This window comes from Dicentrarchus labrax, unplaced genomic scaffold (genome assembly GCF_905237075.1).
Source record: "Dicentrarchus labrax unplaced genomic scaffold, dlabrax2021, whole genome shotgun sequence".
Classification (NCBI taxonomy): domain Eukaryota; kingdom Metazoa; phylum Chordata; class Actinopteri; family Moronidae; genus Dicentrarchus; species Dicentrarchus labrax.
The window spans coordinates 26667672-26737151 of NW_026136705.1; the positions used below are offsets into that span (position 1 = coordinate 26667672).

General features: G+C 39.8%; 4 protein-coding genes across 7 annotated transcripts in view; 3 read left to right on the forward strand and 1 right to left on the reverse strand.

The window, feature by feature from the left end:
• The first annotated feature begins 1522 nt into the window (after positions 1–1522).
• On the forward strand, positions 1523–9993 carry LOC127364640 (rho GTPase-activating protein 24-like). Its single transcript, XM_051402306.1, has 9 exons — positions 1523–3261; positions 4058–4171; positions 4480–4687; positions 4785–4917; positions 5583–5656; positions 5737–5858; positions 6082–6319; positions 6400–7353; positions 8167–9993. The coding sequence occupies exons 1-9, from the start codon at positions 3210–3212 to the stop codon at positions 8405–8407; spliced, it is 2136 nt and encodes a 711-aa protein (XP_051258266.1). The 5' UTR covers positions 1523–3209; the 3' UTR covers positions 8408–9993.
• A 603-nt stretch (positions 9994–10596) lies between these two features.
• Positions 10597–19805, reverse strand: LOC127364646 (putative monooxygenase p33MONOX). Of its 3 annotated transcripts, XR_007885048.1 has the most exons (10): positions 19639–19805; positions 17850–17982; positions 17597–17662; positions 16699–16875; positions 16461–16575; positions 16086–16213; positions 15707–15810; positions 15420–15586; positions 11474–13633; positions 10597–11377 (listed from the first exon to the last, which is right to left on the reverse strand). XR_007885048.1 is itself a non-coding variant. In XM_051402319.1 (9 exons), the coding sequence occupies exons 4-9, from the start codon at positions 16855–16857 to the stop codon at positions 13419–13421; spliced, it is 885 nt and encodes a 294-aa protein (XP_051258279.1). In that variant the 5' UTR covers positions 16858–16875; positions 17597–17662; positions 17850–17982; positions 19639–19805; the 3' UTR covers positions 10597–13418. The 3 variants fall into 3 exon arrangements, 2 of the variants coding, with proteins under 2 accessions (XP_051258279.1, XP_051258278.1); XM_051402319.1 differs by having other exon boundaries at positions 10597–13630; XM_051402318.1 differs by having other exon boundaries at positions 10597–13633.
• A 1664-nt stretch (positions 19806–21469) lies between these two features.
• On the forward strand, positions 21470–53977 carry pof1b (POF1B actin binding protein). 2 transcript variants are annotated; one of them, XM_051402307.1, is made up of 13 exons: positions 21470–22184; positions 25297–25374; positions 39491–39750; positions 41920–41953; positions 42243–42323; positions 42978–43070; positions 44445–44558; positions 44837–44989; positions 45410–45529; positions 45970–46110; positions 47257–47327; positions 47841–47955; positions 49892–53977. In XM_051402307.1, exons 1-13 carry the CDS (start codon positions 21729–21731, stop codon positions 49910–49912), a joined length of 1737 nt encoding a protein of 578 aa, XP_051258267.1. In that variant the 5' UTR covers positions 21470–21728; the 3' UTR covers positions 49913–53977. The 2 variants fall into 2 exon arrangements, with proteins under 2 accessions (XP_051258267.1, XP_051258268.1); XM_051402308.1 differs by having other exon boundaries at positions 21471–22184; positions 49937–53977.
• A 13123-nt stretch (positions 53978–67100) lies between these two features.
• Positions 67101–69480, forward strand: part of LOC127364645 (protein sprouty homolog 3) — a 21889-nt gene continuing 19509 nt past the window's right edge. The window contains exon 1 of the mRNA XM_051402317.1: positions 67101–67968. The gene's annotated coding sequence lies outside the window, so the exon portion shown is untranslated. The remainder of the gene's footprint in view (positions 67969–69480) is intronic.

Here is a 69480-nt window from a genome sequence, read left to right on the forward strand (position 1 = left end):
TCAGTGTCACTTAAAATGACTAAAGCTACTTGATCAATAATTGTTTTTTAACTTATGACTTAGTTTTACTTGATGCAATCAGTTTCAACTTTGTTTTAGTCACACTAAAAATGAGGATGCAGTAGTATTGTAGTTTATTCAACAAACACCTTGCAAGTAGTTGGGGTTGATTGTTGGGCAATTGCATCTTGTCATCATCTATCATCCATCCTCTATCACAGTTCTGCTCCAGGTCTGAGCAACAGAACATGCTCTAAATTGTTCACATAACTTTAATGTGCAATTGTTCATAATATAGAATTTACAACTCAAATGGTTAATATCTTAAGTCATACTGTGCTGTAAATGAAACTGTACTTGCTTAGGGATCACTTTGTTGCAGTGCTAGGAGTCTCGCTTGTCTGCACACAAAGTAGAAGAGGTTGAAGAAGAAAGTACACGTGTAGAGTACAAAGTGGTCCCTAGTCTTCCACACAAGTATCAATAAAACTGTAGGAAGGTTCCAAAACAGCAATATACAATTATTTAAAACTACAGTACTGAAGTCCACATGTATTTCTCACAAACTAAGCAGAAAATGATGGTGACCAGCACATAGCTCTGACCTCAACCCCATCTGACACCTTATCAGCCAACATCAGTGCTGAACCTCATGTTGTTGTGGCTGTATGGGAGCAGATCCCTGCAACCACGTTCCAAATATAACATGTTCAATGAGTACATGGCTGTAATGTTCATATGTACGCATACCTTTGGTGATACAGTTATATCTGGAGTATATTTTAGGCTGTAGGCAGAACAGCTGTTAATATTTGATATTTGCTTATATTGATTCCTAACAAAGCTTTAGCAGTATACTGTATATTGTGTTGTACAGGCCAATGAGGCTTATTGAATTGGACTGGAGAGAGAGAGAGAGAGAGAGAGAGAGAGAGAGAGAGAGAGAGAGAGAGAGAGAGAGAGAGAGAGAGAGAGAGAGAGAGCTTCCTCATACTTTAATTGAGTTCAAAAGTTGACTGGGCCGACCAGCCTCTCTCGCTTTTATGTCCACTTGAATCATGGTGGAAGTGTGTGTGTGTGTGTGTGTGTGTCTGTGTGTGTATGCTGCAGCAGACCATACTTCAGCAGCAGCAGAATTTGAGCCAGATCATCTCTCTCTCTTTCTCTTTCTCTTTCTCTATGTCTCTCCGTCTCTCTCTCTCTCTCTCTCACCATCAGCTGTGATTACTTTGGTAAAACAGCGCTGCGTCGCAGAGAACCAATTTTCCTAATGCACAGCCTTCACACACACACACACACACACACACACACATACACAGAGCATGGTTATTGATGAGGCAAATGGGGAGGGGGGCAACAAGGGGGCACACACACTGCTGGGAAATGGAGAGAGAGAGAGAGAGAGAGAGAGAGAGAGAGAGAGAGAGAGAGAGAGGATAGTGGGAACAAGAGAGAAGGACGTGCTGGACAGGGACAAAGAGAGAGACAAGAGGAGAGACAGAAAGGAAATAGGGACGGAGAGAAGGAGGAGAAAGAAGAAGAGGGACGGGGATGATGAAGACGTGGACATTCAGATATGTAGGCTGTGTTCAGGGAATGGAGCAGGGCGTCCACTTAAAGGGCTAATAAAGCAGAGGACAGAGTGGGAGACAAGGAAGGAGGAAGGATGCTGAAGGGAATACTGAGATCGTCTCTTTCCTCATAGACATTGGAGTAGTTTGACTCCGTGGCCGGTGGAAGAAAAAAGAAAAAAAGGGTAAACCCTTCCTTCAGGACAGTTTTACTTTTTGTCAGCCACTGAGAGAAAATGTAATATAAAAAGAGAGAAAGCGACGTAATGATGCCGATCCTGTATACAGTGAGACAGTCATCATGAAATGCTCCAAAGATAGGAAGAAAAATCTGACATCTCACTCCTGGTGCTTTAGTGGACTGGAGGCAGTTTGATTTCATGGGTGTGAAAGGGTGCATTCTCCACAAAGTCTGGAAATGGACAAATGCAGCCTAAATGATTTGAAATCCTTTGTGGTGAAGACTGATGCTTAAGAGATGTTTCTACCAAGAAGACTCATCCTACCCATGCAATCAGAAGAAGCTTCTACAACGAGCAACATTTCAAACTAACTGAATTATTGAGAAACCAGTTTGTGTTTTCAGGGGCTCTGGAGAGATGGCTCTTGCAAGGAGGAGGCTGGAAATACTCAATTTGTGGAAAGAAACTGTCTGTGCATCCAAGGCCAATGGAGATTTCCGAGGACAGCAGGAAAATATATTCTAAGAATCATACGAGAAGAGTAGTAGCTTGATGAGGTTGGGCAAGGTTGCAGCATCGTGGGACTTCTCTCTCTCTCTGTGACTCCAAATCCATCAGGAACTCTTAAAAGCTGATCAACCAAGATATCCCTTTAAGGCTTACCTATCTAATACCCCTCCCTTTGTTTAAAAACTCTCTGTACGGCACCACATCCACAAAAACCTCTCTTTAAGACATATAATCAAGGAGGAGCCATTTTTTAATCATAGGAAAGGCTCTGTATCGACCATGATCCTTTCTTGAAGCCTTTAGCCATCGAGACTAACTTGAGGTTAGCATCAACACCAGGAAAGAACTTCTTTTAAAGCTTAATAACTAAATCAGTTGGGTCCTATATTCTCCAAGCAAAAGTCTCCACCTAAATTTAAATGTCTTAAATGTCTATTTGAAATCCCTTTTTAAGGCTTAATTTCCTACAAGATACTGTATTTACCCAGAACCCCACTTTAAGGTTCAAATATTCACTCTCCTTTCCCTCTTTTAAAGGGTTTTAAAAATCCACCTTTCTATGAGAACGATTATTCAACTGGAATCTCTTATTAAGGCACTATATTCATAAAGAACCTTTCTTTTAAGTTCTTATAAGACACTATTCACCAGAAACTTAACTTTAAACATCTACCAAGGAACTATGAATCTATCCACTACTTGAGTAACTCTTTAAGGCCATACGTCTGCCATAAATCAACCGAGAGCTTGTCTAAGTTCTACTGGCTCAAACTGGGACTCTGGGACCTAAAAGTGTGAGAAAAAAACAGTGATGCAGTTTTCATGCACCACTGCTGTCTCACCTTCTAAACTTTCCCAATTCTCTAAAAAATATTCACATCGCCGTGTGTAATTTGCACTGCATCTACAACTGTTACCATAGCAACCGGAGCAGGAGCACTGCAGCATGGGACTCAGCTGCTTCAAGTCCTGGAAACATGAAAGTACAGGCCACAAAGGTGAGACACGCGCGCACACACGCACACGCACACGCACACGCACACACACACACACACACACACACACACACACACACACACACCATCAACACATTATCTTTTAATCCCTCCAGAACTCTAGCTGTGTGTGTTTGTGTTTGTGTTGTGTGTGTGTGTGTGTGTGTGTGTGTGTGTGTTGCCCTTAAGTGACATCTGTTAAATGCTGACTCAGGATCTTTATGCTTCTATCTAAGGTGACATTGTGTGTGTACGTATGTGCCTCATACATGTATGTGTCTATGTGTGTTTGATGTGACTTTGAGGAGGACAGACAGTGGAGCATGATGGGATATGGGGGAGAAGAGAGGAAAGTGTGTTAACGAGTCTATGCACCATCTCGAGCACAGTGGGGGTTAATACATATTTGACGTGGTGCTGGGTGTCCCCATGTCAAATTTTAGTTTTTAGTTTTAGTCGTGGTGTCACTTTATTAAGCTCTATTCAGACAAGATTAATATTCCAAGGGAAGCTAGATAACAAAATATGACACTGTCCTCACATTTTAGCATTTGTTAATACAACATGTTGTCTCTGGTATATCAGAAAATGGTGATATGATTCATTTTTGTAATGGTCAAATATGTTAAAAAGAACATGCATTATGTCTGTAAAACATCAAAAACACACTGCAACAATGGCTTTGAAGCATTGTGTCATTGTATTGGTCAGCAGACTTACTATATATATTTATTTATAAGAACCTAAGACCTGACTTAGGCAAGCCCCCTAAAAATACATGTTTGTGCATTATGTGCAGGTAACAGAGACGTGTTGGCCAGCCCAGGCTCGTATTTCTTCCTATCTAACAGCGCCGGTCAGGGTGACGAGTGGCTGAAGAGCCTCAACAAGGGAGTCTGGATTCCTTTCACAGGTATACACACACAGTGAATACACACACAAACCCACACGCTCTAGATGCTTTCTCGTATGTCCTGCTGGTGTTTCCTTCCCTGAATTCACATAATTCACACAAGCAACCATGCTAATGTTGCAGCAGACAGCTGTTGTTGAAGTATGGTATATGGTGATATGTCATGTGCCTTCTACAGGCAAAAAATAAATAAATAAATAAATTTAATTCTATGTAAAAGGTTTTACCAGACCATTCATCTTGTTTGTGATTGGAAGAGGTGGACCCTGGGCTCCAGAGAGAATCATTACAATCTTCCTCCATTGCAGGGGTCTTTGGTCAGCGTCTGGAGGAGACGGTGCTGTATGAGCGACGTTATGGAGTGCGTTTGGTTCCTCTGGTGGTGGAGCAGTGTGTGACCTTCATCCGGGAGCGTGGCCTGCATGAAGTGGGGTTGTTTCGCCAGTCAGGACAGGCCAGTCTAGTCAAAGAGCTGCAGGAGGCTTTTGATGCAGGGGAGAGACCGTCCTTTGACAGGTACAATACCTCTGCTTTTTGCTTGTACTGTTTCTTGATCACGTGTTCTTCAAAGGGTTTTCGGAGTAAGTCAGCTTGCTGTGTGTTTTGCCTGCAGCAGCACAGACGTCCATACGGTGGCGTCATTGCTGAAGCTCTACCTCAGGCAACTGCCGGAGCCTCTGGTTCCTTACAGCCGCTACCAGGATTTCCTGCTCTGTGGTCAGAAGCTGTCGAGTGACCGAGCGCTGGTAACTGCAGCTCTGTACACTACACTGTCAAACACGGCATTAGTTAAAGAGCAACTTAACACACCCTGAAAGTTTTGTCTTTGCTGACCTTCAGTGGTTTAACTCACCTTGCTGCAGTGATGTACAGGTGTACTAAAGGACCCAGTGACATCACTGTTGGGTGTATTTACAGGTGCAGCAGAACACCCTTCTTACTAAACCCCACCACACTTATCAGTGTTGCTACGAGTGGTCAGAGGTAAAATAGACTGAAAGTTTCAGAAGGACACTGTTTTCAGACTGATGTTGAAGTGACCCTTTAAAGGCACAAACATAGTTTTCTTTACTTTTAGAATTTCTTACAGTTTGTCAGTTAGCCTTCACAAAAAAAACTTTTGCACAGCTATTCTTTAAAACCTGCATTTTTTGTTTTTTATTTTCTATGACAAACATTCATCAAAAGATTTCTGTTTGATACCTTAAGTGGTCAAAATACAGGGTACCTTTAAATTGTATATTTTAAGCATTGCATAATGTAGCGTGTTCACTTTTACTCCCCTGCAGTAAATTAACAACATTTAGCATGTTGGAACCAATGCGGGGAGAAAAAAAACATCCCTTCTTACCTTGTGTTTTTTTTATCTCTCCCTTCCTGACTCCCATCCTCTCTCTTCTTCCTTTATCAGGGTATGGGGGAGTTGAGGAATCTTCTTCGTGAGTTGCCAGTTGCAAACTTCAATCTACTCAACTTTATCTGCCAGTAAGACCCCTGCTACCTTGTTATTTATAATGGCAGTCTCTGGCCAGCTTTTCATTCAAGTATTTATCTTGTCTGTGCAGGTTTCTAAATGAGGTCCAGAGTTACTCCAACAGTAACAAGATGAGCAGCCAGAACTTGGCCACTGTGTTTGGGCCAAACATCCTCCGAGCCAAAGCTGAAGACCCACAAAGCATCATGGGAGGTAAACATACAAGCTGCACAGCAGATGAGATGAGATGAGATGTAAAACACAAGCAGTGTAATTAATGTTTGGAAAATACTGAACCTATGATGGCAAATGGAAAGAAGACTATGCTGCAGTGTTTTTGCAGATAAAATTATTATTAAAACTGGGTCTCCATTTTAACCAATGTGAATCCAAGCTGAGTATAGAGTCCACACTCTGATCTCTATCTGTGTCCTAGGTGCAACACTGGTTCAGGTGCTGATGTTGGAGCTGATCAGAGAGCATGAGTCTCTATTCGCCAAAGTCCCCCCGTCCATCTCTGTCCGTCCACCTTGTGGTTCGCGTGCATCACCAAGTGCTCTGCGGCAGCCTCATCTCGACCCGTCACCCTGCCTCCGCCAGCTGTCTATGCCTCTCATTGCAGATCGCTCTAGAGAGCCAGGACAGGCCGCCGCAGATGCACAGAACAACAGAAGGTACAACACACCCGCTCTCACAGAAATTTGCAATACAAACATCTCACAGACTCATACCTCCCTTTCTTTGCCATCTATAGCTGTTTCTACTCTGCTGCTGCCACATCAAACTTGTCCTCTGGCCAGAAGAGACTTCTCGGCCATCGCTACACTTCCTCCCACCCCGAGAACTGCTTTTACCCCGTGCCCTCCTCCAGTCAGCACCAAGCCAACATAGATTATCACCAGCACCACGCTCACCAAGGACCATCAGCTACAAATATTCAAGCCTCTACAACCAGCCTCCAGCTTCAAGATCCACTACCTGACAGCTCCAAGTCCAGACCGATGCCCATGGGATGGGCAAAGGCCTGGCCAACCCCAGCAGAGGCAGGTGCTGGTTTCTGGAGCTCTGGTGGTGCAGAGGAAGAGGGAACAGTGCCAGAAACAGCCAGCGCAGGCAGCAGTGAGGCTCAGGAGGACAGCCCCCTTTCTGCCTATGATAACCTGGACAGAGTGTCTCAAAGTCAGAAAATAGAGGATGTCACTGGTGGACTTCTTGAAACCAATGATCTGGGAGGCCATACTGGAACTTGTGAAGTGGAGGTGGAGCTAGAGGAGGCAGGGCAAACAAGGAACTCCTCCTCTTCCTGGTCTTCCTGCGAGGTTCTACCATTGGACGAGAGCGGTGATGCTGTGGCCATGGTTAGTCCTGACATCTCACCAAAGCGACCTAAATGGTTGCCTTCAAGTCAGGTAGGAAAAGAGGAAAACAGTCATAAAGAGGAACAAGAGGGCCAAAACAATGACAGTGATGATGAGGATGAAGATGACAATGAGGATGATGATGATTACATCCACCCTAACTCCCCAGCCTCTGGTTCTATACTCAGCCCTCTGAGTACAGGCAGCTCAGAGGTATTCCTCCCCTCTGCTCCTCCAGACCTCCATGATCCTGAGACTCAGTCACATCCCGGGGATGCTCACCCACGTCTGGATGAGCTGCGGCAGCTGATGGCCCAGCAGAAGGCTGAGTACCAGGCCAGGATACAGAGGTGAGACACCAGCACAAGGAGGAAGATGGCATCCTCTCGTCCCCCAAACATTATTCACCCACATCCAGTACTTTAGAGTTGAGTATTAAAATCCTAGTGTTCTTTGGCATTGGGATATGCCTTGTTTAGTCAGTGGTATCTAAATGCTTTTGTAAACGCTGACATTTTAATAATTAGAATTCTTACTTCACTGCATTATTAAAAAAAAATGGTACCAAAGATACATTATGTGCACATATGTGATTACCCCTGTGACTGTTTCTCCTACTTTAGTCTAAGCCCCTTATTTCCAATTTTGGGAAATTGTAACCTACTGCATTCAATAATATTTTAGACCACAGTGTGTTCCAACCTCATAGCAACAGGTTGGGAATACCCTTTTCTTTTAAAGGAATGGTTTTCCAGTTTAGGTTCTTCTATACTATAGAAGAACCTAAACCAAAGTGAACGCTGTTATTTCTTTGGAATGGTTTTGGAAGGAGATTTTTAAACAGACAAAAATGTTTTGCTTAGTTACACCATGGAGACTGAATTTACATCTCGAATTGTGGATTGGAAAACTATCCAAAATAGGAAGTATTTGTAGATGCTTTTAGCTTCTGAAACCATTTACTGTACATGCAAGTCAGAATCAGTTACCATTAACAGTAGCCTGAATCAATACAAACCAACTTGTGTGATAAACTTAGGGAAGATCAATAAATACTTAAAGTAGCCTTTGTTTAAACTGATTTATCACAAATGCAACATATAGCTAGGGTTTGTTGTGTAAGCCTGTGTACAGTCTGCACGAAATTTGTGTGTGTACTGCAGGTTGGAGCGCTGTAATGACGTCCTCGAGCGGCAGGTTGCAGTACTGCGGGTCAGTCTTGAGCAGCAGAAGCGTAGCCAAAGTGTTGCTGAGATCAAGATTCGCAACATGGAACAAGCCAAAGCTGATGCTGACCTCCAAAACTCCACGCTGCAGAGAGAGATGGAGATGTTCTTCCAGATGTATGGAGAGTTCAGAAGAAGAGGAGGAGACGAAGGCGGAAGAGGAGGAGGGAGTCTCTGAAGATAAAAAGAGAAAGAGGAATTCTTTGAAGTGCATGGATAGGTCAGAGGAGAATAAAAAAGAAGGGAGGGTTTGTTTCACAGAGCTTGTTGAAAGGGATGGATGACTCTTGATAGGAGATCCAACATTAAGGAAGGCGGTGAAGGCATCACATCATGAAGAAAAACAGAGCGTTATTACAGTCCAGAAGACAACCTAAATACAAGACAGTTGTGTGTCATTTCAACCAGTTAGCCTCAAGCCAGGTTGGTTAAGTTCATGGTGACCAGAAGATGGCAAGAAAGTTTGAATTTGAGGAGCAGTTCCATTGGCAAGCTCCTTCACCTGTGCATTGAATATAACTTCCCCATCGTGGGCTGTTTGATTGGTTTATTGGAGCAACAGAGGGACACGCTTAAGTCTCTTCCTGCTTTACGCAAACCAGTTACCAAGCTGTGTCTTTCCAGGAAGCCTGGGACAAGGTATTATTCCACATAAAACCAAGTCTCCTTTGAGAAACCAAACGCCATTCTGAGCTGTTCCTGAACAGCAAAGATCTAGAAGAGTACTGGAAACCAAAAGCTTGTCCGAACTATTGGACTTTCAAGGTTTCAGAACTGCTGTACTGCTCACACTGACTATTATCATGTTGATATGGGGGTTCACAACCCACACAACGGATCTCAGATGATTGCAAGATTATTAGTTAGTTAGAGAGAACTGCGACTGGAGTGCATGATGCCGGGATTCCAGCTCAAAGTCAGTACACATAACGCAAGGGAACACTAGCACGGGTATTTGCCCTCTTCGAAGCCATGTGTTGTTTTAGAGTGTTTTCTACCTCCATTTTTCCCCAAAGCCGATTTCTTGACAATCTTATTGGGTACTGCCCAGACTGTCTCAGATTTGTCCCCAGGAACAAATGTAACCTGTTTTTGGCTACAATAAAATTAAAAATGCTCCATTTGCAACGTTGTAGCATCTCAGGACAAGATCAAGAGGCTCAAACTAGACAAATTGTTGGGATGGGAAATAACGTGGATTCTCTTCCGACTCCATGGGTTTCAGTCTCAGATCTCCAAAATGTATCTAGGACAAGAAAATCCTAGCCAAAGTTGTGTTGTCTGCATTCAACTTCAAAGAACTTCAATAGTCTCCGAGGACAATCCTTGATGTACAATCCTTTTAGTTTGAAGTTCATGTGGGAAATTCATACAAGATTTCTCAACCCTGAGGTGTCCTAAGGTCGGTTGTTCACAGCTCAGCTCTGACCAAAGTCAGTGGGAGTTCTGGCTGTGAACAAAATGCAGCATTGCATCTTATCTTTGCTGTGATAAATGGAGGGATTTATATGCATTATTAAAGCAATCTGGTTTACTTTAGGATAAAGACCTCAGAATCCCCTGGATGTTTTCCAACTGGCTACCACTGTTAACAATAAGATATGGACTTGCTACTATACTAAATTACTTGTTTTTTTTCAGGAACTAGACTGACTTGCTTTGCAGGAATTCATTTAGAATGAAACTGCATCTCTAACAGATTCTAGGTGAAGATAATTTTGTTGACTGAAAGTGTACAAATAAAGATACCAGAAGTTCTGTTCACTCCGCATGAAAATGCTTTCCCAATAAAACACTGTTACACTTTACCTGAAAAATAAACTTTAAATCCTCGTTCACAGAAAATTCAATCAAAGAATCTTTTCAGTGTATTTGTCAGTTTTGAACATTCATGTGTCTAGTGGGGATTGTTGACTGTAAAATCAGATTGTCTTCTGGAATACACAGGTTGAAAATAACAGCTGACTTATTTCAGTTTTGTTTGTCCACAATATTCTGTTAAATGTGACTGATGTGGAGGATAAGACCGGCAGAAAGCTCCTCTCCGACTGATGATGGAGGAACAGTGAGCTAAATGCCAAAAAGGACATTATATACCTTCCATTGAGGAAGCAGTTTTGTTTATTATTATTATTGAGATAAACCTGATTTTCTTTATTCTTAATTACGTGCTGTAGAAAAAATAAGATGAGACCTTTTGTTACTGAATGGTGAACTGATGTCTACACGCTGAAATAAATGACTACAGATCCACAGGGAATATTCACATGGCAGACAGTTTAATATAACTGTTCTGCTTGGTCAAACTCAGTGGAAGGAAACAGTGGAGATGCCAATCTGCTCTAAAAAAAAGAAGACACTTTTGACTTTTGTTTTTCTGATGGAAATGTAACATTTATTCTCAATTTTCAAACTGTTGAGGCAAAGAAAAAGAAAACAGTACAGAGACTATACAAATCAAAGAAAATGTCTCTGAACATCCACTGGGAAAAATGTGGAACAGAAACAGAAACTGTAATAGACTCACACTACCATACAGATGTGATACTTCAGTCAGGGAGAGATTTAAAGGGAACAGCGTCACTTTAAACACAGAGCACTTGTGAACACAAACTAGGTAACAACAAAATTGAACAGAGCAGAAACAGTCATATTCATTTAATATTTACAGCTGCTGACAGCAGAGTGTGTTTTCTGTCCAGCTTTAAGATCGTTTGTCAAGATGAAAAGAAAACTGACAACATTTGACTGACACCACAGCAGTTACAAGTGGCAAATTACTTGCATTTGAAATATTTACCCCATAAAACAGACAACCTCTTCCACTGCTGTGGTACAATACACAGATCACGAGCCAACTTAATAATGAAAGTGCAATAACAACAACGACCAGCCCTACATTTCATTTAACAGGTGAATCATAGTGCTTATTAAGCAGTTTGAAGCTTCTCACACAGACACAGACACACACACACACACACTCTTGCAGGGACCTTGTATGAATATGCATTTATTAGCAGTAAGCTAGCACTTCTAAAATAAACCCTGTATTTCAGTCATTTTATGTTATTGTAAGGCAAGGTGTTTCCCTTTTTCTGAGTGACACAAGGTTTCTGCAGGATGTGGCCAGTGTGCACACCAGTGGTCTCTTCAGTCAGTTAAGCACCAAAACTCATCAGAAACAGAAACAGGAATCCTTCATATGTGACCATGGGTAGAAAAAAACAGAGCTCACACACCGAACCTTTAAAAGAGGTTCAAAACCTCTTCTTCTTTTTGGTTCTTTTAACTTCTCTGTTTTGACTCCAGTAATGGAAACACTGGACCATGTCAATGTTTGAGTCTTGAGTCACATGTAGCTCTGATTTCTGCACACACACGCACACACCAGGTGGGCATTTTTTTTCTTCTGATCCTACAAGGAACAAAATTTGTTGCTACAGTAGCAGATAAAAAAAAAAAAAACATCTTAATCTCTACATTAAAACACACAAAAGTATAATGCAAAACAAATGGAACGTTTCAGTGAGCAGGAGTCTGCCAAATTTCCAAGATTTCCTGAGACAAAATTTGTACAATTTTCTATGGATCTTTTTTGTTCTGTTGGTTTTATTCGTATTAAACTACACTTAAGCCATTTGTTAGACGTATTAATCCCACCCTGCTTAGTGAAATGCCCCTTTAAGAAGACAATGAAAAAGAGACAGACAGGATGTAAAGACTATCAACTCTGAAGCAGAGGAGGTTTTTTATCACATTACTTTGCACCCTGGTGAGCAGATAATAGAGCTAGTCTCTGTGGTGGGAAGAGTGGGGATAAAGTGCATTTACAGGGATATCCTTTTCAATCAGGGTCACCTTCATCTTCACCTTCACCTTCAGCTGGGCAAAGTTGTCAGTCAGTGGTCCGCCAGGTTATCTGGACTCAGGTTGATACATGCTGAATTTGTTAACTTGAGCCCATGTTTATGTCAGCATGCTGCAACTGGATGTAACAGTTAAAAGGGTGAAGGATCACAGAGAGTTTGATTTTACAGCCAAGCAACACAGTAAATGCCACAAAGAAGTGCAGATGTGAAACTACTTTTTTTTTTTTTTTTTTTATCCAGAATTGTTTCAGTGGCGAAGATGGTGGACAGTACAATGGTTATCTGAATGTTGGTGCTGCTGTTAAAAAGGTCCCATAAAATGACTTTCAGATTTAGGTTTAATGTAGTTTTTACATGGAAAAAAAAAGACTGCAAAATGGACACTGATAATAGCTGCTTCCTTCCAAAACTGACTGTTACTGAAGAGGAAGACAAGAACGAGGGAAATGTCCTGACCGGCACAATGAAGAGCAGATACTTTGGAGCCTTCGTCAGCAGACAAATGTGCTACTAATATTGAGGATGTTGCAAATTGGCACATAAATTCAAGCCTATGCATTCGTAGCTAGCGGCAGTTAGCTTCAAGTATAATTCCACAACACAACCTGGGTCTTACTTTTGTGGTTTTGACCATCAGTAGTAAATTGAGTTCTGAGAACACGCTGGCACTGACGCAACAAAGCCCGGTGGGGCAAGAAGCAACAGTCAGAGGATCCTACAGGTTGTTAACAGCTTAGCCAGATTAGCTAATCCACTTTGTTTGCAGGAAACAGACCAGTTAGCACACCTGAAATGAAGCGTCACATCTCTTTTGACAGGAAAACCATACAACTACAGTAGTTACAGTAGGTCAAAGTTGACACAGGAAGTCTGTAAACTATGATGGCTGTGGACAACAGACACTTTTTCAATTCCTCCTTGTTTTCTTCTCTAACCTGGGACTTTGTTTACAATCCATCTCATATGACATCTTTCTAACAATATTGTCGCTATTCCAGATGTCAGTGATTGACTTGAGTAGTGTTATTATTAATGTACAAAACAACAAAAATCAGACCAAAGTTGTAATAAAAGTAAATATTTGAAGGGGTCAGTTTGCTCACCCCAGATTCACTGGATGGAAATGCCATCTCGGGGGCAAGACGTTAACATTTGAAAGCAGCTGAAGATTAAATGATTCTGTCTAAAAAAATGTATTAAATTGACTTTCAACACATCTTTAAAGTGGCAATAAGTTGTGTAACAATATGAGAGAGAAGTTTTCATTTTATGGGACCTTTAGCGTCTGAGTGACGTGCAGCTTTGATGTCATGTGACGTGTTAGAAGCCAGAGGGCGTCAGGATGTTCATGTCTCTGTGTTTGATCTTGTGTGGTCGAGCTCCCTGACGTCGACCCTCTACTGTGGGAATCTCCATTTTGGGAGGGGCCGCCGCCTGAGCAGCAGGGTTGTCACCCAGACGCGTGGTCTGTGACTTCATTACCTCCATGGGGGAGGGCTTCTGGGCACCACGGTACGCCTGCAGGGCAAAGCCTGCTAGGAAGACAGGAAAGAAAAGGATTTAAATAAAATGGACTTCAGATGTAAACTTTTATATTCAAACTTAAATGAAACCTAATTCCAACTCTTCAAAAACTGTTTAATAGTGTAAGGGAACATATTAAAATAAGTGATGCAGATGGTGCATTTGGGTTTAGCAGGAAAACAGGACTGTTGGTGGATGCTTGTGCTCTCGAATGTCGTCTAGCACACTGTATTATTGGATTGTTCAACACGCTGGTAAAGGATTAATGTTCTGACAGTTTAACATGAAGTTTGCACAGTGACCCAGATTTGACCACTAAGGAGACCCGGTTATTTCATCACCATAGAGGAGGAACACAGAGAATGGAAAAGTAAATACTAGTAGTAAAGAGAAGTTCATGCATGCTTTAAAAAAAACATAATTAAAATTAAACTCAATTGATTCAAATATTATACTTTTGTTTTTGTGTCCATTGGTAACGCACACACAACTATATTCTCTAATGTTTTTTTTAAACTTCCCTTTATGTGTTTTTATTCTCAGAGGTATTTCATTGATTCTTCCTTGCAGTGATTTGTTCTTTCTTTAACAATGTTTGCTTGTCTTATGTTGAAATATTTATTCAAATGCTTTTTTGTAACTCAGAAGCATTTTTTTAAGCCTGATTTTGAAAAGTGCTATTATAAGGTTTTACTCTTTTCAGTTAAAACTGTGACCTTTCTTAACAGTTGTATATATATTCATACAGTACTTTGATAAGATTGTATCCGGGAATGCCAATAAATGCCTTGATAAAGTCTGAAACCAGTGCTTTCCTCTTTAGTCTGAGGGCCGTAGTGCCTTATATACTATTATCTGTTCAAACAAAAAACGTTTTCCCATTACTCCCTAAATTAAAAATATGTGTTGTTTAGGTCTCTGTGTATTCTAGTTACAATAAGGAATCCCTGCTACTAATGAACATATTCTGTTAGTGCTGTTATTTTACTGCAGCACCTCCTATTGAAATTATCAACGTCTATCCAGTTATGCATGTTAATGTAGATTAAAAAAATACAACACAGGTTATTGCGAGTTTCCTGTCATAAGGTGAATGATATCAATCAATTATTTGAAACCTTTTTTGAGCTGAGAGATGAGATACAGAATGTATTCCTTCCATCCTCAAACTAAGCTCCACACAAACCTCTATTAGTTTTTTTTAAAGGACCTACCTAAAGTCATCCTGGAAAAAAGATTTTGATGGTTTCCAAACAGTCTGAATCGTCCCACATGTGAAAATCTTAATGTTCTTCAGTAGCTGTCAGTGACTGTGTCTGATCTTTTATATCACTGGGATGCAAAAAAAAAAACTGCGTAACTATTGGCAATAGTCAATATGTGAACAGACGCACGGCGCTGTTAGCTCAAACTTTTGGTCAGTGTTTACTATCAGTCTGAAGGTCATTTGTTTGCCCATTAACCCAAATCCTGTTTATATGGGGAAAAAAAACAATATCACCATTCACCAAGTGTCTTTACACCTGAAACACCAGGTGTTTACTGGGATTGATTTTAGGTTATTTTTAAATGTTTCCAATTTTAGTTTGGTTTCTTTGTTTGTTGGGTAAAAAAAGAAAAAGGTACCATTGGACTTTGGGCTGCCAACCCATAAACAAAAAGAGAGCCAGATTATTTGCATAATGTGAAGAGGGAGCACTTCTGAGGTTTTGTTCACGCACAACAAACCAACATTCAGGCACTTTATTACTCAAGAGAAGTCCACTTAGTGCCCCACAGTGAGGCAATGCTGTTTACCTGCATTTGTGTTGTGCTCTGATCCCAGGTCAGAGGTCGACTTCTGTACAAGCGGCCGCGGCCCAAACACGCTCCACCGCTCGACCACGCCTCCTCCGTCTCCCAGGTCTACACTGCTGTTGGTGGAGCTACCGCTGACCTCTGAGCTTGTACTGCCGAACCAGGCCCTACACAAACACAAGAGTTTATACTTGACCAGGTTATAGATTCGCCAGTGCTTCTTTAATATTAAACCGGATTTAGACCACAGGACGGTGGATAATCCTTGTGTATGTGTATGTGTGTACCTGCGTTGTTGTTTTGGAGAGCTGTGTGGTGTGTTGGATGGAGTGGACTGGGTGGAGGAGGTCTGCCGCTCTTCTCTGGTCTCCATGCTCTGGATTTGCAGTTTCTAAAAAGCAACAACAAAACAGGCTTCACTCTAAAGTAAAATTGTAGATGTAACAAAGCGGTAGATTTGACTTTCATGGACCAGAACTCTGGACTCACAAAAGAAGTATTAATTGGCTGCTAGTCGGCAATTAATTGGCAAATCCCTTTATAATTACTTCTTACAGGCACTCTTTGATAAAGCCCATAAAAAACTTCAGACTAGTGGGGAGTATAATGGGAACATCCTGGTTGTACATGTATACTGTGATCTGTGTGTTTACATGTGTATCTTACATGTAGGGATTCTGGAATCCGGTGGTGGTGTCTCGTCTCCTCAGCGGTGAGGCCTTTGTGGGGTGTGTAGCTGGTGTCAGTGAGACCCACCCTCTGCTCAAACTTGTACACACTATCCTGTGTCTGCTCTGAAATGGAGAGAAACCTTTTTTTAAATAATTGTTGAAAGCAGCAGTTTAACTTTTAAATAGCAAACATTCAAATCCCTGTAGCATTAGAAGGTGGCTTTAAGAAGCTCATAAGGTTGAGGGGGAACCTGAATCCTGGTGATTACAAATCGATTGATATGGATATTGACATGTATTATGTAATAAAAAAAGAAATCAAATATCCACAAAATCTGATCAAAGTCAATAAAACTGTTATGTAACATACTGGTGATGAGAGAATTCATGATGACGGAGGAGGCCTTGGCCTTCACTACACTTGGTGACCTGGAGGGGGCGCTGTCCGGCCCTGTAGACTGACTCACAGCACCAGTCTCATCCTCCTGGCGGATAAAAACACACCATCATCATATACACACTGCATCACACTCTTCCTCTTGATGAAGCAACAGATAAGTTAATAGTAAAGCAGCTGTGTGCGTGTGTTGCTGAGTCCCCCGTCTCACCTCAGCCAGGTGCGAGAACCTCCTTTCCGGTATGACGGGTCGTCTCCACAGGTTGTTGATGCTGATGTCGTGGGGGGGCGTGGACATGGGGGCCTCCAGGTTATCGTCGTAGCTGAGGGCTCGTCGGGTCATCCCAATGGGAAGCTTCATCCCGCCCATCCCCGGGCCCCTCTAGGGCTGCAGACACAAAAGGACAACAGCTTTATCTTTCTGTTGCTGAGAGTGTATCACAGTAACACTAACACAATAATAAATGATTGAATTTTCAGTTGAGGAGAAGGTTCAGCGTAATGACTTTTTAAAAAGGTTTTTTCCAGTAATTTATTAACTATTTGTGGAAATATGATCTCAAAGGGTAACAAACAACAGGTCCTGTAAGGTTGTCAATATTCAACATTTTCCTTATTGGCAAACAATCCAATGAAAATCGTGTATGCATGTTATTTTGTTTGGTGTAAACTTCATAGGCCAAACATGATCAAAATCAGGACACAGTAAGACTTAGCTGTGGGACTTTTAGAGCCAGTGGTTCAGAGATATTAATAGATACCTTTAAACGATGTGTGAGTCAGTGTGACTCACAGTGTGAATGTGTAATTGTTTGAGCTCCCAGTATACTCAAACTTGTCTGCTGCGAGAGACAAAACAATCTGTGCGATCCTGTTATGTGTGTGACGCGACATGTTAATCAGTATTTGACTCACGGTCAGCGTTTGAATTCATCCCAAAGTTGGGAAAACAGGAAGAGGCGTTCCCAAACTGTACACCGTTGTTGAAAATGTCATTGTATTTTGTAGCATTAAGCTCTCCTTTCATTGACAACAAAGTGACCCAGCCCTAACCATGAAACACAGATCCAGACTATAAGTTCATGACTTCAGCTGCAAGAAATACCGACCTGGTAAGTCCCCTGGGCCAGACATGATTTCAGTAAGACAATGAACAAGATCAACCAGGGCAAGACCTGGAAAAAGAGAAGAGAAGTTTCTGCATGATTACATCTACACAAAGGAGTTATTAACAGAAAACTACACTTTCAAACACTTTCATTCTGCAACCCGTTTCCATAAATATCTACTTTTACCAGATTACAGCAGCAGTGTAGAAGAGACACGCAGTCACACAGTTAAATAAGTCAGATGGTGAGCTACCTTTCAGCTGTGTTGTTGCTGTGATGTGGACTGGCTGGTGAATTGGCAGCAGCGATGGTTATGTCGGTCTGTCAGAGACACACAAAACCCTCTGGCAGTGCATTGTGGGTAGGCAGTCAGGCCAGGGAAGGAACTAAGGAGAGAGCAGAGGTCACCACAAAGGAAATAAGTGACTTTATTGCAATACCCTGATGAATGTTTGTACTGGACAATCAATCAAAGTAAACTGTGTGACAATTCATTCATTTAATTTGAAGGGAACCCTTGTTACACTGTAATCAATATACATCAAATTACCTTCGGTGAGAATGTTTCTAAAAAACTGTACAGTGAAACCGTATGTAGTTACATTTACCCTGCATATATTAGAAAAAAATATCTTACATCTGGAAAAATGTTTTCCGAATTCAGCCTTGCGTTTTAGTAATCTTAATAAAAATAAAAATAAACACACTGCATTAAAAATAGAAAATAATGGCATTATGTGCATAAACAATGGATGCATTTGTAATTTTGGACTGACTTTAGGTCATCTCCACACGCGAAAAAGCTTTAAAAAGCACACATTTGTGGTGGAGAAAATGTTACTGATAGCGTTAAAGAGAGGAAAAAGATAGAGTTGACATGTATGAAGGGATCTTAGGGGTCTTATCCTCTGTTATAACCAGCACAGCGGATGACTGCAGGATTATTCGAGAGCATGATGGCAGACAGGCTGGATTATATAACTCCTGCTGCAGCAGCAGGCGGCTGCTTCCCTGACAAAGACATTTACTTCACAACAAAATCTTACATTCTGTCTTATGGGGTTAATCAAGTAAACCTTGCAGTTTACCCAGCAGGCCTAACAGAGTAGACTTATTGGCAATTAAAATGATGAATATAATTAGAAGATTATGTCACGCAGCTTGTTTAGCAAATGCTTCAGGTCAAATTAAATGTTTAATATAATTCCACAATAATTCCATGCTGAAACAAGGAATAAAACACCACACACTAGATGATATATGTGAAATATACATACACTATGATCCCTAAACGGTGACAAATACGAATGGATATATGCAGAGATGAGGTTCAGTGCAGATGACATGTGGTTTTTAGCTGCTTAGCATTGGTTGACTAAACGAGCTCTCTCTATATAACCAGCATATTGTTTAGAAATGTCTAGTACAATCGCACCAGAGAATGAAACACAAGTAATTTAGAGCAGATAAATGAATGAAATGAGCAGATGAATAAGCAGATGCTGCCTGAATCACCCACCAGAGAGGCTACAGCCACGTAATCGCTAATCTCTATTCACATATTCAGCGTTTTAAGAGTGATCTCTGTGTTTGTGCTTCATCACAATACATTAAGCAACTATCTGAATCTCATAAGAACAGTTATTTACAAAAAAAAAAATCGTACAGGCTGTTCGGTAATGTGGGTTTCAGGGAGGGATTAAGGTTTACAATGTATATATTTTTTCTTTTACTAAAACACTGCTTGGTGAATTTTAACCCACCCCGAATTGAACACTGAATGCTACACATTCACAAAATGTCAGCAGACGACATTTAACATTCACATACGTCAACCGAGAAGCGTTGCGACGTTTAATTGTGTCTTTTTAGAATGGAGTTTGGTGGCGGCTTGTATGTTTTCGCCGCAAAAAAAAAAAAAAGAATTAAAAGAGATAGCGGAAACAAACGGAGCTGAAGGGCAACAAGATGCCAAGCAGCAGGCGACAAACGACGGTTGACAACGCTGCGTTGCTAGGGTAGTCAGGTTTATTATCTCTCACCGGAGGTAATGGCGGCTTCAGGACGACGACAAAAACACCGGTGACCCTCCAATGTCGACTGGAGCGTTCAGTGCGCAGCGGTGTTGTTGGGTAGCAGCCATTATTGTGTCCGATAAATAAAAGACGCTTCCTCGATTCAATGTTAAATTGCGTTACCAGTTCTCGCTGCGTATCGCGAGAGTACAGTTCAGACGCGCAGGATTTTTTTCCCCCTCCGCAGCAGATATGTTGAGTTATCACAGCCAGCAGAGCACATGTGTAATCAATAACATTGATAATGGCTCTGTGCATTTTAGTAAGCCGGCATGCACAAATATAAGCTAAACATTATGAGATATATAATACAAAAAAACAGTCAAAATATGGATATTATTTCAAATTACATTACTCAAGTACTGTAGCTACTTAAGTACAGTTTTAAAGGACTTGCACTTTACTATTTCAGCTTTTTGGCCAAGTATGTAGGCCTACACTCTCAGTACACAGAAATATAAAGCTAAAAAACAAGGACAAAGCTCGACAAATGTAGACATTTAACTACTATGTAGATATATAAATATTAAATAGTATAACAACAACACTCACATTTGTCAGCAAGAAGAAAATTGTGTAATGTTGAGTGCAAAGAGTACTGGAATAAATATGAAATCATTGGTTTCCTTTTATAGCCTATAGGTGGATATGACAGTGTTACGCATGTATACAATGTACAAGATTAATAATGCAAAACGTGAACAATAAATAAATGTTGATGATGTATTATTATAGGTTAAGATAAGGTAAAACTTTATTGATCCTGGGGGGTAAATTCACAAGCAACCTGGCAGTTTATTAAGTAATTAAAATGTAACAGAGTATTTCTTCAATGTGATATTGCTATTTCTAAGTAAAAGATGCAGAACTTCTTCCAGCACTCTCACTTAGTATATAGCATATGACCTCAGCATCTTTTATTAATATACTGTTGGACATAACTGAGTAAATGCCTATGCAACCAAAATCTTCGTCAGTAAGTAAATAAGTAAGTTAAGCTTTATTTATATAACACACAGTCACAAAGTGCTTACATTTTCTATTATATTTTATAATACTCTTATTTTGTGATTCTTTATTGTACTTTTACACTAATGTATTTTTTGTACTACATTCCCTTGTGCCTTTGTGTCTGATTTGAATTTCTCATACGGGGGATCAAAAACGGAACATCTTATCTTATATATCTTCACAAACAACCAAATATATAAACACACATATGCCTACATACATATAAATGTTTAAATTCATAATCATACATACATAGTCATATAAATACATAGGGAACACATAAATACAAACATATGGCAGATAAAACATGTTTTAGTGTTGAAAGAAAGACAAGTGTAACTGCTCTCTGTCTGTCTCTTTAGCGGCTGTTTGTCTCCCCCCTAGCGGCTGCCTCAGATTCAGCACCTTTCTCTACCTTTACGTCACCTACTGTATTTTCTACAGGTAGCAGTAAATCTTCACTTCTGTTTACCCCTGACAGCAAATCATGACAATGGAAATGTACATGCAAACCCTTTATTAAAAGCAGCAGAACATTTACATTTAGTTTAAAGTGTCTAATTCACCTGCGTGTGTTAGGAGAAAGAGCCACCTGGAATAAATACGCACACACACTCACACTCCAAGGGGGAAACCAAACTGCCACCGTTACATATTTGCACCTGTGTGCCCATGTTGTCAGAGCAACCAGGTGAAACTGTATTGGCAGCGTCTTCCTCGGAACCCTCCCACTATTTGCATACAGAGGAGCAGAGCGCCGCCCTCCGCACTTGGTTTCCATGTACTCCTCTAACCGGACTTTCCTCTCTAGTTTGTCCAGCTGAGGAGGAAGTTTAACTGGGTCGGCTTACCTCTCCGCTCCGCAACCGCTGAAACCCCCCCCCCCAACCCCCCATCAAAGGAAAACAACCCCGAGGAACACTGCGCGGTTTTACCCCGCAGACACTTATTCGCTTTGCGTAACTTCCAGCTTTCTTCTGTTGGATTTTCTTTTTCTCTCTCGGGTTTGTGGGGGGTCTGAGCTGATCCGCTCCGATTCAATCAAGATGTCTGTCCAGTCGAGCCAGAAAACGACGACGACCTACCGGACCATGAAAGTTGCCTCTCCTGAGCCGATGGCCAGCACGGTGATCTCGGGCGGGTCGGTGCTCTCGGGCGGGTCGATGATCTCGGGCCAGTCGGTGCTCTCGGGCCAGTCGGTGCTCTCGTCCGGGTCGGTGCTCTCGTCCGGGTCGGTGTCCTCGGCCGGGTCGGTGTCCCCGATGAACGGCTATGAGACGGTGCGCTACCTGGTCCCGATGCAGCAGCAGTCCTACATGCCGGTGCAGCAGCAGTCCTACATCCCCGTGCAGCAGGCCGTGCAACAGCAGTCCTACGTCTTCGTGCAGCAGCCTATGATGCAGCAGCAGATGGTGTCCCCGGTGTACCTGCAGAGTATGCCACACCTGAGCGTCAGCAGCCAGGAGTCCGACCTGCTGTACCAACAGCAGAGCACGCTGGAGGTGAGACCCATGTTCTTCTCCTCATGAAAAGGCTTGTTAAAACCACTATTATTCTTAGTACTATTATTATTATTATTATTATAAGGGAGACTGGAACAAAACTTTTTTTGGGGACCCCAAGCAGAATGTAAACACGATAACTTATATTTTTTGTTCAGTGTAAGATTTTAATAACCTAAAGTTGACACAGTTTTATGGTATTATTTCTTCAGATTTACTGAATTCACTGGAAAACACAATTAAAACTATGATGATATTGTGGTCTGTACCAAACAAACTTGTTTTCTTACATCTGGAGAACTTATAGGCCAGGTCATCCTTGCAGAACTACAGTACTTCATTGTAATGCTGTTCTGTTACACACTTTACCTTATCAAAAAATTGCATTGGATATCTCACTTGGCCATATTGCGATATCAGTAATATTTTGATTTAATTGTGCAGTCCTAGACCAGACTTGATGGTCTTTGCCCAGATTTCATGAGTGTCTCTTAAGTGTCTGTCTCAAACTGCATCTGGGCTGTTAAGCATCTCAGATCATTCAGTAGTTTGTCAGTCTCAATAAGTTTCAGTTGACAGAGCAAGAAAAGTGATCGACTGCATGTAAACAGAAACTGCCAGAAACAGACGCATTCCCAGTGTAAGCATGTTTCCCGCTCAGTGATGAGTTCTTAATTCTGACACACTGCTTTGAACTTTTACAGCCTGTAATTAGAAAGAGATGGATGAATGCGATGGACAGTTTTTGGCAGTGTGGAAGACTTTTCATGTGCCACCTGTGGTGAAGAGCAGACATTGTTATTACATAAAGGAGAACATGCAATATAGAATGACACACTGTGTTACAGGACATATTACATACAGTTTGTATCTTATCACTCCGATTGGTTGTTTTTCAATTACACTTGTATGTAATGTTTTGATATTGGTACTGAAACTAGGGTGCTGTATTGGTGTGGACATCAAACATTTATTTGTCAGTAATTGTGTTTTAAAGTGTCTTTTAAGGATTTGGCTACCACTTCTCTCCTTGACAGAATGAGCTCTAGTAAACGTCATCCTCTCACAGCATTTAATGAAACTCATGTCACTGCCAAGACACAATGTGGCATTGTTAAAGATAACTGTGCTGCAGGCCTCAGCGTTCGCCACCTGTTACCGTGCTCGCTCACAGCTCTGGTTTATCTGCCTCTTCCTCCTTATTGATTCATTTTTAAGCGCCCGTCTAGTCCTGCCAGCAGACTCCTTCCTGCTCTGCTAAATAATCACTTCCTGAATACATTGGCCTTCGCCCTTGGGATGGTTTAAACAAGGTCTCTGCTGTGTTCAAAAACATTTGAATAATATCTGTTCTCCCACATCGTCCTCCTCTGCCTCTAAAAATATTGTTTCCTCAGCTTCTGGTTTTATTTGTTCTCTTTCTAGTATCGATTGCAGCAGAGTACGTCAGGATTCCCTCTGGAACGTCCTTTTGGCTGCTTGTTGGCCTGATAGTGTACTAATTCAAGTTAATTCTGCGGTTTCAGTCATTGCACTCTGAGCTAAACTCTCATGGTGTGTTTGATAGGGAAGCGGTGCCACACCCAGTATGAGTCTGCTGACAGGGCACACCCTTACATTTGAAGACAAACATTCTTGAACCTGGTTGGATCACCTCTGCTGAATTCGATTGCACTAATCAGCGGTTAGACAGCAGGGTTCTTGCTTGTCTGAGAGACTCAAAATGACCTTGATTTATTAATTCAGTAACTTATATTTCACTGTTGAAAATGTGACATGCTTTGCAAGAATACTGCACTCTGATTGGCTGGAGGGTATCCATATATAGTACAGTATATACCAGTGACATCTGTTATTGCAGCCTGTAAATGTAAATCAAGAGAGAGTTGCTTTAATGTTGTTTTGCGCACTGTTTTGACTTCTATTAAACACCAGTTGGCTTAGTAGTGCTGAAAAGATTAACTGATTGACGGAAAATTAACAGTTTTGATAAAGCAATTTATCGTTAAAGTCATTTTTCAAACAGAGATGCCCGACATTTCCCTATTCCAGCTTCTCAACTTCTGGGATTTGCACACATTGTACATTGTATTGAGAGTTTGAGGAGAATTTCAGGAGAAGAACAGTAAACAGAGATCAGAGCGCTGGAGGCAGTGACAGTAACATTCTCTGAGGTCTTGTTGTACTTCCATGTGGTGCTCAAAGGTAGAATCAGAAACAACCAGAGCCGTTTTTAGGTCCAAGTTATAGGTCATCCAAGGCAAGTATGAGTCGGCGTTTGAGCCTAGCAGAGAAAGTCATGCAAGAAAAGTCCAAGTCAAGTCTCTAGTCTTTAAACCCCCATTGGAGTCAGGTGTCTATACGCACATTGCAGTTACATTTATCTCTTGTTATGAGAATTTACCAGGTCAAAACATCAAACACATTTTTGCTTTTTAAGTTTCAAGTTAAGTGACGTTTCAAGTCTGGATTTTAGGACTGAAGTCCGAGTCGAGTTCAGGTGTCAAGCCATGGCAACAAAACAGTTATGTCAGATTGTGAACACAATTCAGAGTTCAGTCTGCATTTTTCTCATTTCACAAATGTGTCAGTCAGTCAGTTGGAGTCCATGTTTGACATCATTGTGTCACAGTTGACACTCTTTAAAGGACTCTTTACGGTGCCTCCACCCAGCTGATACAGAAGTGAAACGCATGTTTTAAGAGCTATTTTTGGTTTAACATCGTCACTAACTTTGCTATAAATAACCACATTTCTCCCTCCATCCGCCATGATACTTATGCACTTTCTGAGTTGCCTTAAATTTCCCCTTGGGAGACAACTTAAGTATTTTAAATTGAATTGAAAGTGCATACAGTTCCAATCCATTCATTTTACTAGTAAATACTTAAAGGTTTGGCTGTTTCAAGGCTGAATCAAGATATACCTGACCTGGTTTAATATTTAATGTGAGTCAAAAGCAAACATTTTAATTGAAAACATGGTTTTATATTTTCTTGAACAGCTCAAGGATCAAGATGATGTCATGCATTGTATTTAGTGGTCCGATGACAGAGGTTTATTATTTTCTGTTCAAGTCTGACAATCTCTTCTTCCTCTCTCCCTCTTTCAGAGTAGCAGCAGGCAGTCTTCAGTGTTCAGCCAGTTGTCCAGTCCTATCAAGAGCCCTGAGCCAAGTGCTGAGGAGGAGGCAAGTGCGCACCACACAAGCGTTTCCTTCATTTAGTGTAAACCTACTGGAGCAAAGTTAGTTCAGTTTAGTTTTGACTCTTCTCATTCACTCATTAACTTTGCGTTATTTTTGTGATAAAACACAGATGAAAACATAGAATGAACAGATAAAACAAATAAAGTTGATGAGCCTAAAAAAAAGCAAACATTTGACTGACTTCAATTGACTCATAGACATGGTCAATGCCCTTGGCAAGCACAACAAACTTACTGGCAAATGAGCCTGTAACTTGTGGCAACAAGTTGCAGGTCATTCCACTCTTTAAAAAAAATAAAAAATAATCACTCAGATTGAATGAACTGTAAGTGAACTGTGAGAGAAGTTTTGCATCTGCAGTCTAGTCCTGCAGGTATCGACCCATGTCTACTCTAAAGTAAAGATGGCTTTGAATCTGACCAGACAACTTTTGATAGTGACCGCTTTTGATGCTTGGTACTCCAATACCTGGCCCTGGTTACACACTCAGTGGCTGTATAATCCATTAAATACAACAGCTTTGCCATAAATTCTACCTTTGCAAGGTTTATTATCAGTTTTTGGAAATGTGTTAATGTGATTGGTTAACAGGATTATACTAAGATGTGTTTTGTCATCCCTATAGATACACAAGGGGGTCAAAATATTCAGAAACGCCCCAGAATATGATGCAGTCTGCTATCTGTCTATGACCTTAGTGCTAAAACATATATTTAAATTACCACCTGACACACATGAAGAACAAATTATCATAAAAGTAGACTTTATGACAGAACATGTGGAACCCAACGTTTAGATCTCTTTTGACCTGTAAATCAACAAACACGCACTCGTCTGAGTTCTCCGTTTTGGTAAAATCAAAGCCTGCATTGTGGTTTGCGCCCTTGTGCCAACTCTCCAAGTGAGTCACGGTTTGAGGTACAAACTTCTGGCAGAAGATTTGTCTTCTAAATGGGAAAGAAAAAAATGCAGAGGGGGGTGTGGAGTCCATTTGTAGGTTCTGTGCAGACACACCCATCACCATTAAACCTCGACATGGGAACATGCCGGTGTGTGACAGAACAGTAGCATAACAAACGTCTTTTATAAAAATTAAACCTTCTCGGTTCACCCTGGGATATTAACCCACACGCATGCTCCCTCTGCATGCAGCTACACCCTGCCTCCACATTCACAGTTACAACAAGCACGTTGTTCATAATCACAGGACCTTCAACTGTCGCAACACTGATAAACCATTTAGGGTGGGTGTTAAATTGGGGTGTGTCCGACAACTTCCCAGAGGCCTCTGCTGTGGGTGGGTACATTCCTTTGATTTGAACCTGCAGCGTCATGTATATGGCTGTTGTCAAAACAGGGAGGTTCTCTGATTTAAAGCGGCGTCTTGGCATAACTTGTCCTCACTGAAACTGCATTTACAATCATAGTAACTGTTTTATTAATTGGTTTGAGTGACAGTCTTATCTATCTATCCATCTATCTATGAAGCAGTTGTCGTTCGTGAGAAAAACCTTGAAACACCTTCCACTTTTCCTGCCAAATTAGTTAGTTAAAAAATAATTCATTCATTCATTCATTTAGTCTCTTTGATCACTTTGGTTTAATCAAGTCTATTAAATATTAAAATAAATAGTGAAAAATGTCCATCACAATCATCCAGATCCCAAGGTGACGTCGTCATAATGATTTTTTGCCAAACCAACCAGATCCCAAAAATATTTAGCAGTTACAAAACAGAGAAAAGAAGCAATGTGTCACATTTGAGATTCTGGAACCAGCTAATGTTTGTCATTGTTTTCTTTATTAATGACTTGAATGGTCAGTTCATTCTGTGCTGATTCACAAAGTAATTACTCAGCTAACAATTTTAAGAGTCTGTCCTTTTGTCGTTTATAACACCTCTTTTGAATAGCTGAGCTTTTTGAGTCTTGACTGGTTGCATCGTTCAAGTCTGGTCAGGTTTGTTCAGCTCATTTCTGTATTGTCCTAAAACAGGAAAATGTTTTTGCAGCAAGGCTAAAACTGAAAAAAACATGACAGTGTAAAACAAACTGTCACTGAAAAAAGACTGGAAAAAAATGAGAAGATTGTCATTGACAGACACAGAATATCACCATCTATAGAATCATATAGAATCATAACCATCAGAATACCAAACAATATAAGTACCAATACAACAACCATGCAAGGCCAAATTAAAAACACAATAAAACAATAAGATAAAAACAAGATAAGACATAGACAGACACGGTACAAAAATCCATAATAAAACTGCAACAGGTGCATTTATGTAATGGAAATTTCAACCTGTTGCACCTAATTTTTGGAAAAGTTATTATCTCTGACTAGACTCGCTTGCTTTCGTATATCTGGTTGTTGGCTGAAAGTTGTGTGAGCCACTTCATCAATGTAAGTAAAGCCTTATCTAGTCATAAAGCTGCGGTTATACAGTATTTATTAAGAACTTTGAGAAGTGAAGTTTTCTGCATCTGCTGATGCTTAAAACCTTAGAGTGTGTGCTGCAGTTACCTCTGCCTCTAATGAGTTTTCTCTCCAGCTCACTCAGTGTCTTCAGAGGATAATTTTGGCTGCCAGGCTTCAGTCAGTAATCTGTTAGTCTGCTTTTCTCAACAAGATGATTTTATTATCTTAAGGGGCCAAGCTAGGTGAAACTTGTTGTCAGGGATAAACAATGACCACACCCATCTGTGTTTTTCTGGAAGAAGGGTGTTTCTCAGCCTTAATACATTTTTGGGGTTTTTTATGTTTCAATTAATTTTTTAAGACATCAGAAGGTATTTTGAGTGTCAGTGTGTCTGTAGTACAGTAGGACACATTTGATATCCTTGGAAACATTGGCTTTGTGAATAGCATTTTTAAGTTTCTCATCTCACATAATCTGTTTGTAATAAAAACAAACCCACTGGTGAAACCGGAGGAGCTGAAGTGCTTAAGGTGTGTGTGTGTGTGTGTGTGTGTGTGTGTGTGTGTGTGTGTGTGTGTGTGTGTGTGTGTGTGCGTGCCTGTGTCTGTGCGTGCCTGTGTGTGTGTGTGTGTGTGTGTGTGTGTGCGTGTGTGTGTGTGCGTGGGATGCAAATGGGTAAAAAAAAATTCATGGCTGCAGTGTGCAGTGAAGGCTGCTGTTTGCTGACTGACAGACAATCGCCCAGCTAGAGGGGGAAAAAAACCTTTGATTGTTGCTCTGCAGATTGAGGACAACACACATACACACACACACACACACACACACAAAACCACAAACACACACAAGCTAAATGATACTCTGATTGAACTTAGACTCACATACAGATGCAACTGACTTACAGTTTATCTTTATTCAACTGATACTTTATTCAAGGTTATAGTCACAGTGCTCTACAAGGTCGTCAGGGTACGAGGAAATAAAAGTGAGAGTGAGAATATGAGTGCTTTTGAATTGAACATACTGTGTACATTAAGAGCAAGAGAAAGAATTCATCTTACGTAACACACCCTGTGGCAACCACATGTAGGTTCAGGGAGCTGCCTGATAACTGTATGAAGGGGTGAGGCAGTATACAAAGAACCATAACTGTAAATTGTTGTTTTACTTTTATCAAATGCAAACCACATAAATGGTATCTGTCTTAACTGTAAGCTGCACAATGAGGGGTCACAGGACTCATTTTTATGATCTTTGAAAAAACTGAGATACACGTTGAAATAAAGATTTTATTGTTAAAGTACAGTTGAACAAGTTTAGTCTGTTGGTATCACAACGATGTGTCAGCACTGTCAAGTTTGTTGTAGTTGGAATCAAGTCCCGTTTCATGGTCTTTAGACAACAGTGTCAAAATCCAACATAACACGATTGATTGATTAACAATGAGGTGCAGTGATCACTGTCTGAGTGGAAGGTGTGGTAAACTAACAAAATCAAAAACCGGCTTTGAGTAACCGATTCTTCTCAAGCTACAACTCTGTACTAGTTCCGTAGTTCGGAGTTGTACCAAAAGCCTAAAGAGATAAAGACCATGCATTTTCTTGAGTCAGACCTAGAACTAAATAACAAAGACTGGATTGACCATTGCATTATGTTCCCAGCTAATCCTCTACAAAAAAAAAACTCCTGCATGAACGTGGCAGACCAAAGAGGAAAAAGTTGGAGGACAAGTTTTTAAAAATGTCGACTAGGGCAAAAACCTTAACACCCACAGCAAAAGAACCATAATCTCACACACGTGAGGGGCTGTCTCTCTGAATAGTTTTATTAAGGTGACACGTCGTCATACATAGTCAGTCTGCCTGTAAATCTAAAGCTAAGGTTTACAGGTCTGTACAGGCCACCTGAGCCACAGCTGTATATGTGAGGATATGAATCACCTGACAGAGATGCATATGATTATTCATTGGAGTGCAGTAAAATATGGATTTCACATCGTAAAAGATGAATATCCTGCAAAAGTAGTGAGGGTCAGCTCTCGGTTTGTCACTTTTATCATAGGCTTTAACAAACAACACAACTGTTTCTTCAGTCTGTTTTCTCGATTTTGCATTTACACAATACAGCCACAAACCTTTTGTTTAAATTTGTCTGTGGGCTGTTTTTCTTGGTTTGGGATCAGCCCAAAGTTAATGCTCCAGGCATACAGTTATATTTTAAAAAACAGGGTGTTCTCAACTTTGAGGCAACAGTTTAGAGAAGTTTCAACATGACAGTGCCCTATGTGTGTGTGTGTGTGTGTGTGTGTGTGTGTGTTTTTATATATATATATATATATATATATATATATATATATATATATATATATATATATATATATATATGTTATGTATGAATATATACATATATATATATATGTGTATATGTATGTATGTGTGTATATATATATTTGTATATATATATATATGTGTATATATATATGTATATGTATATTATATATATGTATGTATATATATGTATATATATGTATGTATATATATATATATATATATGTATATATATATATATATATACATACATATACACATATATATATATATATACCTATATATATACCTATATATATATATATATACACATTATGTTATGTATGTATATATATATATATATGTATATGTATATATATATATATATATATAAAAAAACACAAAACCTGCACAAAGACCTGACCACTTTTGTCCATGTAGTGTGTTGACTTGATTTTGACCTACACTGCAACCCAGAGTAATACAGTGACACACACTGATTTAATTGTGTGTATATGCATCCTGTAAATACCTAACATTTATAGGCCTGTCATTATTATTTTCTTTCCCAGGACCATAAATTAGCGCTACTTTCACTTTCATCTGTATATTTTTGTTTCTTTTTTATGATCAGCAGCAGCTCTATTTTAAAGGTTAACAGCACTGAAGAGAGGAAACATTTGTTCTAACTGACAAATGATTCACTTGTGTTCAGTTGATTGAGTCAGTGAAGGCAACAGTCTGTGTGAGCAGCATACACCCAAGGACATTTTTTGTGGCAGAGCGGCGTCGGTCTGTGGCTCAGTCCTGTAACTAAGTACATTTACTCAGGTACTGTACAAATTTGAAGCGCTTGTTCTTTCCTCGAGTCTTCTCTTTTCATGCCACGTTCTGCGTCTAATCCACTACATTTCAGAGGGAAATATTGTCATTTTACTAAGGTATCACTTTGGGCTCTGGGTAATTGTGATGGCAATTCTCACTATTTTCAGAATTTTTACAAACCAAATCAATTAATGGAGAAAAGAATCAGCAGATTAATCCATAATGAAAATAATCATCAGCCCAATATAGTTCAGAATAAGCTCCACCAACAACAGTAAAATCCTGCTTTAACATTAATAATAATCTAGTGGTATACTATATAAAGTTATAGCAGTCACTGGGGACAACATTCTGCATTGAGTACTTTTACATAAGTACATTTCCCTGATTATACTTTTACATACTTTTATCTAAGTAAACCAGCAGGTATACATCTCTGTATCTCAGCGTGTAAACAATCAACTTCCAGTTGGTCAAAGGTCAGAGCCGTAGTACTCTTAACAAAAATACTCTGGTGAGAAAAGAGCTAGAGGAGCTGAGTGAAAGGTTGAGGTTCAAGTGTGATTAAGCAGGATGCTTGTTGACTGACATGTTTGCTACTGTGAGGATGAAATCTGTCATCTTTAGTTCTGAGACACAGCCAGAACGATTTAGGATTGTTTGAACCCAGATTAAACAGATTCAGGAATTATGGGAGTGTGACAAACTGTAACTGACAGACTGACAGACACTTTAGCGGCGTTCCTTTGAGAATAGTTTCTGGTCTCTGCTCAGCTGCTTCTTACGAGGCTTTTCTCACCACAGTAGGGTATGTGAAGTATTCACATTTAATTAAAGGACAGTGAAGGAGGGCGTCACATTGGGGTGAGGCAAGGACGCCAAACAGTGCGTCATTATTGAATGTTTTCCATGAGGAAATCAGTATCTGTTAAAATATGATTCTGCATCTATAATTAAATGAGCATTCGCTTTGTATGCAGCATAAAATGTTCTCGATTGCATCTGTTGGAGGTTGAGTTGTAGCCTTTATGATTCACTGTGATTCATTGTGGGAGAAAAAACTGCCCCACCAGTACTTCAAAGCTTCCCAATCTACCTTTTTACTATGTCTAGAAAATTGCCCTGATATATGAGTTTGTGTTTTCCTCACAATAATTGTGAAAGTTGCCCATGTAAAATCCTCTCTACATGTACGCACACACACTACTGACTTAACTCACTGACTTGTTTTCATTCAGACTCACACAGCACAAAGTCATCTGTATAGTTTTATCTTACCACATCTGTCTGCTGCTGATAAACAGCCTGGTTGTTTGACTGAGTGCAATCACTCTGTATCTGTACATGGTTGTAAAGAGTTGGTTTCCTTGGTAAAATGGAGATATCTTTTAACTTGTTTTGTCTCCACATGATGGATTACTAATATTGACGTGGTTGTTGGTTGTGGAAGTTTAGCCTGCTAAGCAAACAAGTTGCACTTTTGACCTCGCTTCATTGTTCAGTCTGACATTATCGTTTGCAATAACCAAACTGCAGCGGGTGACTTCCCCCTTTCGTCAGTGTATTCTTCAGTTGGCACAGGAGCTGTGATAGCTGTCGCAAAGAGTTTTTGTCTATCGAAGAAATCAGTCAAGCTGAAGAAAAGGTTTGTTAAAACAAACTATGGTTGTGCTTCTCTGTGCCACCAGGGAGAAAAGCTGGAGAAAACCCTGAAAACCCTGTAGGGAAGCAGGTAGTTGTAAATTGATGTTAATGAAAATAAAGTGGGGTTATTAACCTCAGGTTACATTTCTGCATCATGCAAAGAAAGCTTAAAGGAATAGTATGACATTTAGGGGAACTCAATCTGTGTGTATAGCAACTGTACATGATCTGATCTCAACCTGCAGCCACATCTGATGCACAACTGATGTTTTTTTAAGTGGTGAAATTTGTTGCTACGTTGACTTCTGGATCACATCCAGCTGTGATTATGACTGTCAGAATGGCTTCTCTTGGCATTACATCACCCTAAAACAAAACCACTCGACGACGGTTTCAGCTTCAGAAATATGAAACCTCATTTTGGAAAATACTGAAAAAAAAAAATAGGTTCAGGTTGACATATTTCTACTTCACTGACAGAAACCCAAAAATGCCTCGATAAGAAGGAGATGTTTGAGCAGTGTACACAAACAAAGACACACAGACTCTCACACAAAGAGCCTGTGTGGTAAAGTGACTCTTCTCTCTCCAATAACAACCTCTAGTGTTACTCGGTCACACAGAGTCCTGAGAGCCCGGCTCACACACACACACACACACACACACACACACACACACATCCCAGAGGGCCTGACATGGTGGTGAGGGGATGGTGTATTGAGTTTGAATATTGGGTTTCTGCTCTTTCGGACGTTCCTTCCAATCCTCCACAAGTAAAACTATATATGTCAACTTCTGATCCTATGGTTGAACAGGAAGGAGCTGCTTTTTGAGCTTATTTGACAACATCAAATTCACCTTAGGATCACCTGATGTTTCATCACATTTACAGGAGGTTTGACCTCCAGGCGGGGAGAAGCAAATTAAACTTATCTTGACGTCTCAGTGTAGTTCCTCACTGTGTTGATGTCAGTCGGAAGAAATAGACTTATTTGTGGGTGAGAGTATGAGTGAAAACACCATATAAACAACCCTATGCTGTGGAAAGACTTATAGGGCTGCAACTAATGGTCATTATGGAGGATCCATCCATTGATTTTTTTTGTTTGTCATACATTATTTAGGCCTTAAAATTTCAAAACAATAGTGGAAAATGTTCATCACAACAGTTCACGTTCCAAAAGTATTATGTTCACAATGATATAAAACAAGAAAAGGCTTCATACATGATTTAAACTAATCAATTATCAGTACTTCCCAATAGAAGATAGGAAACACATATTTGTAGAAAACAAGTAAATTTTTTTAAAGAAAAAAGGTTTTTAGGACTCAATTTGGAAGTTATTTGATAAGATTGAACAGTTTTGATAAATGGCCGCACTGTTCTCCCTGCGCTCTTTCACTTTTCTAGGTCAGCCTGCTTTACAAGCACAAACACACACACTCCTCTGCTGCAACTCTAACCCACTAACCCATCATCACAAGGTTGTTATCTTCTCACACATTCTACACAGCAGCATGAGCTCAGGTCTGCAGTCGATCCCTGGAATTTAGCATCTGCAGGACAACTGCATATTAAACTGAGTCAGAGTTGACCTGAGGTATTTTTGTGATCCGTGAAAATGAACAGGCACCTCCACAAACAACCCAAAGAAAACAAAAACTGATTCCGCCTTAAAGCTGCAGCTTCTGTGTCTTTTTAAGTCAGTGATTCTCAAACCTGGGGGACATCATTTCACAGGATTTTGTTGGATTGTAAAAATTTTTTTTTACAATTTCTTTTCTCATAAAATGTAGCAGAAACATTAGCTGTTTGTCCATCCAACAGTTTCCAGAGCAAGACATCTGTAACTGTAGATTCCTTGGAATTTTATGTTGATATAACTCCCAGAGGACAAATCCTAATTATTTTGGGGCTTTCCTCTAGCACTATCATCCAGTTATCACTATTGACCTAAACTTTGGTCGGACAAAATGTTAAGTCAAACACCAGTAACTGCAAAATGTAACTGGTTGATCAGCAGTTGAAAGGTTTCAAAGCACATTCCTTCCTTCCCAGAGGGTGTACTCTTCTATTTTGGACACACCGTGTGCTGTCTTCTAGGGCCACCTTCTGTCAACATTACATACACATTTCTATTAGCTGTTGCCTCACATTTGTTGTTGATGTTCATGGCGAGTTTATATTGAAAAAATTTAAATTAGAATAACAGAAATATTCAGTTTTTTAAATCAGGTTTTAGGTGTTTCTCAGTTGAATTAACAATATAACAATTAATACTGATATTGCACTATAGAGTTACATAATATGAAACCCTATTATTTAGCTACTTTACTTGCTTCCAGGTTATAAACAAGCTTCTGTGTGGAAGGAAAGGCCGGCCATTGACAAATATTCAGCCATTTTTTGTGTATTTACGCATTATGTAAAACACACAGATTTGGTCCTTTGTTACTTGAACACTTTGTTAACTGGTGAAGTTGCAACAGCACAGTCTTTGAAGAATTTGTTGGTTCTATAGCGTATTCGGTGTTGTTATATCATTTTCACATAGTTCTTGAAGTGTTCCAAAAGAATATTTTTATATAATTAATTCACATAGTAAAGTGAACTATATAAATTGCAAACATGCTGAGAAATGAATTTAAACGGAGCTGACTGTACGAGTTCAGAGATTCATAAAATCTTACAGGAGAAACTTTTATTACCGATAGTACTTGAGTTGGGATGAATGTCATGAACGGCGTCATCTCAACGTGAGGACTGATATCTACTGGTATCTATGCCTGGGGGTAACGAGCCTATTGTCCTCGACCTGTCTTATGTCCAGACTGGTTCAGGTCCGTCTGTGTCTCTACTCTCACTTTCTCTGTCAGGAATGACAGGCATGTTACTGTGGCAGCCACAGCCTTGTAGCACTGAGACACACCCACTTCCATGTGATCACAGACATCACATACATAACCTCCTTGTCCATACTGTTGCACCCTTAACTCCTCTGTTTGAATTTAATGTGTGACACCATAAATAATGGCCCTGAAAGCGCCTTCGGTCTTGCCGTGACCTTTGAGCTCTGCTGGATCATAAACCATACTCTCCATGTTTCACATGGATGTCAGACTTTACTACCTTGCACTGTCAGATACCAGAGTTATGTGTCATTTGAGTGCCTTGCTTCAGTGCCAAGTCAAGTTCAAATACTGGGAGATCTGGATCTCTTGATCAGTGTAACTCCACAGGTGTGCAATTTATATTGTATAAAATATATACTTTTAGTCAATTTCTTGTTTTTATGCCGTTTCAGTGGCTCATCCACTGTAACATGGATATGTTTTATCACATTTATTATGAGAATATTCAGTATTACAGGGTATAAATGTTTGAACTTTAAAACGAAACGAAAATTAAAGATAGCATCGAGATATGTTCGTCTTTTGAGGGATGTTGTTTGTGGCAAGCCCACAATTTTCACTGAATTTGGGTCCATGCATGATGTCTGTGTTTAGTTGTGTCAGACCCGCTTTGATTCGGGTTTTGGAAGAGTGAACACAGTTTTTCCTTCAAGGAACAAAGTCCAAAAAAACTTGTTTTACCTATTTGTCCTGGCATTTGTCCTGAACAACATAATAGGTTTTCAGCAGGAATCAAATTCCTAACAGCCTCGGTTACTATCAGTTCCTGTTATACGGCACAGTTCACAATAACTGAGCTTGTTGGAGTTCAGTGAAATCTAACCTGTGATCTTTAAGGCCTTTTAGCCTCCTCACTACCCTTGTTGTTCTTCCTGTCTGTGGTATTTCCTTCACTTTTTAAAAATGAAAACGATACTAAAACCTTCCTGTGCCAGTGTTTCCTGATAGTCATGACATTATTTTTATTCATCATTCTCCTATTGGTTCTGCTGCATGGGTGGTGGCTACAGGAAGTGCAAAAGGCCATGGTACTCAGAAACACTACAAAACAACGTAAATGGGGAACTTTGGCATCTGAACTGTTTCTTTTTCTGATGCTCGAAACTACAGTTACAACACTTGTGCTATAAAGCCAGTATATGGAGCTTATAATGTTCGTTTTTGTTGACACTGTCAGAGAGGGGTTGACTCCACTCGCTGGTCACTTTTGAGGTTTGTAGTTTGTGGAGGTGTTGCACTTGATTGCGTCACGTTATAGGGTAAGGCTTCACCTACTGATTACTCAACAATTAATGAAGTAATGATAGTGCTAATACTATAATAATTTCCTAGAGGAAACAGGTGACATCTTCAAGTTCCGAAGAGAAAAGATGATACAGAGCTGAGACGCACATTGGAGAAGCTGGAACCACAAACTATTTGGCATTTTTGGCTACTGCTTTTTAGAGTTGTTTTTGATATACTAAACCCTGTGGTATGTTACTGTGTATAGACAATAATAAAAACCTCAATATGGTAATATGGTAATACATTACATCACCTTCACTGACTACAGTCTCAAAAAATGACCACAGAGTGTAATGAACAGAAGCTGAACGTGATATTGATGTGCTGCAGGGCTCTTTGTGGTTCTTGGTGGTTCTCCAATGGCACAATAGTGTAAACTTCACTTGCTGGGAAATTCTGGCTCCCAATATTCCCTTGGGTTAATGTGGAATCTGGCTAGACCACTGTGCACAGCCACAGCTTGTTTGTTATTTAAGAAAGCGTCACATCGGATAAAATGTACTTGACATTTCTTAAGTATGTCACGCTAGTACCATGAAAATCCTTGTCTCGCTTTGTGTCTCTTGTTTCTCTTTTTCAGGGGTGAAACCAAGATAAACCCCAAACTTGTCATTAGTTTGGATGACTTGTTCTATTCAGAACGATAATACCCCTGCACAAACTTCCTTGATACACTGTATATATAGTTTTTTACATGATGTGTGAGTTAAACTGTACATTATTTAATTTTCAGATTAATGTCCGAAGTTATACGCAAAATGGCAGCCATTTTACATGCAGTAAGAAAAAGATTATACTCGCAAACTAGTTCCGTAGAGAAACTTTAACTTAAATAGTAGATTATAACAATGTTACCGTTACTATCTACATAAAATAAAGAATATTGGCATGAAAACCTGCATCATAAATCATAAATACATGTTTGGAATAATGTAAAAAAGACATTGTGTTAAGGCAGACTCTTGGTGGGACACAGGATCTCTGCTTCTCTACTTGGCATACAAATTAAATCATTAAATCATTAAATCATTAAATCATGGACTCAAAGCAATTGATTAGAAAGCCATTGTTATATTCAGAACTAGTCCAGCAACACTAATGATTTATAGCATTTGGAGGGATAGTAGGGAGGGCGTCGTACAGGCCCGAGGCATTGTTGTAGTCGCACACCCTAAACAGCTGCACCTTTTGGATACATTTAACTCCTTAAGACGCAAGCGTTAAATGAGGCTAAAAGTGTTGATTGACAAGCACAGGGCTGTCAAAAAACACAAGCAACTTGTCTTTCACAAAAGAAAAAAAAGCGCCAAACTTCATTCATTACTCTGTATCAGATTTTAGCTCACTCAGGACTTTCCCTCTGGTGATAAGCTGGAGATGAGGTCATCTTGTTGCTATAAGGTGGAACTCAAGGTGTGGTGGGAGTATCTGAGAAAAATTTATGTTTAAAATGTAAAACAATTTTTTTCATCGTAGGAAATAAAGATAGAAGAAAAGTATCTGAAACAAGACTAAGATGAACATAAGTAACATAAGTTTGTCCTGTGTCGGTATACAAAGAGTGTGACAGGCAGGTGTATGCAAAGAGTAAAAGTGTTGTTCTGTGTGAAGAGTACACACAGCGGGCAGCTCAGTGTCAGATAACAGGTTATGCAACAACTGTTTGACTCGACTCTGTTGCTACATGTAGATAAAAGGAGGTGATGGGTGTGTTTGGCTTACAACACGTGTATGTGCAGCGTGGGCTGCGCCGGATTGCAGTGCGGAGATCCTGGGACCACAGTTTTTATCACTGAGCCTCTTAGAGGAGATTTATCACCAAATTATGATTGTAAACTATATGACATATGACATATGAGGACATTCTTAATGCTACACCTTACAATGATATTTAAGACAATAGTGCACTTTCAGCATATCAGTAACTTTACATGTTTTGTTTATGATGTATACTTTATTGTAGACCATAATGTTGTAGGTTTCAAAAAGTCTAACCTCTCACTAATATATCTACAGTATAAAAATGATGATTTAAAACCTGCTTATAAAGAAATTCAGTGCAACAAAAATAAAGAGATTTGCATCATAGCATGCTGTATGTCAAATCATTCTGCACATGATGGTTACTGTGATAGATAACCTAAATAGAATGCAAACAAATTTTAATAGTAGTAAAATGATTGAAAAATAATAACAAAGATAATTATTTTGTAGAATTAAATAATGTGTATATTTAGATGCAAGAAAGGCAAGTTTATTCTTGTTGAGCGTTTAGTCCAGTCGAAGTCAGTTTGAGACAAAATGTAAAAGAAACATAAGGCAACATAAAAAATACATTTAAATTGTTCAGTGCAGGTGCCAGTTAGTCTGCTACATGTTGGCAGCTGTTTTGCAGGATGCTGTGGATGCTGGATTTACTTGTTGCACCAAATTTAATTTCTTTAGAGAATCATACAAATGATGAAACATCACATCATCGCACTGCCATCTGAATGACATTTTGTATTATATATCATCTGTAAATCTGTAAATGAGATGAGAGCTTTTATAAAATGTTGAACACACATTGATTAATGTCCATAGATTTGAAATAACACATTTTTAGTGCAGCATTGCATAGATCATTGGGTGAAATTTTGACTTTAATTTATATTTAACACTGGAAACAATAACACCTGTCGTCTCTGTCGTGTTCTTCCAGGAGGAAGAGGAGGAGGAGGAAGAAGAGGAGGAGGAGGTAGTGGAGGTAGAAGAGGTGGAGATTGTCAACATCATACAGCAGAAGCCGTCGCCGGTGATAGAGAAGATCTCGAGGACGGCGGTGAAGACCGAGCTGAGGGAAGTGCCCCAGCCCACGAGGTTGGACACTCGCTACTTCGGCGAGCTGCTCGCCGACGTTTACAGGAAGAACTGTGACATCCACTCCTGCATCTCCGAGCATGTGTCCAAGATCCGTGGACAGTAAGTGCATGTTTAATTTCAGCATTATATGGACTAATTATGTCCCAGTCCATGCAAAATGATCATAGAAAGACAAATAGCTTCATACTTTCAGACATCATGCGTGTATCTGGGGTCGACTACCACCACCACAAAGTCCAGAGGAGGATGTTTAGAGTCACAGTTCATTTTTTTCCTCCATTTTCCTTATTCTATGGGTGTATGGATTGTTGTTCTAGTAGCATTTTTTTGCCACAGAGTATAAATATAAAGATTTACTATAAAACAACAAAACACAAAAAAACAAAATCAAGAGGACTGCAAAGCCAGTCAATAGATCAATACAATATCTATCTTGAGATCGAGACTGCAGATATTGAGTGGGATACTGTACTTAAATTGTTATATTCTCTTTTCCTATTCTCATTTGCTGAATTTCATGCCTAATTAACTGATCAGGTCTAGTGAGATGAACACATACTGCTTGCATTTGTTTACTCTGGTGTTAAATGTTAAATTTTGCCAAAAGACACACCCTAATTATTCCCAGCATTAAAATGAATGGACAAAACATGATGAGAAATAATATAGCACAAGCACAACTGCTTTTACTACTTTTAAATCTTGTGCATCTCACGACAACACAACAACATTGGAAACACTGTTAATTGAACAGCGCTAAAACTGTAGCTGCCAAAATTACCATAACACTGAATGAACACTAAAACGGGGCTGTTGTATTAAACTGCATTAGTTTTAAGTGTGTAAATAACCTGGCAGCTAATTGCATTATGTTAAGACTCAGACATTAAACACTGTTAAACTGACTCTCAAACATAAGGCGCTGATCCTCTTAGAAACAAACATTAGATGAAACCGGCCACAGACATATATCATAACAGAATAACAGGCTTTTATGTGATGAAATCATTCTGGCATATAGTTTGCTAGATGCCATGGGATGTTGTCATGGTGATAGACGCTGGGTTTGGTGGCTTGGATTAGTACCATGAGCGGCATGCTCTAACAGGTGCAACAAGACGAGTTTCGGTCGGTTCCATGTAGTTTCTTTAGTTTATGTTTTCCTTCTCCTGCAGGCGCGCCATGAACCATCATGTACAGTCGTATTGAAAAGTAGTATTAGTAGTAGTTTTGGTATTCATCCATCCACGGTTACTGCCTTTGAACACCGGTTACGTCACCTGAAAGTACTGCATTAGGCGGGTAGTTACAGGAAACCTTGGTGGGAAAAAGGGATGATGAAATGAGCTGTAGATCAGGTGGTCTGTTGCAGCCAATGACGGCGAGATACAACTCAGCACTGCAGGTTGTGACAGTGAGGGTTTTTGTCCACCGAGCTACCACCCAGGTGATTCATGTGTGTGTGTGTTTGTGTGTGTGTGTGTGTGTGTGTGTGTGTGTGTGTATGTTTCTGTCAACCGTCTACGACATGTGAGGTTCTAAATCACTGTACAACAAAAAAACTGTGTCGCCGTTGTATTGGCTGTTAAAAAGTTTAAATCTAGTGATATTTGTTCTTAAGGCCGACAAATCCCATCAGGGATCCCTGTCTGATAAGATTTTGTTTTTCCATAACTGCATACTGTAGATTGGCAGCTTAACAGTGGAGAGTGTCGTACTGTACTCATTCTTACACATTCTATCATTGGGCTAACTTTTAGTCAATTCAATAATAGTGAAATTAAAAAAAACATTACTCAGCATTTTTATGAAAATGAAGCTACATATTTGCACTCATTTTAAAAATGTCTGTCTTTCCGTACTGAGAGACTGACTACGGAAAAAAAAATTACCCCAAGAGAAATAGAGAACAACTCAAATATAAGAATATCTGTCTATTTATCACAATGTGATGAATACATAGAACACCTCTTCTCATGTCTGGTTAAAACCCTGTTGACTTAGAGCAGTGGTTCTCAAACTGTGGTTTGCTGACACTGTTGTGGGGACTTTTATTTCCCTAAAATTCAACTTAGATCCTTTTTTTCCCTTAGTTTTAGTTTCCCAATCGTTGTTGATTATTGCTAAAAATTGTCCAGTGTGGGGCGTGAACCACTGATTTAAAGTAAGAAGTGTGAGGCAATGTGAGATACAATCAGTGATTCACGCAGACCTCTTCCAGTCATGCTGCCGTCCTCATTGTTTGTCTTTCCTCTCTGTGTGTTACAGGAAACACCAGCTGGATCCCAGCAATGACTACAAGGTGAGAAACAAACCAGCATCACACATATCTGATAAATAAATCTGAACTGAGCGCAGCAGACACAACTTCATCTGTGTTTGAAGTCAACTTAGAGCCTCAGTGTAAAGTGATACCTTATGAAGAATGCAAGAAGAATTCATATAAAATGACCAATGATGCAGCCAGTACTTTTTCTTTGTCTGCACTTGTTCTTGACAAATGACAGAAATACAAATCGGAGGGAATCATCTTATTATGTCCACGGGGCTTTTGCATTCATTTGTTTCTTTGTGTCTGTGTATGTGTTCAGGTGGAGAGAGAGGAGGTGGAGGCTTTGCTTCCCAAAGGAGCCACTGAACTGACCAAACAACAAATCCGCTACCTGCTGCAGGTGAGTGAGAGATTTTGATCTTCTTTCTCATAAAACATCATTAAATTAAATATTGTTTAATTACGACACAGTTCCCCATTGACAATAATACAACATTCTATATACACATTTATTTATGTCTGCATTTTTACATTTGTATTTTTCCCATTTAGCGTCATTCTCTTTCATTGCTCTTTCATTGTCATCACTCATAACCGCTTTATAAACACTAATTGATGCCTGATAATACAGTATGACATAGCTGTGTTCATATATAATAATATGTAATTACAGACATGGACAAACACTTTACAAAGCCATTTATTAACTGTTTATACACATAATTCACACAGATTTTGCCATCTATAGTATTATTAGCTATGATTACATTATTACATTCAACTGTTTATAGACCAGTAATGATGCTTAATTGGAGGAGTTATAGTTAGATTTGAAAACCATAAAACCATTTCTTATATTTGCTTTCATCATGACCCACTGAATACTTATTGCTTATACACTGTTTGTAAAAGCTAAATAGAGAGAGGCGGTTAAAATGAAGCATTAACATTTATTTATTTATGACTCTAAAAACAACATGACTACGATATTATTTCTCAGAGATTTGGTATCTGACTGCAGGTTGTTAATGTGTTCATTCCCTTTCTGTGTCAGACTCGTCTCACTGCAGATAAGAGCATGCGTCTACTGCTGTCCACCTTCAGCAGTCTGAGAGAGGAGCTCCTCCACATGTCTGAGGACCTGCGGGTAAGAGCTGCCACCACCTGGAAAGAGAAACGTTCCTATGTGAAGTGATGTTGAAGGAGTTTGGTTGAGTCTAGTTTTGTCATCATAACTTTTTCTTTTTATATTTCAACGCTGCACCCTCCAACATGAAGTTAAATATCCGCTTTGAATGTAAATCGGGACGATTACAACTCAACGTGCAGCTCTGTGTGAACCAACAGCTAACTCTTTCAACCTTAACTATAATTGTAACTTAAAAAGAAGCCATAGCCTCTAGCTTGACTCCATGGTGGCTGTGGAAAACTAACAAAACGTTTAGGAGCAATCAGATCATCCTAACCTGGCTGATAAATTACATGACAAGTGACACGACTAAATTCCTGGATAGAAATACCACAAAGATAAATTTAAATAAAAGAAAAAAACATAGTGGTTCTTTAGTTACTCAAGCAAAAGTAATAAAATCTGCAGTTTCTTCAGCAAAATGTTTGTAAAGTATCTTACTAGATTACTGTTACTAGTGCATGAATATTCTGGAGGGAGATTTCAGTTACTGCATAAGAAATAGGTAAGTTGTATATTTTGAAATTCCTTATCTGCAAAGTAACTAATAACTATAGCTGTACAATATATGGTGTGCAATTATAAAGTCAGAATGCGTTGTAAAGGACTAGAAATACAAAGTAACATAAAATGGAAATAGTTAAATAAAGTACAACTACCTCACACAACATAATTGCAGTACTTGAGTACTATTCTATAAATGTACTTAATTGTTTGCCACCAGATATTTATATATTAAACTTAGTGTTGATCCTAGAATTCTGATATCAGTACCAAGGCGTGATTTCTGCACAGTTACAAAAGACTCATTCCAAGTTTATATTTTGAATAATGAGATGGAAAATTTAGCACAAGTGATATTTTTAAAGCACATTGAAAGCAAGATATTCTCCGTTCCTGCCTTCTTTAATGCATCTGAACACCAACAACCAAATGCATCAGGAAGTTGTGTTACATAAATAAAACATTTGCATCAAGATCCAGAACGGTATGTCCCCACGGCCTGCCGAACCCATTATATGAGCGCTTCACATTCTCAGTGCAAGCTAATTAAATGCTTTATATTACACCAGACATGTACAGGCTTCAGGCCACATAATAACAGCTTATCATTGCCAGTGTTAGAACAGTTTGGTGGAGTCAGTTCTATTGTGCGCTTACATTCCTGAACAGAAACAATTAGCATCTTTTACAACAAAAAGAAACTAAAACGTAGCTATCCAATCCAAATTCAGAAAGTGCAGCAATCAACAATTAAACAAAATGTGATTGATCCACTTATTAACCAACTTAGTGCCGTTAACATGAAGGTATGACTGTCTGTGCTCACAGCGCCTGGAGAGCGAGAAGGAGGCGTTGGAGAGAGATCTGAGTTTCAAAGCAGACCAGGCTCGGCAGTATGACTGCCTCCTGGAGGCCGTCCGAGAAAACAACAGACAGCTCCAGGTACAGTACACCTATACGTGTGTTTGTTTTCTCTCAAATTAATGATCTGTTCTACAATAGACTAGAATGTATAGATATTGTCATATTTCATAGTAGACTAAATAACTTTTGGACTTTTGTAAGACAAAACGAGACATTTAAAAAAGTCACCTCAGGCTCTGGGTAGTTGTGTTTGGGGTGACGTATTACACAGATCAGCCTCTCCCATTGCTGATTTGTGAATCTGTGTGTGTCTGTGTGCATTTCTGACTCTCTGTGTCTGTGTCGTCCCTCTCCAGCTGTCTCTAAAGGAAACCAGCGCCTCCCAGCGCTCCCTGGAGAGCCAGCTCATGAGCACCCGAAACAACGACTCGAGCCGCGAGTTCAAGGTTAAAGAGCTGGAGGGGAGGATGAGAGCGCTGGAGAAGGAGAACGAAATGCTCCGACAGAAAGTAACACGCCACCTAAAAGTTATTCATGGACAGATCACTTGTAGTTAACGTGTTTGATTACGCAGTTGTGAGGATTCATGCTTAGACCAAAAAAAATATATATGTTGATCATGGGTTTGGAAACAAGGTGCAGGTGCAGGTAGCCTGCAGTTAAAACCGTTTGGCTTTTTGATCAATGTTACAGTTACAAGCCATTTTGATGACATAAATCAATCCAAATGAGGATTCAAACAAAAACTCTTGCATGTTTGTCATGATGTTTTAAAGTCAATAATCAAAAAGAAATAATTGGTCTTTCATGTGCAAACTCGACCTAACTTTCAATAAAGAAAGAAGCATTAGCAGTACATATGATTACTGGTACAGGTTTAATGCAAACTGTTCAAATAGTATGAAAATCTTCTTTCCTTCATTCCTCAGCTGGCCGGCCAAGGCAACAGCACCACCCTGCATATCAAGACAGAGGAGTTGTCCCGTCAGTACAAGGACCAGCTCAGCTCCATGAAAAGAGAAAAAGATGAGGAGATCCAGAGGCTGCGGGTGAGAATAAAACCACACTGCTGGCAGCGTTAATTAACATTCATTTGAGCAATATTTCAATGTATTGCCAAACCCCTGCAGCAGTAAGGACATTCCCATCAACCTTAGTTATTCGTAGCTCAGTTATTAGCAGATCCTACCACCATTATTTTGGTAACACCCTTATGAAGACTGCTGAATGTTTATTGAATGGTGCACTGCAAAAGAGTTGTTTTGATTGTTGCACAGATTGTAAAGCCCTCTGCATGTTCAGTGAAGTCAGATTTATATATGTACAATATATAGCCTCAAATTACAATCACAAAAAGTCCCCCCCAAAAAATGTCCTCAGGACAAAAAAGACAAAAGCTATAACCTCTTGCAGAACAGGTCTTGTAAAAGAGCTTTAATGTAAAATACTTTGTCCTTTTGTCCCTCTTCTCCCTCCGTCCTTCCTCCAGTCCCAGATAACAAAGATCCAGACAGAGATTAGCACCACCACCACCACCAAGTCGTCCTCAGAGAAGAGTCTCCAGCTGAAGATCTCAGAGCTGATCGCCATGTTGGAGCAGCGGCAGACCATCATCACCCGACAGGAGGAGGTCTGTAGTGTAACACCCCAATTGAATAAATGTACTTTCAACTAAAATGATTAATCTGTCCTGTATCGTGAGGACTGACTGACATCATCAACTCCTGTAGTTCCAGTGAGACAAACTTTTTTCTGCATGGTCATGTAACCAAACTGGACAGATATCTGTTTTGTTTTTTTTTCAAAGTTAGGGGACCGGGATCAGCTCCAGTCTGTTCAAAATTGCATGCTTTTAAAAAAAGCTTAATTCTAACAATTTTTAACAAAATATAAGCCCAACGTCTGTTTATGTATTTTATAATTACAGAGGAAGACTTAAATCAAAAACAAGGCCGCCTTAAAGAACCACAGCAGTGTTTTTACATGTTCTGGATGCTAAAATGCAAATCAGGTGTTATCACGTGATAACAGGTTAACACAGGTGCTACACTCTGAACAAACAAAAGGAGTGTGTGTGTGTGTATATGTGTGTGTGTGTGTGTGTTTGGTGGTGCAGAAATAAAGCGCGGGACTTACCTGGAATGTTACAGAAATCATGAAAACCAGGCCAGCAAGTTTTTATTACAGAACACTGAACTGTTTACATTGAAACTCTCTCTCACACACACACACACACACACACACACACACACACACACACACACACACACACACTCTCAGTCTTGTGACCTGATATGTTCCTTCATTACACTCATTAGTTTTCACCTTTCAGGTCTTATTGCATTCTTGTTTTCGTGCAGCACCGACTGAAGCGGGCTGTCAGTTAAATTTAACCATAGGAATGTGAGTGCTGCTGGCCTGACCTTCCTTTGTTATAGTTGCTCACACAAACACACAAAGAGCTGCAGCCAGTTTTGGTTTAAGTTCATTTGCATTTAAATGAAATAAAGAAACTGAAGAAGAGAAGCAGATGAGAGAATAAGAAAATCAACTACAGAACTCCTTTTCCAATTTAACTATAGAAGAAAATGAGACCCAATTGGGTAATAAAAAACAAAATAACAAAAAGGTATGAATACAGATATATTATTTTAGTGAACTTCAGCATAAAGCACCTACTGTATTTATGTGGAACACTGGCCTGTAAGCACACAGTACCTGTTGCTAAGTTTCTTAGCTTGCTGACCACCGACCTTTGACCTTTCGTGGCCCTCAGGAGATCAGGAAGCTGATGCATGAGAGGAACGACAGCTCCAAGAACGTCACCAAGACCATCATCACCAAGAGGTAAAACATCACAGCAAACTACACACAGATTACACACACAATGTTAGTTATTAAAAACTAAAACTCTTTCCAGTTTAAAATGCAGACTTCCTTAAGGCACTATCGCCTCCTCATAGCCCCGAAGCTCTGCTGGAAGTAGCAGCTTTAATGAGAAATCAGCGAAGCAACAATTGTTTGAAACACTGACCAATGCGACTCAACGGGAAAGTGGATTATGCAGCTCGAGTGGATACGTCTTAACACGTTTTCAACATTACTTTTGGTCCATTTGACTGCTGTGAATGCGAGCTGACTACACAAAAGAGAAAACCTGTTAGTGAGTATTTGATAGTTAAAAGAAAAAAAGTTAAACTAGAGAGGTAGAAATATCTAATTTAACAGTACAGGAGGTTAATACAAAAAAGGTCCGCCCCAGTCTGTTAAAAAAACAAATTGATATCTTAGACTGAAAACTTAAAACTGTCTGTTCAAGCCATAACATATGTCAATATGTGTCACTGTGTGTATGTGTAGGTACAGGAACCAGTACCCTCTCCTCGGTCTGCTGAGCGATGACTACCAGGCCACCTCGCCCGTCAAAGAAGCCAAGACCATCGTCATCGAGAGAACTGGAGAGATGATTAAACAGGTAAAAAGAGAGAGAGGAGGAAAAGAAGAGATAATTGAAGTAGACGACCAAATAGAATAATATAGGGAAACCAGTATTGCTCAGCGCACTGCATGGTAAAATATTAGCCACCAGCAGCAGACTGATGGAGGAGTTTGGTGTCAGGAGTCTCTCTTTAATCATGTTTGATGCAATGAAACAGCAGACATTGAGCAACGCTGCTGTGTGACAGAGGCGTGTGTTTGTCATATGATGATGAGCAGAATAATTCTGAGAAACCTGCTGGCACTGAGGCGCCATGCTAAATTCTGTCCCTGCTGACTGGCACGACAGACGACTTTCACCAAGTCGCACCACATTCAACACCGACTTAATGAAAGTCCAGAGGTCATGGTGAGGGTGAGGGATTTCTAGCACTACATAACATACAATACTCTAAAAAAAAGTTGATTTTGCAAAATTTAATGAATTATATGAGATGTGACATTAGCAAATGTTGTCCTATGTGACAAAAAGGCTGATGTCTTTTTGCTTCATTGTTTGTCTTTTTTACCATTGAACTACTGAACACATTTGTGTCATCAAAAGCAATTTTCTATCTAGCTAATGGCTAAATATCCAATATAGTGATGCATGTGCCATGCTTCGTGATCTCAAAGCTTTAATAGGACTGTTGTTTATTGGTAAGTACGGTAAGGGGTGATCTGTAATCAGATGAAATGGTGCCACCTTGTGGTAAAAAGGTGCTGCTGCAGGTATTCAATACTCTTAAATCGGTGTTCTGCATCAGGTGATTCACAATTAGCTATAAAAAATATTTGACATGAATTTGCTTGTACACTTGTTCTCTATTGCACCAGACATTCTGGTTGGGATGAAAAGTTAGAAATGTAAATTGGTCTTTGACATAATAATAATTCTAACTCAGCTGACTTTATTCAGAGCTTAGGAGTGTCTGTGTTACACTGCATATACAGAACATAAAGTCCAATATAAACTGGCTTATTAAACTGCACTACAGCACTGTGATCTTTTTTGTAACCTAATCTTATGTGTAAGATCAGCCAAAAAAAAAACAAACAAAAACAAAACATTGACATACTTTTTAAATCCCACTTAAAATACCACTTGACATAGAGTTTTCCCATTTCCTATGTGTCATGAATGCAGCACAAGGGCTATGTATCATGCCAAACTGCTTAAGGTGCATTCAAATGTAAATTATTTTCTACTAAAGAGTATGCTGCTGGCAATCATCTGAAGTGATGCATGTGTAGATTGTTTTGTTAATTCACTTTAGTTTGCACTGTCTGCCAGATTCTATTTTTTTTTAAATACTAATACAAGGAGTGGCTAAAGTCACATTTTCAAATAACTAACATTGAGGCTCATGCCGCGTTCATATCAAATCGGAGTTATCATAATTATGATGTTCTGACTTATTATTATTGTAATTACAATTGGAAACTCTGAAAGCTCTGATATATTTGACTGTACACTTAAAAAAGGTCCAAACAAACCAGCAGCAACCAAGTTCACCTGTGTCATGCTGTCATGGAAGATTTTATTAATCCTCAAACAACTAACTCTAATCATTCAAATATCCTGATGACGTGAACGCTTACAAGTTGTTATCCCGTATGATGTGAACACAGCATTAAGCCAAGTTATCCAAATTGTTTATTTGAAAGTGAAAACGAGGAAAAGCAAACTGTCCCAAAACTGTGCACAACTACGGTGAGTACTGTAGGTAAACGTTTAACCACGAAGTTGCCCTTAAAGTAACTGTCACCTTGGTTTTCTCTGCATTTCAGTGAACAAACATAGAATGATGGCCAAAACTTAAGACTGTAATACAAAAACTTGTCTGCCTTCATTTTTTTTCACTTTTTAAAGCTGACTAAACATTTGTACAAAATGTACTGACTGCACCTGTGTTTTGTTTATTTCGAAACAGGAAATCATTACTACCCCTTAAAGACACACTGCTTCTCTCCGACAGGAATGATTGAACGACAAGAAGACCCAGACGTCAACCCCTCCCCCCCCCCCCCCCCCCCCCCCGCCCCGCCCTCCCTCATCCTCAGGGCTCCCAGGGTTGGTGGTGGTTGAAATCCCCCTCTCCCCCCCACCTAAATTTTGGATCAGTGGTTCAGATCTTGGGTTTGACCAAATTGAGCTTGTCTGGGGTGACTGTTTTATTTGGGCTTTTTTTGACAAGGGAACAAATAATCAAAGACCAAATCTTCTCAGAAAATGCTACAGCCTGTTGGTTGTGCAATGGATTAAGGTGGCAGTAATGAAGCGATCATGACAACTGGGAACTGGGCGAGATTTGAGCTGAACAGTGGGCTGTTTTATTAAAAAATCTGAGCTGAGATGATGTACTATTTGGTTCGCACAGAGAAGTAACAAGTGAGCTTGACTAAGTAAAGTTTCAAGGTTGAAAAGAACTGGCCTTTGATTGGCTGCTCTCCATACTGCCTGCAGTAGTCATGTGAGAAATAATAAAATAAAAATAAATGTGTATGAGGTTGTTTTAAAATAAAGCTCTTTGCTAACATTTCTAAATTTAACTTTTAATGTCTCGGTCTGATTCCTACATTAACATTGAAACATGGCCTTTTGATGGAGAATGTTAAGTTGACTATTTTGACCAGGTAAATACTAAGTTAGCACTCTGCAGTAGGGTTGGGAAATCACGATACATTGCACAGAATCGAATCACTGAACATGTGATTTTGTCATATACTGCAAGACAGTCATCTGTGATTAAGTATGCAACTGAAGAAAAAAACTAAAATTGCTAAATATATGCGAAAAGTCTATTATTTTTCTGTTTCCTAGCTAACTGCAAAAGGCCAAATTGCCAGAAATCAGAACAGTTCAGAGCTAAACATTCTGGAGTAAAAGAAAGTTGCAGCTCTGTCTCAGTATCACAGGAGATAGTATTGTGATATATTGCTGTATCGATTGTTTGTCCCATCCCTACTTGGCAGGTGAGCTTATAGATTACAGTAAGGCTGCATCCAGCTCCATGTGGATGTCGCCTTCCCTTGAATCAAAGGGGCTGATCCCCGAAATGCGAGAATGAGAGATCGCTGCAGAACAAAGTGAACAAACTGATGGGATGTCCCAATTCCATACTGCATACTAATTCTAAGCAGATTTTGAATATGCATCCATGGTGTACTGTAAATGACAAAGTTTAGCGTACTCAAACCAGAGAGTGTGCATACTAAATACAGTGTACAATTTGAGCATGCTGTCACCATGCACAAAGAAAATAGTTTTATTTTTATTATTAAAGAGTTTATTTGGCAGTGATATTCCATCCAACATTGCACAATAATGGTAAAGTATGTTTATTTCTTTATACTAACTGCTAAAACAGTATAGTATAAGGATTAGTATGTAGTACATGCTAAAGATATTGCATGAATGGATTTGGGATACACCATGAGTTTCAGTTTGTGAAACAAAGAGTAATATATTCTGTAGTTCCCTCAGTTGTCCTCCCTTTCAGCATGAATAGTTCACAGCAAGATGTCACACAGGGTAGGGGCTGTACACGCTCTATGGCAGGGAATAAATAGGGCTTGTATCACTTAACAATAGTAGTTCCAATTCAGTGCCTGAGTTTTGGTACCAAACCATTCTCAATACCTTAGTTCCCCTCCATTTGACAGTATTCAAATATTCAAATATTAAAGAATAAATCAACAAGATTCCACATTTGAGTAAGCTTTCAATGTTAACATTCACTATTTGACAGCTGTTGACATATGGTACTACAGGCACGTTGGTCGATACTCAGGCTGACCTATAAATGTAAAGTTATGAATTTGTCATTATCTGATCAATTACAATTCCACACTGTGGAGAAGTTGTGGTCAAAAGACAGAAAGATCTTAAGCATTTTGTTCCATTTATTAATCAGGACTGTTCAGTTTCCTCAGTTGATCTCTTGCTCACGTGGAACCAAATGCTACCAAACTTACCAAAAGAGTGCCGTCTCAGCTTCCAGTTGTCACTAATGCACGTTCAAAGAAACCTGGTGCCATCTAGCATGTAGCATGAGATCCTCCTCAAAGCCACCACACCTGTGCTAGCCCAGGGGACGAGGAAGTGGATGTGTTACTATGATTGCTACTCTGCATGTAAATAGTTATATATATAAAGATATATTTGTAAGATGGGCACGCTCAGTGAATGTTTTTTTCTGATGTAACTGTAGAGCAGCCCTCCTGCGTTACAGTTCTGATGAACATTTAAAAAATGTTCAGATTGGGTAGTTTGGTTTACTTTTGTTTTTATGTGCCCACTGTGTTATTGTGTTTTCTTTTTTTTTTTTGAGGTCTTGTTAGCCTCTGAGGTGCATGGGTATGTGCTGTTCACATGTAGCTTTCATCTGGTTGTAAAAGTGGGATCTGGGTTGGGACTGTGCAATGTCTCACATCCATGAGAAGAAGTGCAAGCTTGCACTCCCTCCCATGGGTGTGATGCATTGCAAAGGGTGGGTGGGGGTGGGGGTTGAGCTTTAGGGTTGGATGGCTGGATGTATGGAACTGGAGCATGATTTTATGGGGGTCTTAAGATGGTGGAAGAACATTTTAAAGCACAATATTATGTAAATCGTTTACTGAGTTTTCCTGGCTCTGTTCAAGCTTTTTACACAAGGAAGCATGTTGATGGCTTCGTGTCCACTGGGTGCTCGTCTTTAAGGTGCTGCAGTCTGTTTCACTGATACGCAGCATGATTGCAGTTCAGGGTAGAAAGCTGACAGAACCCTTCACACTGAATCTCGCCTTTACACTGAGGTGGGTTATTTATATTTGGAACAAAAAAAAAAACCTTCAACTATTGAACGTTGACAGCTGTTTTCACTTTCCTGCTGCCAGTAAAACGACCACATTATACACATGATGAAGTAGTAAAGATATTATAGTAGTTGCATTTGTACAGGACGCGTATTAAGAGCAATAAACAGATGTAACTTACACAGGCAACCTAAGTGACATCAGTTGTCTCTCAGATTTCCTTTGAATATAGACATTCAGAGTCTATTTATTTTCTGTTAACAAATTAAAAGCCCTGTTATTACCTATATACTGTATATTTCATAATGCCTACTGAGAGCTTTTTGTATATATTGAACTGACCGTTTGTTTTTTGCTATTTCTGATATTCAGCCTGACCTTGATGACTGATTCTCATTTGTGTAATAATAATAATAATAATAATAATAATAAGTCTTCATGCATAATTCTAGAAGCTCCTGCATGATTTAGTGCGTCAGGTTGAGTTTTAAGTTGTCACTTAATTTGACATAGACATGTACTGTGACTTGACAGGCTGCAGCACAAATTCCTTGCTACTAGAGTAGTTTAAAATGTGTAAAACGTGAAAAAAGTTTTAGCCATACTGCACCGACATTCCCTCTAGATGCTTGATTAACACTGCTAACAGAAAAAAAGCTACCCAGTGGACACAAAGTCGAACTTCTGTAGGAAGCCTGTAAAAATATGTTCATGGGACCTCAAGTGTCTTATTGAGTTAGCTTGTTGGCAAGCCAATGTTAGGCCGACGTTGCTGTTTAGATGACAGGATATCATTATCTGGTCAGTTGGTCAAAATCTGACGACTGTGATCATTTTCAAACAGCTTTGGCAGCATCGGACCAATAGTGGCTCTTTGGTTGCCTAAAGAAAGGCCTTCAAATTTGCTTGCTATCTGGGTAATCTGTGAGGAGACCAAATCCTGCCTTTCTTTGCCAGCAGAGAATAAATTGTATGCTGTGCTAAATTAACTGGTTGTAGCTAATCTTCAAATAGATGTGTCTAAATATATTTTCGTAAGCAAACTATTTTCTTTATTCTCCAGTTCAAGAGGATTTGGGCTGCTAGCCTGGCTACACTGCCTCAGTCCTCTCCAATGAGAAATGTTTCAGCTGTGATAGATTGTGATTAAAATCAATAATGTATCTTTGCAAAAGTGCACTTGTTTTGTGTTTTAAAGCGTGATAAAAACTGCTCGATCAACATCATCGCGTATGGTTGTGTTAAGGGGCCAGTTCACCCAAAATCATTACACAGGACTAAAACCTCTCTCCTTCTTTACCTTCGTCTTTCACTCACTGTCTCTCTTTTTATCTGTATGTGCGCTTCCTGTCTTATTTTCTGTGTCTATTTCTTCTTTATGTTACACAATAATGTAAGTTCAAACCGTCGACCATGAAATGTAGTCGTAGGTCCCCTCCGTTCTATGCTGCTATATAGCAAGTTTAACTCATTGTTCAGCGGTCCGGCCACAACTTTACTTTTTTTTTGTTTGCTCTAGTAGCTCTACCTGCACAGCACCAAACAGAAGACAGGCATAGTTAGCAACTAGCTGGTTGAACTTAGCATTTGTCAGGTGAAGACCCAGATTTCCTTCAGAAGTTGGTAGGGACTAAAAACAGAGCTAAAAGAGTGTGAATATTGGAATTACATTAATGAGATGGACTCATGATGGTGCTTAACTGCTGTATGTGTAGATCAGCAACTATTTGCCAACACACTTGACATAGAAGCGTAAAAGGTGATAATATGTCAATGTTGTGTCCATAGCTTGTTTCTGCTGCCCCCAAGTGGCCCAAAATAGTATTTCTGCAGTATTCCTATGCAAGTTCCTGGGATTGTGGATAAAATAATTATTCAAAGTGTCTCCAGCAGAGGGAGCCAGCTCCCCTCAGCAGCTCTCTCCTCACTCGGGGTCAATGAGTGGAGCTGATGGAGCAGAGAGACAGAGAATGAGGTCATCGCAGCTCTGTAGGGCTTGGCTCAGTTGGCTGCTTGTCAACCATTTTGACTTCAGTCACTGTTCTCAAAGCCCACATGGCCACAGAGAAAGCAAAACCACCAGAGAGCACTGCAAAGGGCCATGACTAGCCTGACACACAACCAGGCCCGAAAAGTAACAGGTTACATGCAGAAGGATTACAGTGACCGTCACTAATTAGCTGCTGTAACTGATTATGGAGACTGAACAAATGATCTGATTTTAGATTCGAGAAAAGACAACATGAGAATTGTCTGTTTTGGGGAAATATCCCAAATTACAGAAACCCCAAAATTCCTCCCCAGATAATATTCTGTTTGGAGGAGTCCAAATATCAACTTTGAAGCAAAAAGTGTATTTGAAAGGGAAAAACAGTCTTCAAAGCATTAAAATAGCAGTAAATAGTAAAAAGGTATCCAAAAGAAACGTAAGCCATTTTGGACTCCACAAATGATTTCTTGGTACTCAGAGACTGTCTAATGTATTCCACAAATAGAAAGATAATAAGGGACACACACTGACAGGGACAACAGCTTTAGCATCATAACTGATCATTCCTTCTGAAAATATTGTGCTTTTAATTTTCTGTAATATTTTTTTCTAACCATGTTTTTATGTTTCCTCTTGAGTTTTTCAAAATGGCCATAGGATGGACTGATAAAGTCCATTACAACTGTTACTGGGACTAAGTTCATGGTATAGTTGAAATCATTCTGCATGTTTCCTCTCTCCTCACTGACACATTTCTTGACTGAATCGATTATGCAGCCCATTCTATGTAGGCCTCATGAATTAAATATAAGGCGTTACACTGAACAAAAAAAAAAACATGTATGAAGTTATTTAAACCTGGATTAAATCATGATATGTTTTCCATTGTCTTTAATAATGTAAAGTGCAGTAATAGTAGATTGAGTTGTGAAGCAGAAATGTTTCTGCCTGTTGTGCTTTTTTTTGTGGATTAAATGTGTAGGACTTGATCTAAAGATGCATCGGTCTGGCATGGTGGTGCTTGCAAATATTAGTGTGACATTGAGAGTGAATTAGTAGCCAGACATATTTTCACATGTTTTTTAAGCGCTGTACCAGTGCAGGAGAAATCTCTGGCTGAACCTGACACTGACATATTATCATCTCTTAAAAGGGGACCTATTATGCTTTTCCATTTCTGTTGTTATATCATGTTATGTTGGGTGTTGATATTAAACAAGGCCAAAGTGTCAAATAATCAGATAAACATATGTATAAGTAATTCTTTGAGCAAAAAGCTCAGAATTCAGACCGTCCTGAATGCAACATTTCCCTTTCCAACTAGCTGCTGCTAACTGCTAACAGACTAGAAGCTCATGCACCGGTGCTCCCGGCAGTCCAGAGCTCCTGTATAGAGTTGCAACAATAAACACCAACACTGCTAAGTTAGCTGGATTGCCAACCAGCTTACAGCAGCAGCTAGTTAGCAGCTAAAGTAGCTAACTGCTAACACAAGTAGCTACAGTTATTTCCATCAGGAAACAGTAAATCACTTAAAGTCGAAGCAGAGCAGCCAGTGGACAACTCGACATCTTGCACATGCACACAGTCACTGATACATTGTCAGTATGTAATATTAATAGTATATAACACTTATAGGATTTTAAGATTATTGGACATTCATGGTCACGGTTAAAAGAAAATTACAACGACTGTCGGTTGGAACAGTCGTTGACCCATCCATCCACCCTGACCTCTTCTCTCTCTGAGGACCTTGTGGCTCTATAATAACGTCAGACTACTTCCTCCTTTGCTCCCAATGGACAAATATCCAAATTCCTCCAGCAGCTAGACATGTTTGTCACTTGAGCGTTAACATGTGTCGTCTTTGGGCATTTGCTGAAATGACTGATGCTGTTGTTTTTCTTGGGAGGACAATCTCCAACTTTATCTACATCGTCTGAACCTTCTCACACAAACTTTTATTCAGCAAACACATTTTTTTCCCCTGTGTGCACATTTATGTCTTTTTCACAGGGGTATAATAATCTCTTACACACATGCCTTCTTTCTATCTCTCTCTCCACCATATAAAACTTATTTCTCTCACATTCAAGCTTATGCACCACGTCTGATGTATACACTCTCACTCTATCTGTCTGTAAACCCAATATCCTCTGAGGCCCGGGGGTTTTAGAGTGTAAAGGCAGTGCAGAGGCAGGAAGAGAGAGACTGCATTATCCACATCAAAGAGCCAGAGTTAACAGCCATAATCAATGCTTCCCCATTACGCACTCCAGTCTGCCTTGGCCTCTCTCTCCCTCCCTCTCTCTCTTTCTTTCTCTCTCTCTCATCAGATCAGCTTCATTGGCATCAATGGAAGTATGATAATATTGGCAAAAAAAAAAGTGGGAAATCATCAACAAAAGGTGGCAGTGCATAGAAAGAGGCTGGTTGATGCTTTGAAACAGTCTGAACAGCCTCCCAAAATGTGTATTTTGAGAAATATCAAGTAATGTAAACAGATTTTACAATAATCCTTGTTATGGTTCATGTAAAAGGTTATTATCGAGAGTGCAGTCTCTTTTTAATCTCAACCCAATTCAGTTTTGCCCAATTTGCATGAATGGATGACAGCTGCAAAAAACTAAATGACAAACTGACATTATTAACAATAAGACTACAAACAAATGATACAATGATTAAACTGTGACAAAGTAGGAAATCTTCAATGCACTTATAGAGAATAGGTAAAATACAACAATAAGGCAAATGAAAATCACATTTTCTCTGTCTTTCACCCTTATTGACCCCCTCTCCACCACACAACCAGGCCTATCGACCCCTCTCTCCCAGTAACCAGGCCCCATGCCAGGGGTCAGCGACCCACTGAAGCCCCCTGCCTGGCTATGGGGTCGGTAAGTGTGTGTGTGTGTGTGTGTGTGTGTGTGTGTGTGTGTGTGTGTGTGTGTGTGTGTGTGTTTAAGGGTACATGGAGTCACACCAAACATAATCACCAACCCTCCCAACTCCACACTGGGGCACAGCCAGGCATTTGTGGAGCTAAAAAGGCTGCCACTCACACTGGGCCACTAAATCCAACAGCAGTACAGTCTAAAGCATAAAGTAAATAGTTAATCACTTTATCATTTTTAACATTAAATTCCTTTTCAATTAAATCTCTGTCATAGTTCTCTTTTTTCCCCACTGAGGTAGAATGCATTTATTGTAAGTTGCTGTGATAAAAACCATCAGCCAAATGAATGTAATGATATTATCTCAGTCTTATAATCTTGTGGTTAAAATGAAGCAGCAGTCACTGTTTCTAAAAGCTCTCACCTAACCACAGATGTTGGACAAACTTCATTTAAAATTCTTGTTATTATTTTAGCAGCTTTGGCCTTTATTTCTATTGGTTATGATAGTATTGCCACTATATAGTAATTGCTTCAATTGGGCTGCACTGTAGCCCTATTCGCACGGGACTAGTTTTACCTGGGGACCTCATGTGATTTAGTAATTACCCCACCACGTCTGTGTTTCGTGCGGCGCATTCGCACCGGATAAGCAAAGTCTGTGTTTTAACTCGAATTTACTGACATTATCCCCCGGATATGATGTCAAGACTCTGCGTAACCTATGTGTAACATCCGCATTGATCAAATGGTGCACAACCACACAGTTTGGGAAAGTATTTACAAAGACCTCTTGCTCCGGTGCCTGTACAGGGGCTACCTGTACCTCTAACGCAGCCTCCATAATTCTCAAACGGGAAAAAGGCAGTAAAAAGGCACGGAAAACACAAAAAACCTTAAAAAAAATAATAATAATAATCACCCCAAATCACAGAAATGCAGATTCGCACAGGACTAATATTATCACATGACCTCTGTGTTTGGCGAAATATGGTAGGTAATTTGTGGTGGAATTTTTACAAATTACGGACATGGCAGATTCGCACGGGATTAATATCACAGACGACCTCCGCAAATTATTACAAATTACTAGAGGTCCCCAGGTAATACTAGTCCCAGTGGGCAACAAACCCAAGCAGTGAAAGGATCAAACTGGGTGTAAGGAAGTCAGCCATATTATCTAAACCACCTGATTAGGAGGTATGATCACACCTGAAATGATGGTAATCCCTCATTACACAGGAAAACAGTGTGCACACACAACCATGGCACATACAACATGTCAAAGTTGGAGCAGGAAGTCTAAACTAATGGAAGTTTACAACGGACAGTTTAGGTAATAATTTTACAGTTTGCCTTTGTTAATAAATTTGGCTAAATCTGTGGGATTGTCTGACTGCTGCAATGTCTTGCCCTGGCAGTTGTCTTTTTAGCATTATAGGAATATACATGCATGAGACCGGTTGTCGTGCCTAAACCTGCAATAACAATTATACAAATAGATTGAATAGATGTTTTGGCAACTAAGGGGGATCTGGTCACCTGACGAATGTTAGTCCAATATTCACTTTTTTTAAGCTCTGTTTTTTGGTCTCTACCAACTCCTGAGGGAAGTATCTGGCTTTTTAGCTGCTAAATGTTCCATTATGTTCACCAGGTAGTCGAACAGCTTGCTGCTGTTTGGTGCTGAGCAGGTAGTGTATGAGTCACTATGATGACTCCTTTCACACGGTCACATTGTTTTTACAGTCATTTGACACATTGTTATAAGAATATTGATCACAGCTGATTTAGAGGTAGTTTAAAACTACCATTACTAGTATCAACTATTCCAGATATAAGCTGCGACTGAGTCCATGTCAAGACTAATACCAGAAGATATTAAATCCGAATGGAGACCATGACAGTGAACTTAGTGTAACCTTAAAAAACAGGGAAAACATAACTCACAAATTGAAGTAAAGTACAAAAATATATGTATTCTTTATGTTTTTCAACCACAACAGTCCTACTTCAATTGCTACAGATAACAGCTCAACCCTCCATGGGATGCCAGATCTGGATGACTGTCCAGGTTACATCTAATCAGTCTGGATATTTTCAGTTTTCCACCAGTCATGACAGGCATCACTCTCTCTGCCTCACGCTCTTTCTCTTCCCCCATCTCTCTTCCTCTGTCTCTCCACCCTGCCAGGAAAGCGTTGACAGCTCTCATCTTTCATCCATTTGATGTAATTATGCCCCTCTATACACAAGTTCTCCATTCACATTTTATGGTGTGATGAAAGGCCATAGTGTTGTTTCTGTCTCAGCTTCTCCTGTTCAGACTTAACCTCAGGTACAGTATGGTTTCTTCACACATAATCTCTCTCAGAGTGAATATTAAGCCTTGTTTCCTCCCACTTCCTTGTAAGTTGCCTTCCCATGCCTTATCATGGCGCTTGCCCTCAAAATGGTAGGTCAGACTACTTAAGCCAAGACCTATGGGAAGGTGATATTTATTGTGTCATGGGCAAACAGCATTACCTATTACTAGGTATCTTTAAAACTATGCCAGATAGGAGGCTCCCCAACCTCTCCACTATAGTTCCACAGTCACCTACTAGTTGCCTATGTCTACCTGTTTGTGATGGTTACTTGGCTAAACTGCTAACTGCGGCTTGCAAGTGTGTAGTGTCCACAAAGACAGCATTTCTGCAGCCGCACAACCCTTACCTTTCCTCGGGTTTGCTCTTGTTAGCAAATTAATGGAGGAATGGAGAGCTTTAATTCTGAAAGTGATACAGGAGGTTTTGATTTAAGAAAAAAATATTTGTCTATGACATATTCTACAGACAAAAATGTAAATGCTTTTTATATTTTGCCGAACAGCAAAAGTGGTGGCTTCTAGTCTCTAGGCTACCTATGGACTCAAAATCCAAAAATAACAGCAAAGTCTCAACAAAGACAGGTTTGTTTACTTTCACCACCAACGGTGCTGATTCACCAGTATGTTTGATCTGCAGCGAGACAGTAGCAGTAGCAGTATAATAAGGCTCAAATATGTTTTGCAGCTCCAGACAGATTTTCTTTTTTTTTTTTTTTTTTGGGGGGAGCAAAAGTGTCTCTTTTAATAGCAAAAGTTGCCAACCCCTGCTCAAGATCATGCGCTGCTGCAATTGTGCATGGTGTTGCTCAGGCGGGCTATGGGCTGCTCTAACCTGTTAACATGGGCACTGAAATAAAAAGCAAGAGGCTCTGCGACACACACGTTGCTCACACAGGTTGTGTGTCCTGGACAGTGGCCAACATCACAGTAATTGTAATGGAAAACTAAAGGAAGCACAATGAAAGTGATTTTGTGACAATCATCCCTTTAGTGGTATTCACTTAATTTGGGCACCCACGGGGAAAAACATGTATCAGCGCTTCTGCATTGATGTAAGCTGCAACTTAACTAGTTGCAGGATTCATCAAATTTTTTGGGAAACTCTTTCAACATATTTAAATCAACATTAAGTATTTTTGTGTTAATCTTGTATTAAGTGGGAGGAAAGGTGCACTGAGTGACCTGCAGTGTATTGGTGCATAATGGAGTTACACTGTAAGAGATACTGTAGGTTGTGAGTCTGTAGGAAACCTCCTCCCTATCTCTCTTTCTCTTTTAATGTCTGGGCTCTGGTTTGTTTCACTTAATTCTATCTTCCCATCTCCTGATCCATCCATCAATGTCTCTCTTGGTCTCTCACACACTCTCTCCCAACACACACACACACACACACACACACACACACACACACACACACACACACACACTCTTCCTTTCTCATCCTCTGCTTGCCTCACATTGTGTCTCTTTGCAACTCATTTTCGCTCCCATCATCCTTTCTCTCTCTCTCTCTCTCTTGGTCTCTCTCTCCCTTGATGAGAGTGTGAATGAGTGGGTGAGGGACTGAGTGTGGGCGAGCAGGCACAGCCGCTGATGCACTCGTCCTGGTCATTAATAAAAGTTTTATACACAGTCAGGAAATGCATTTGAGCCCCGGTGGCTGGAGCTCCTCTCAGACACACAGGAAATGGGCGCTTGGCCGACAGCCAATCCTGCTATTTCAGGGGTTCGTCCGGAGCCAATCAAGCAGGGCCTGGTCAGTTAATGGATCAGTGGCTCTACTTCTTCTCTACACCCAAATATCAGCAACAATTAGAAGGTGTGGGGGGTGACCAGGGTGGGAGCTTTCTGAAACAATCTGAAAAGTAGTACAATTACGAAATGATCTTGTAAATCATTTACCCATCAAAGGGCAATGCAAGGGGTGTTCCCAATGCTTTTGTATTACAACGTGTGTAGTTTAAAAGAAGAAAGAAGAAATAATTTTCTCTGCGATGGATTGGCAAAATAAGATAAATACTAACATGAAGATTTTAACATGGTCACAGTAACAATGCTAACAATCTGGTGCTAGGCAAAATATTCTCCATCTTAGTTTAGCATGCTTACTTGTGCTAATGTACAAAACCAAGAGTAGTTGAGCATAAAGCAAATATCATTAACTTAAAACTTAAAACTAAATACCTTAAATGTACTGGACAAATTAAAATTTTTACCTGATGGTGGTGCTAGTGGAAAAGTCAGTGATCCATCAAAGTCATCTCTGGGAAGGATGAGTGTCTGTATCAAATGTTGTGCCAATCCAACCTGTAGAGGTTGAGATATTTGGCCACCGTAACTACCTGTAATATCCCACAGATGTCAAGATATTTCACAAAAAACAAAAATGCTGAACTGCTGGTGGTAAAAAGGAAGTCAGGGGATCACCAAAGTCAGTAGGCTGACCGAGCACCATCGTGGCTAAAAATGATGAAGTCAGTTTTTCTATGTAACTGTGACAATGAACTCTAAAAGGTATCCGGATATATAAAATAACAGAGCCAAAGGAAATAATGGAATGCTGATTGTGGCACTTCCTGCATATCCAATATCTTCCCCTATTACACATCTATCATGCATTATTTCTGCATTATTCATCATCATTTCTGTAATGAAACCTTTAGTAAGAGGATTTTACCATGGTGTTACTTGCTAGTAATGTAATGTAGTCCCACCTCAGCTCCACCCAGTTTCCCTCCTTTTGGGGGTGGGGGGAACTCCATGAATTGACCTACACACAGTAAACGTGAAATACAGGATTCAGATATTTAATCGATCAAGTTCAACAAGTCTACATATTTTCACCAAAACCACTAAACTCAATCTACAGCTGGTCAGTCGTGTCACATCGATTCATCAAACCTGCCGTCAGAACAGTTTTAAGTCTAACCTCAGGGCAAATAAAGTGAGGAGAAACTTCCCCTCACTTCATGTCTGACTGTTCAGCCAGGCACTTCAGATAAAAGCATCCAGTGAAAGGCAAGTGTGTGTGTGTGTGTGTGTGTGTGTGTGTGTGTGTGTGTCGGTAAATGTTTGTGCAGTGTTGCTCACGTGAGAGACATACTGTAATGTGTTGTGTAAATTAACACCCATGTGCTTCATGGGTGGGACGCCTCCTCCCCATCCAGCAGGCATTTGTTAGTGCAGCACGATGACACAACCAGATCATACAGACACACACACACACACACACACACACACACACACTTGGGAAGAGTGCGTCCAGAGAGGAGTGCCGGCAGAAATGAATGACTTTGTCAGCTGTATGCTGTTAACCAGGCCATTTGACATTGATCCCTGCCTGACCCAGAACATATCTCCATCTCTCCCCTCCCTCTCTCTGTCACTCAATACAGAGACATAGACATATAGTATAAATCCAGAAACAGAGATCAGTAGTATCAGGATATAATCTTTAAACATAATATGTAAAATAATATTTAAAAAAAAACAATCAAAAATGTCAATGAATTAATAAGATATATTTTGAAATAATAGTCTCTGTATAAACGTTTTCTGGGTCTCGGTTTTTAAGTTGTTTTGTAGTTGCTAGGGCATCATTGGGTGCTTGCTAGGTAGTTGCTTTGTGTTCAGTGTGTCTGCTTCATAGCTCAGTAAGGTAGCCCTCACCAAACCAGAATAAGAATCTACTGTGAGACTGTTCTTAGGTGCAGTGGTTTAGAGCTAAATGCTAACATCAGCATGCTAACATGTTCACAATGAGTTAACATGCTGATACAAGGCACAGGTATAATGTTTACTATGTTCGCCATTGTAGTTGAGGGCGTTTGCATGCATTTGGTCATTAGAAGCAAAGAAAAAGTACAGTTGAGGGCAATTATAATTTTAATCTGATGCTGGCGCTAAATCAGATTTATTACAGTTCATCCTGACATGAATGTCAATGTAATAAACTTAATGGCAACCTATCCTATATAACAATAGGCCTACACTGTAACAGTTTTGAGACAGGTGATCACCAAAGTCGTCAGAGACATGTTCTGGGAACCATGAAATTCTGTGCCAATCCATCTAGTAGATCCATCTTTAACCTGCAGGTGGCACTAGAGGAAACGTCACAGGATTATCAAAGTCAGTAGGATTCATTTGCATGAATGTCTGTACAAAATGTAAAGGCAACTCATCCAGTAGTTGTTGATATATTGAAAAAAAAAGACTGAGTTAAGAAAGAAATAGTAGAACAACAGACCTACAGACAGAGATTGCCATCCATAAATTGATGCCACTAGCAATTCTAAAAAGAAATAACTAGAAATAAACGTTTTCTGCCTGAACCGCACAACTTGCTCGGATGAGGAGTTTGGTCGGGCATGACTAGATGATTGCTAGGGCATCATTGGGGGAATTTTCAATGTTACATTATCACTGAGAAGCAAGTGTGAATGAAGTGTAAATAAAAGCCACCATAGGCTAGCTGTGATGATCCTACCAAACCTCATTTAGAGAAAGTATTATAGTTTAAATGTTTTTGTAATACTCTAATTAACATGTCCAGGCCGATAACAGTAAGGTTTCTGTCTGGCTTTCATTGCAGTGTTTTGTTGTTGCTTATTTGTTTTTTTTAAATTGGTCATGTTAATGATATATACATGGTCTCATAACCTTTGTCAACTTTACAAATTGGCGAGGGTCACTGAATGTTCCATTAAACAACAGCTCAACACGGAATGGATTGTGGACACTGAGGGCTGTAAAGGACATACAAGTTGTGTCTTCCTAAGGACAAAATATGGCTGCATTTGGAAGAGCATTTGAAATGAGACATTTTCATTGTGGGAAACTGCCTTTGTATCTGAGCTGTCTTTGTTACCCATCAAATCAAACAAACATACAAATAAATAAAGTCACATGAATGCTGGTTTATAACTTTTTGTACTTTTTGTTACTTATTTGTGAATTACCATGTGGGTGTTTTGTTTTTTGTAAAAAAAAAGTTACATACAAGAACACTCTTTAGCCCTTGCAAGATAAAAAAATTTAAAACACTTGAAAGTACTTTTGATTTCTATTAGATAATCACATTTTCTTTGTCTTTATTACCCCTCAGCATGTCTCTATCAGCAGTTTGTTTCATCTCAGATATTTTCCTCAACAGGAAACAGAACTCCCCCCACCCCCATTAGGGACCAGTGTCCGGTTACTTTAATGTGTGTGTGTGTGTGTGTGTGTGTGTGTGTGTGTGTGTGTGTGTGTGTGTGTGTGTGTGCGCATTTGTATGCCTACACTGGTGTGTCTTGCTATCGTCCGGATGGTTGCAAGTTGCTGAGTAAGGGCACAGACCAAAAGAGACAAAAGCACATACACAAACAGGCACATGCATGAGCTTCCACTCACTCACTCTCTCTGTCTCTCTGTGTCTCTCACACACTCACTCACACACACACACACACACACACACACACACACACACACACACACACACACACACACACACACACACACACACACACACACACAAAGGAAGAGGTTCATATTACAGTCATGCAGCATATTGTCAGTGATGTCACTTGTCCTTATGGAACGAATGAATGAATGAATATCTCCTCCCTCCCCCTTTTCTCTTTTGGCATAACCATGGCTACAGTCTTGCCAAAACAATGTTTAAAAGCATAGTAATTCAGAATTTTACAAAAACCAACAACAAATGGTTTGCAGTTTTCACATTACAACTGTTCCACGACTCAGTTATGAGACAGGAGTTGATGGTACAAATACAATAAACTCAACTGAATAAAGTGATGCTGTGTTTGAAATCACTGCCTTGTTCACTCATTCTATTGCCTACAACACTGAAATAGTTAACTTGGTGGTGAACAGTAAAATAAGGTTTCGGTCATAAAAATCATCAACACTGAATCACGTTCGCTGAAAGGTGTCATGTCCAGGCCACAGTCAGAATTACAGGTCATGTCAGCAGGTCATTACACTGGCTTTAAAATAATATATTCTTTTAAATTCTCCTCAATGAGTCTTTGTATTCTGACTATTTGAGCTTTTAGGTCCAATAAAAATGAAAATGAAAATGAAAATAAAGAGCTGTAGCAGTGAATCAGCAGGAGTCTGCAGGAAGTCAGTAAAGACCAACTTTCATTTACGGCCATTTTCAGTTCAATTCACTTAAAAAATATTTCCTGCTGAATTATCCAAATTTTTACTACTTTTTTCTTTCCTACACTAATCTGATCAAGTCTTTTTTTTGTACAGTTACCTTTTTTTGTAATCTCATTATGTAACTCAGTCACATGTAATCCGTTACTCCCAAACCATTGTGCGAAAATATAGTGCACTAAGTAGATACATTGATTCAACTTGTTTTAACTTATTGACCAGTTAGTGACTACAGCTTTCTATCTGGCAGTTAGCCAGTTAATTTGGCGGACTATTGTGCCTAGCTAGCAGTAGCATGCTATCAGCCAGCTTGCCATTCATATTCTCAAATAGCCACCTTCTATTTTTGTTATTATTATTTTGTAGACATATTGCCACTTTCTGGTCAGACCAGGCACTGATCAGAAAGAGAACAAAGTAAAAACTATAAAGCTTGATCCAATTAAAGTGAATATAATTAGGAACTGTGAACCATTTCTTCCAATATAATCCAGAGCATCACAATGAATCAACACTTCTCTGATACAATGTCAAATGACAAAACTATTAAAAATCTTTCTGTGTAAAGGCTTTTAACTGGATTCCATTATATGGTACCAGTGTTACCAGTGCAAACTCTGGTCAAGCTTCAAATAAAACAAACTGGTTTGAGTTGAAAGTAAAAGAAATTGACAGTATCACGTTTAAGTCATCCATTAAAACAATGACACCTAAAAAGGATCAACGATTGGCTTCTGCCCCGTCATGTTCATAAAGCAGAACTGAATTGAATTGAATTCAGTGATGGGAGAGGGAGGGGGTAGAGACAGAGGAGTGAGCGAGAGAGGAGGGGAGGAGGAGGGGTGACTGGAGTGTGTGCCTGTATGCCTGTGTGTGTGTGTGTGTGTGAGAGAGAGACAGGGAGAGAGAGAGGGAGAGAGAGAGAGAGAGAGTGCATCCAGATCTCAGTCATTCATCTCTTGGGGAGAGGAGAGGAAACTACAGCAGGACGGGAAAAGAAACAGTTTTTGAGCGAAAAAAAAGGATGATTTTTTTTTAAACTTCTGCATTCAATCTCTGACTTTAAAAGCCTCCTCCAGCTGCAGTTTTCCTTTTCATTATCATCAACAACACCCCAAATCCTCTGCAAGCTGCTGCAAGTATTTCACATCGCTCCTTCGACTGTGGGGTGGAGATACTTCCACTTCTTCTCCTCCTGCAACTGAGGACACTTTTCTCTCTCTTTCTTGAAACCGCATAAAAGCTGCATGTTTTTATAAGCATCTCTTGCAACTTGAATGTCTTTACAACTTGGACAGAGAGAGTGAAGCCCTTCGATGCAGTGTGCGTAAAAGGGACTGGTTGGTTTTTTTAGGGAGGTGTAGGAGGAGGTGACTTCAGGAGGACGCACCGGGATCAGACCGCTCCTGGAAGAGCTCCGGGAAGAGGAGGAGGAGGGCGCGTCACCCTGAGGAGAAGAGCATCCTCCCAGCCTTCTCACTCCATACAAACACACACCCTTAAGACAACGCAGACACAGTAATCTCAGAAAATTACCATAGAGGTACATCATATAAGTATTTTAGCAAACTAACACTCCTGAAGTAACATAAAGTAAGATTAAAACCTTACATAAAAAAAAAAAATCACAAAAGTACATATAATCACTTTGTTCCACAGTCATACTACAACTCATTAAAGGGATATTGTAGGGATATTATACGAATATCATAGTTTATTTGTCAGCGGAACACGCACACGGACACCCAGGACGCCCAGCACGCCGCCTCAGAATGGATCTCCCTCCAATCAGAGGTAAGCATAAATTCATCCTGTCGCCATCCGATCTGCTGATGAACTATTGATGATTTGCGTGACCTTGGAATGAAAAAGTTCCATTGGGAATTTTTGATGAAATAACAAATTATTCAAGAGTTGTGCAGCTTTGCAAACAGCCTTTGCATCTTGGAACAGGATTTAATTTCAAGATTTTTACTTTAAGGCAGCTATTGTAGAGAGAGATACAGATTTCCCTGCAGAATGGGAATGTGTTAGCAGCGATGCACGACATGAACTATGGCTCTCAAAGTTCTTAAAGGCATATTAAAAGAAAACTTACAGGGGTTTATTTGGAAACCTGACAGAGATGGATATTTTTTTTTCAGTTCTAGTTCAGTTTTTTGGCTTTCTTTATCAGTCAGGTTTACTTAAGAAAATGTGCAACTATCCATCTCACAAATAAGCAGACATTTCTTGTGAGATCAAGCCAAGATCTACTTTTATGTCTAAACACAAGATCTGGTCTAACATGAACCAGAAAACTATTTTGCTAAACTGTTTTCACTTGGTTTTACCTGCTCGGTCTGTGATCCCTTGTTGGTTTCACCTCCCGAAGTCGTCTGCAGCCACATGGGAGAGAAGAAGACAGAATTGTTTCACGCCTTAACACAAGTAATTAAAATCAACTGCAGTAAGGTGCCTCCTAAATATCTTGTCACCCTTTTATTGGTATTCAACTATGCAGCTGGTGACTTGTTTAAACAGATCAAATCCTACTTAGATTTATTTGGTCCATGCCCCGTTTTCCATCCCTCGTCTTGGCCACTGGGTGAGGAAAGAGCGGAGAAAGGATGGTTTTTGTTTCATTTTTTATCATGTTTAAATTCAACCAATGTCTCCGCTTCATAAATACAAATTACTTTTCATCTTTTTACTGTACTGCATGTGTACTACAGTAAATATTACTGTACGACAGTTAAATATTGCAATGTGTGCGTGGGCCCGTGGACGGTGAAGTGATGGATGTCTGTCTGCAAGCATGTAGACTGTAACCTCCTTCGCCCCTGGTGGACAGATTGGTCCAAGTTATTGTTTTATTAGCAGTGAAGGTGAATTAGTCATCTTGACAGTAACATGTCATTTATCTTTTACCAACTTTTGGTGACTTCAAACTGACTCTTTTGAATCAGTGGGATGCGTGAGAGAGAGCATTTCTGAACGATCCTCACAAATGAAACAGAGTGAAATATTCATATTAACTGATTGTTAGGCTGCATGTTAGCATTAGTCTCAGTGTGTTTCAGCAGATTGTGTGTGTGTGTGTGCATGTGTGCGTAACCGTGATGGGGACATGTGGGGTATGGGATTGATTGTCCTCAAGGTCGGATGCAGAATGTCAATACCCATCTCCGCTGGGGTGGGACTGGAGGGGCGGGTGGATGAGCAAATGATGGGATGGACTGATGGGGGGGAGGGAGAAAGAGAGAGAAAGAAAGTGAATGGGATGAGATGAGCGGTTAGGCGGAGCGATTGACCAGGGATGGATGG

What these genes read in the sequence shown, in the direction of transcription:
- LOC127364640 (XM_051402306.1), top strand. Translation starts at nt 3,210, where the DNA reads ATGGGACTCAGCTGCTTCAAGTCCTGGAAACATGAAAGTACAGGCCAC. An exon ending in GATGCACAGAACAACAGAAG is followed by an intron (nt 6,320 to 6,399) that starts GTACAACACACC and finishes TGCCATCTATAG; the next exon opens with CTGTTTCTACTCTGCTGCTG. An exon ending in TACCAGGCCAGGATACAGAG is followed by an intron (nt 7,354 to 8,166) that starts GTGAGACACCAG and finishes TGTGTACTGCAG; the next exon opens with GTTGGAGCGCTGTAATGACG.
- pof1b (XM_051402307.1), top strand. Translation starts at nt 21,729, where the DNA reads ATGTCTGTCCAGTCGAGCCAGAAAACGACGACGACCTACCGGACCATG. An exon ending in AGCCAAGTGCTGAGGAGGAG is followed by an intron (nt 25,375 to 39,490) that starts GCAAGTGCGCAC and finishes GTGTTCTTCCAG; the next exon opens with GAGGAAGAGGAGGAGGAGGA. An exon ending in GTGTCCAAGATCCGTGGACA is followed by an intron (nt 39,751 to 41,919) that starts GTAAGTGCATGT and finishes TGTGTGTTACAG; the next exon opens with GAAACACCAGCTGGATCCCA.
- LOC127364646 (XM_051402318.1), bottom strand. Translation starts at nt 16,857, where the DNA reads ATGGGCGGGATGAAGCTTCCCATTGGGATGACCCGACGAGCCCTCAGC. An exon ending in GGATTCCAGAATCCCTACAT is followed by an intron (nt 15,811 to 16,085) that starts GTAAGATACACA and finishes GTTGCTTTTTAG; the next exon opens with AAACTGCAAATCCAGAGCAT. An exon ending in AGAGCACAACACAAATGCAG is followed by an intron (nt 13,634 to 15,419) that starts GTAAACAGCATT and finishes CTGTCTTCCTAG; the next exon opens with CAGGCTTTGCCCTGCAGGCG.